General features: G+C 48.0%; 1 protein-coding gene across 1 annotated transcript; it reads left to right on the top strand.

Annotated features, from left to right (window-relative positions):
* Positions 1 to 51,842: 51,842 nt before the first annotated feature.
* On the top strand, positions 51,843 to 64,156 carry LOC128728479 (lachesin-like). The gene is made up of 10 exons (XM_053822105.1): positions 51,843 to 52,011; positions 52,462 to 52,518; positions 52,588 to 52,664; positions 54,818 to 55,003; positions 55,086 to 55,278; positions 55,575 to 55,703; positions 58,016 to 58,135; positions 60,441 to 60,611; positions 63,586 to 63,656; positions 63,917 to 64,156. Exons 1-10 carry the CDS (start codon positions 51,843 to 51,845, stop codon positions 64,154 to 64,156), a joined length of 1,413 nt encoding a protein of 470 aa, XP_053678080.1.
* The last annotated feature ends 7,933 nt before the right edge of the window (positions 64,157 to 72,089 follow it).

Below are 72,089 nucleotides of genomic sequence, written 5' to 3'. Positions count from 1 at the left end.
AAATCGACACTACACAATCTATAATTGAATCAAATCGGCTGGAGAATTGTTTTCGCTCATGGGCGTATGGCAGAGGACCTGGAACACACCGGCCTTGGGAAGCAGTTTATTTTTGCGATGGCTGGGTAGATTTATGGACGCCCGGTGGTTGCGTCTCTTTGGCCGATCCGGTGTATGCTGATTCCAGGGTGAGACTAGTTGTCACTTGGTTGTCTGTTTGTTTGTGTGTTCTGGGGCCTTCTTTTTCGATGTTGCTGCTTGTCGAGAGACGAGAGGGAGTCCATCGAACCGACAGACTGGCCTGTTCTGCACGTCGTGGATGATTGTGTTTGCTTTGCGGATCGTGTAATGAATATATTGCCTGCATTGGTGATTTGTACCGTGCCGAGAAACGGACGGTGTTGTGGACGCAGGCCCAACATCGAGGTGGCTTCTTTTATCGCGCCACATCCGAAGCGCCATCTTGCGGATGACTCTTCAGGCTTTGATGTAGGTTGCAGAGCTCTTTTAGAGGACGCAAAAAATGCATGTCCATTTGGTGCGTGGTTTCAGGTTGGACTTTGATCGAAGTAGTTCCACTTGCAGTAGTCGAACAGCGACCATGTGGGCTTCGCGAACGATACCGCCAAAATAGAGCACTCTATGCTGCAACTTTTCACAAAATGGACACTGTGGTCTGTTTCGTCGCGCAAACAAAAAATCGTACATCTATGCGTTATTTCAACCAGCTGCGTGGTTTTCCCTTCGCTAGCTTTAATGTAAGTGGTCTGTAGGCGCACTCTGCCACAACCAATACTGAAACAGAGGCGTCGTTCTTTTACGAGAAGTCGGTGAACTTTATTTATAGCCTCCCCTGAAGGGTGAAACACCAGTGAGCTGGGTGGGCCGGTACGAACATGGCCCTTTCGCGATTCACAGTAGGCGCATCCCGTTGCAGGAACCTTACGAGCTCGTATCACTTTGTATTTCCGGTATCGCTTTACAGTTCGCCCTTCTGCGATTCACCGCACGCGTGCACATGGTGTACGATGGCCGCGCGTGATGGAAAGTCATAGCCCGGAGTCTCAACTGCTGGTGCACCTGCTGGCCGCGTAGCTGGCACGCGAAGGATTGTTAATTACTAAACTTGCGCCAGGAATGCGAACTCCAATGATGCCTCGCAGGAGGGACGTAAAAGGCCATTTATGGGGCGTGTGGGCGAGAGACAGACTCTAAAGGTGGGAACAAAAAAACTAATGAGAAAGTAGTTAAAAGCGTAGGCAAACCTACTGGAACCGGAAGCGTTGAGCTCCGGGTGCAGGTGTGAAGAGGGCAGATCCGCAAAACTAGATTACGGTGAGTTAAAAACCTGCTCCAAACATGCTTTAATTCGTTCGCTATCTTGTTTTGTGGAAAAAAAAACGAGCTCGTTAGCTGCGCCAGTTTGATTTCGGCCGTTCGTGGCTTCTGCACATCTCATCATCTGCACCTTTGGGTAATATTTCATTCAATTTCCTGCAGGAGGTACTCTGTTTGGGTCAATTTGCTCCCATAAAACAATCACGAGGTCTGACAGTAGAATAGTTTGTTGCCAGTAGGTGTCTACTCGAAGCAGTTTGAAGATGCTGTGGGTAAAATTCACGCCACCAGCTCGTTGTCCTTCGACAACGGAACGTCCTGCAGCACTTGGAGTTTGCAATCGGTCAATTTTTGGTTGCGAGTAGTGGGACGTGAAACATCGCCACCATGGTGTTAGGTTTTCGCGCCAACCGCTTGAGGGTTTCGCCTGCCTGGACAATGGCAACCGCAATTATAAACAACACTTTAACTCGCACCAACTTCGGTGGGTCTGGTGGACGTCCTCTTTACCCAAATGCTGAGCCCTAGAACCGCATTTCCTAGGGCAGAACTGGCCGCCAGTGGAACAAAGTTTCGAGTGCAGTTGTGTTAGCTTCGCTGCAGGCGAAATAAATTGTTTAATTCTTATTTATGCTACTATTCATTCGGCATGCATGCGCTTTGCTGGTTTTTGGATACTAAAGCGTACAAATAAGGGTTAGTTTTGAGAGTTGTAAGGGAAGTCCACAGCAGTATAGCTTAAAACTTCATGTAACGCAGGGAAATAAATGGAGCATTTCGTAATAAGAGACACATTTCGCAGTAAGTATGTTTGGCCAGAGGTTAATACTCTGTAATTATATTGAAATTGGACAAAGTATCATCAAAATCTCACTGAAAAATGAAAACCTGATTTGTACATTGTCTCATCTCATTATCAGCTAATTCCATCTTCTATGTAGCTCCTCAGGAACGTCAGTTTTTCCAGAAGAAGGAACGTTTAGTGAACTATCAGTTCTAAGAACTCCCAGAACTCCGTGAGTTGGATTGTTAATAGTACCTCCGTCAGCCACACTCCGCTCTCAAGCACAATAACTGTGATCAACGTCACCTTTCTTCAGCAGCAAGGGCTATGAAACGGTTCCGCGCCAACAAACTATCACTTGCCCAGCCTTCGCGCGCTCGTGGTCGGGCAAATTACGTCGTAACGCGCTTTCACTAAAAGCACGAAACGAAAATGCTGCGTCGAAGAAATAGTGAAGCGATTCTGAGGACGCATTCTCAAATTCTGCCAGCTATCGATGCCATTAGCCCCCCCAAAAAACGCAGAGCCGTACAGGAGAAGCGGAAAATTGAACAATCAAAGCAAGGACCTAAAGCGAGTCGGCTTCTTGGAAGGGAAAACTCCAGTAATATACTGCACCGCGACGACCGCGTGCTGGAGGCGACGATGCTCGTGCGGCGAAAGGCGAAAAGACAAAGTGAAACTTATGTTTTTAATAAAATTAATTTTTATTACACTCTCACTACCACTTTCGGTGTTAATTTGCTGAAACCGGCGGCAAAGGCTGTGGCCCTGGTTTCCGTCGCGTCTTTACCCTTGCAGACTGGGTGGTTCTAACGCCTTTTAAAGCGTGCTGATGAAGAAACGGGCATCGTTACCGGCTCGGAAATGGCGCGCCGCGTGGAAACTTGGAAAGTTCATTTACACGCAGGGATGAAGACCGCAGCAGGAGACTTCCTCACGCTGCAGGGTAAGGATGGGTTTGACAACACGGTTATGCAGCTGAGTGAGTCGAAATATTGGTGCGAGCGAGATGGCACACGAAAGAAAATGTATGGGTGCAACAACCGGGCAGTTTCGGTTTAATCGGGCAGCGTCTGTATCAGCGATAATTCGGTAATTAATGAGACTCGTGCGAGGATGGTTGAAGGTGTTACTGAATATGGTGATTGCTGAATTACCCGGGTTGACACCGGAAGCCGCGTAAACGAAGCGATATTGAGCAGAAGATGGCATCCAATGTTTGCTAGAGTCTCAGTGAAGGTTATCGCATGGGAACGATAGTTTGTTTTCAGCCATTATCTGTGCAGCATTTGATAGTTAAAATATTTCAGATGGTGCAATAAATAAAGAAAAGAATTCGGTAAAATATAAAAATAGGCGACACTCACATCACATTTATTACATACATTACTAATGGATAGCTTAAAGGGATTTATGCCGTTACCAAGACTTACTTCTTGGTATGTGATAAAATTAAAGCATTTAAATAAAATCGAAAAGAAAATAAAATATATTTTTAGTGAATCCTCCGCTAGCATACAACCCATTTCTTGTTATATCATGAACCAAATATCAGACTTGCTGGTTGCACTTTAAGAACTTGCAATGCACTCGGCCGTAGCATGCAAGCAGACCATCACCCAGCCAGCGACTCAATAAAACTCGATTCAACAATTAGCGTAATTTATCATCCTTCCGGTTGGCCTGCAGACTGTGAACCCAGAACACGCCGGGTTTGCCAGCGTCTTGCAAACGAATCCCGACCTCGAAAAGTGCATCCAACTAGGGCGCAGGCCTCAGCACACGCTGCCGGGCGGATTTATTGACCACCAGATAAGCCAAAGCCGGGGCCTGTGTTTGGGTTGGGGCCGTCGCACGTGTGTTGCGGCAAAAAAGGGGCCATCATTGGGGTGGCATTCCGGGTCGGAAAAATACAACCCCAAAACACATGTACACCATGCAAAACCGCGTTCGGTTCCACGGTGAACGAAGGGTGCTCGTGGTAGGACAGGCGACCAGAGTGATATCAATTTATGCACGAGCAATGCAGTTGTTGTAGCAACGACCTAAAGTTAAACCGTGCCTTTGCCCGGCTCTGCCCGAAACCTCCACGCTCGCCGGCTGAGCTGGGGCCATTGTTGCAGCTTGCTGCACCGGTTGCATAATCGGCGCTACTGAATAATGCTAATTTTCGAATTACACGCAAATTGGCAAGCATTTGAGGCTTCACCATGGTTGGGGCTTCTAGTGGTGAAACGTGTGCCGCCGAAATATCGACGGATTGTGTACACAAAACACGCAGCACACATACCGCTAGGGGGCGCTGCAAAGCCCACGCACGGTGGAGAAGTATAACGTAGGTGGGCCACGTGGAACCGGTGATGCAATTGGCAGGAATCATCGCAAGTCAGCAAGCAAATAAATTAGTCAGCAGCTCGCAACTAAAAAAAACTGGGCCGATCACATTCGCGGCGGTGCCAGGTGGATGTACAGACCGTCAGAGGACGTAGACCTCAAGAGAGTGAGGTTGTGATTTTGGAGCAGTTCCACCCAGCGTTGTCCTGGAGGGATGTGAACCTGCCTGCCCGAGAAACTTTATATCCCACAGGACACTCAGACTTCTGAGCAAACAGCTCAGGGTGGAGTGGCCTCTGTCAGTCTCATTCGTTGGTCAAACGAAGGACGCCGAGACTTCTGGCAGCTCGAATGGGAGCTTAGGGATTTCGGACTTGGTCCTGGTGAGTGATGGCATGGAGGAATGCGTTCGAAATCTCTCTCTTGCGTGGAGCTGTGAAGGCGCGAAAGTTTTAATTTTACCTGTGGGAACCAGGTGCTTGGGAGGAAATTTAACGGTTTAACGGTATTGTCGAAGGGCAGCATTTTTGTTAGTTCAGTTCTAGGAAAGAGCAGTTTTTTCTAGAAAGACTGAAGGCGCTGGTATCTGTACTTTATTTCTGTTTTATTTTCGTGGTGATTTTTTGACTCCAGCAAGCTATTACAAAGATGTAGCGTTGCTTTGACATAGTGTTTATTGGAACTTTTTTAACGAATTCTAATCATTTATTTGAATAGCTGTCACGAAGTCAACGTAGTTGTTCGATGTACATATTTTTAGAAACTTCAGGATATTGATGTAAGAAATTCGTCAGATCAGCTGAGACTGGTTTCTGACAGAATAAAAATTAGCTATGATAACTTACGACGCTGGCATTTTTTTCTTAGTCGTAAACCTGGCTTGAGCAATATTTCAGATGAGTTCAAAGGTTTCACATACCTTTAATCCCGATAGACATGTCTTATCCGTCGACCCGTCTCACTCGAAACCCTCCTTGGGATCTTGGACGTTGTTACCTGACGATTTCTGACGTCAATATCCATCAAGCGGACATCGGTGACCGTAACGCAATCAAATTGATAAAAAGCTTCATGGAATTATGAAAATGGCATGCAACCTACACGTGGAGGATTCCCGTGATGGCCCGATTGCAGACATTCTCAAACGTCTCGGTTGATTACAGGTCTGGTCAATCTCGACAAAATTGAAACTTCTGAAGGCCAAATAAAGGATGACGGGTTTGGATATCGTTATCAAAAGAAATCCGATTGGCAACATGCAGCCGGTCGCTCGTCCGGCGTGGTTGGGCATCGACCGAGGGCACACCAATTATCCTCGTCCTGCTGTCCTCGCTGTTTTGGGAGGTCCACCGGGATCGGTTTACAGTGATAGATTTAGTACTTGCAACACACGTCGAAGGTTAGGCTGTCCGGTTTGGAACCGAACTTTTCTATCCCACGATGCCAGCTCCAACATACACCCGAAACATCGAGTGTAAACGAACGGAAAGATACCCGGCCAAAGTTCGAACGCTTTTCCACAAATTCCACAATCCTGAAACACCCGAAGAACGCCCCAAAAATTGGCGAATTTCGAGGCGCCTCCGAGTTTCGGCGGGCGGGAGTGTCGAACTTTTGCCAAACGAGAACTTTCCAGTTTTGTTTTTGCACATTTTCCCTCCCCACAGCGGTACCTCACTGGAGAGTGTGGTGAACGGGGAGCAGGAGCAGCAGCAAAAAGAAAGCAGCGCAATATATCTGTTGCCCTTTTTTTTATTTCGCCTTCGCGGAGTTGCAGTTGCCCCAACCAGGACGTTCGACACGGAGGGCGCCTTCTTGGAAAATTGGGTAATTTTGGCATTCGTTTCCCAACCCCCAGGATCCTAATCGCCACGGCTCCGTTCCGATCCTTTCCCATCGTCAGAGCTCACCGTGCCGGGAGGGAAATTGTTTTCGCATGGGCAGCCTCTCAAAACTACCTTCAGGCGGAGGGTGAAACGGGCATCACCGCAATGCCATCCCGGATGGTAGTTTCCAGCGCTCTTCTGGCGTTGGTAAAAAATTCATATCTATACTTCAAAAACGCTGCGTTTGAACACTTGTCTTTCTCCGCCCGGAAGCCTCCGGCAGCAGTTCTGTGGCGCGTATCAGCTACCGTTGCTTTGGTATCGTTCGGCACAGCACGCTGTGTATCGCCTCGTACTACCGGTTTTCCATCAGCCCTGCCCGGGCTTCGCTGTCTCAATATATCAATTTTTTAAACACATCAAAGATTCCTCCGTGATCCGTTTGATTAAGCTTCGCTCCGGGGGAGTTCGCTCGTATTCGCCTGAATCGTTCGCCCATTTGGCTTTTGGAGCAATGTTCTTTTCGATTTTTGAGCTCGTTCGGTGTGCCTCTGCTTTCAACTGCTGCTCACATCGCTTCCGGTTTGTTTACCCGAGGTCGAGCTTGAGTGTGTCTAGCTGTGTGTTTTTTTTATTCTTCAAATTTGGTGTGTTTCCTTTCGCATCAATCGCTTGTGATCTACTTTTCGCTAACAGTTCACCGGAACGCTCTCTACGAACTCTGGCTATTGGGCTGGTCAGTTGTGAATGCGTTGTGGTGGGCTTTAATGTACGCAAAAATATTGAGGAACGTCTATGACGCCGCAGAGGTGTTTGAATGGGGTTGAATTAATGTTTACTTCGAGTGCATGAGGCAGGAAGGTCGGATGTTTGTAAGCTGCTCGATTGAAATGCAAAGAACGATCCTTCGTTTCCGCGTACATTCTGTGGCGATGTCCTTTGTAATGTCTCGCATTCTTGAGAATATCCTGCTGCGTTAGTCTCAGAAGTAGCTAAAGACGTCAACGAAGTCTTGAAGAATGGCTTCTTACCCAAGAATAGCGGTTTTACTGACAAGTGCATAGTTGCATGCGTTTCGGAATGTTAGTTGAAGTCTTGAAACCAACTCATCACGTACGACTGTCAGCTCTAGGTTGAGATCCGTTGCGTGTTTGGAAGCCGGCTTAACTAAGAAAAGATGTGTAATGTGGCCCTCGTGGGCTACAAGCTCGAGCGAAAGAGAAGTGAAACAAAAAAAAAAAGAACTATTAACGACCTTAAAACCCCTCACGAATCCATCTACGTCAGGGGCGTCTGTCGGCGTTTGGAAGCCCACGGCACGATCCTACCGTTGAGGGAAGAACCACTTGTCAAGCAGCTCACGGCCGTCGGAGGAGCAGTTTCTCTCGCTTCCATGGGCTCTATCTTCCTTCTTGCTTGCTCCCGCCATCATCCGTCGACTGCACCACTCCCGTTCGGATGCGATAATATGTTGGAGTTTCCCAGAGTGCTCCCTTAGTAGGGCTGAGCATTGCGAGTTCATAAAACGCAAAACGCGTCACGGCAGCGCAATTCAACACCGGTGACCCGGGCCAATTGCCGGGTCGTGCCACCGATGGGGCACTCGTTTTCGGATTTGCATTTTTATCCAATTATGAAATTTATGTTAAACTTAATTACTCAACATTGCCATGGCACCCCCGGGGGTGGTGTGGTGGTGCTGATGGAGTGGGCGAAAAGGACGCCAGTTGGTATGCTTGAGAGAATGAAGCAAAAAAAAATAAGCGGAAGGATCCTTCTCGGATGAGGGTGTCCTTCGCGAGACATCGTTGGTTGGTGACAGGGTGGTTGCGGAATTCGGACGATACGCGTTTTCCGGGGCCGTGGAGGAAAAGCGAGGAAAATGCAGAACGCAGTGGGATGTAAAATATGAATTGCCAAATGGAAAGTGTCAGGAAAAGCACCAGAGGATAGTTGGAAAGATGGACGCAAGAAAACCGCGCTTTGGAATCAGAAAAAGATTATTATCCCGTCTTTGCTCAAATATACAGAACGGAGGTGTATTTGATGACAGGATATACCAGCCCACCTTCTTACGGTGTAAAAGCCTTTACTGGGTTTACCTGTAGTTCATTACCCATTAAGGAAATGGATCTTCTGTGGCTGGTATCCTTTCACAGCCTTTGAAGGTTTCGCCGCGAGGTTGAAGGATGGAAAAATTACTTCAATTTCGAGGCACTTTTCGGTCGCCGCTATCCAGCGAGATTTGTTAATTGATGTTGACACTGCGTAATCATTCGTCGAGCTAACGCGTCTTGGAAGATGGCAGCAGTAGTACGGTTCCGACTCCGCAGTCTCGCCATTGAATGTCACGTTCCGTTGGCAGTGCCGAAATATTGCATCTTCCGCCTTCAGTCGTCCGCGAGCGTAAGAAATCGTCGTTGTTGGCATTTCGCGCGTCGGTCAGATGTGTGCCAGCTGCTGGTGCTGTTGGTACTGAGAGGCGTCTACTTATGGGAAACCACATCGCAGCAACCGCGAGCAGGAAGTCGGCATGTGACCGTCTCGAAAGCAACGCGGTTTGTGGGTTGTTTATCATTGCATACCGGCAAGCGCCGTGTACGGCGTTATTCAATTTTCCACCATACCGATCGTCACTAGCGAGAGAAAGAGAAAAGAGAGACAAAGAGAGAGAGATAATGGCGGTGAGGGAAACAAAGTTAACAAACCGAACCGAGCGCCGAGTAGCCGCTTACGTGCTTGCTAGTTTTGTCATGCTGTCAGCGCTTCCCGGCCTAGCACTTGAGGTCCTTGCAAAAAAAGAAGAGTCCTTGCAAGTGGAGAGGGTTTCTTACCGGATCCATCCGTGCGTGCGACCCGAGAAGTTCGAGCAAGCAAGTAAGTCACTTAAAAAACGCCAACTGAGAGACAGACAGAGAGAGAGAAAGAGAAAAAAGGCAGACAAAATCGTCTTCGAAACTGTGACACTTACGGCACCCTGGCAGGTCTAATAACACCGGAGGGTTGACCTTTACCAACCTCCCGCTCACCCGACCTGCTCGGTGCGCGTCGCTAACTTTTCCCGAGGCTTCTGCTTTACATGGGCGTCACGTTCCCGACTTGAGTTGTAATTTGTTGCGACTATTTTAACAAGTACAGGCGCGCCCAGCGCAATCGCTTCACCGCGGAGGCTGCGTGACTGCCGGAGAAACCGTGGAATGAAGGACAAAAGTGGAGGATTAGGGATGTGAACCGAGAAAAGCTAACAAATGAGAGCTTTCGTTGGAAAAGAAGCACCCTGTGCTGTTTATTTTAAGCCCAAGTTCGAATGGGCCTACTGATGAACTAGAGCACAGGTCAGCCGCTGGGAAGGTGTTAGAGTTATTTACGTTTTTCTCGTCGACTAAATTCTATCGTACGAGCACTCAAAGCGACTGAGAATGATGGTACAGAGGCCTCTGTGAGCTGTTGGACATTCGTACTCAAAAAAATATCCAAAAACCTGTCGCCAATATCCGACTGTCCTTCTATACATCCTGAAATAATCAATCATCATCGGAATCTGAGCAGAAAGTGTCAACGAGCTGACCTTCTCCATCGTACGCTTCTCGTTGAATTGATAATGAGCAGCTCATTGTAATATCCTGCCCCATGCCATTTAGTAGCCCGGAATGAACTTTGGGTGAAAGTTAAGCTACTTGTATATTGTTACTCTCCAACCAGGAGCTGCAAGTATGTAAATGCATCCCTATGGTGAGGATCAATGGGTGTCACTGCCTTTTCGAGCTAACGAAATACTCTCGGGAATCATGTCGTACCGATACGAAACTTGTCTGTCGCTTATCTATCGAGACGGTCTCGATTGGTTACGTTTTTGGAGTTAATTTTTCTACCCTCCAAGCTCATCCTTTCCTACGACCTCCAACGGTCCGTTATCTCACAACTCCTACACCAATGTTACTTCATTGACTGGAGCTAACTGGGCTTGCAAACAAGCATGCTCCAGTCCTTACTATGGCGACCTTACGCGCTTGAATGAGCCAAAAGTCGTCGAGAAAATTTCCATACCTATGTTCACTGGAAATGGTTAGGCTCGTTTGGGACTTGCGGTCTCACAGCGTCCGAACATCCCTAAAGCAACCGCCCTCGGAAGGGACCTACGTGAATATGATACGGTGATAAATGTGAGCGCTATTATGTTCTTCCGGTCTATTCCCTGACGTGGAGCTTGTTGAAAGGACCGTTCGGAATTGAGGCACAAACGACTAGGTAGAATTTGCACCTTTGACAATTGTTGTCCCTAATGGAGATGCAAAAGAGCAAGTTTGAGGGTTGACAAATTTAACTCAGAAAATTTATTGAGTGAATAAAGCGGGGGAAAGTTTCCGACTGGAGAATGTTGAGAAAAGTCCAGAAAGGGTGTTCTCAAGCTGTTCCGCAGTTTGTCATGGTATCCGACCCGATAAGTGAGGTTCTGGAAAGAGGCAACACGAACAGCCACATTGATGTTGGCGTGTTCAGGAAGACGTCAGTAACGATTCCGGAAGCACCGAATTACCGGACCCACATGATAACCTCTAATGGAGCGATAGCGTTGGGCTAATGCAGTGCAAACCGTGCTACTGTGGCATTGTGGTCCCGTGTACCAGCGTTGTAGATGTACGTACATCGTCGAAAACCACACCGTACTAGACCGCGGGCCGAGACCACAATAAAACACCATTTTCGCGGCTTGAGCTACGCCTCACCGGTGTTCAATCCGGAAGGGAGTTGTCGCCTCCGACGGCTGCGAAAAAGCCACTGACCACACCAGGGAGTGTTTGTCGGTTGGGTTTGGTGTACCGCAGCAGGTCGGAAATGGAAACGTAACCCCAAATATCCGCCATCGGTCGGTGTGATTGAATATTGACAGCTGGCACGTGGAGGCCGGATATTGCTGGCAGTTGAACGTCCAGCTGACTCGCTGCACGGTGTCCTTGCCACTGGCCGGTGTGTACAGATGAGGCGGTGACGTTTAGTCTAAGGATAAAAGGATGAACTCGTCCGGTGTTCATCCGGTTCGGGTTTTGGCCGCGTACCAGCTCGATTGGATCGCGTGGCATACGGCGGCTGCGCTCTACCAAAACCCGAAGGAAGCCGCTACCAGCTGTCACGGTGTCTTCGGTTCTTCTACTAGCCTGTCGGAAACGGGGAAAGTCACGACGGTTTTCTTGGTGGATACCTCGAAGCGTGGAGCCAGCGAGCAGCAGCTAAGGATGTGCTTCGTTTTGGGGAGCCGTCATCGTGGAGTCGTCTTCGGTGTTCGATGCTTCCCCATCGGGAAGATAGCAAGCGGAATGAACGCTGGTGGTCCTACTCGCACGGCACTGTACTGTCACTTTCTGGTAGAGCGGATGTCCAGGGAGCCTTGAATGGTGAGCGAGATAACCGAGTGTCGCGTTGGATGAGGCGGTCTATCTCGCACCAACATGGATCGGTCGTGGTTGGCCCAACGGAGCTCCATGGAGGCCGCCTTCAGGATCGAATTTTTGTGGGAGGGCTAAAATACCGTACCGAGACCGTTTCCTTCCGGTGTTCGTTTGCTCCCGCTCGGGCTTACGGCTCTTAGGCTTCCGTCGTTTCGTTGGATGTGGAAAGCGTAGGAGATCTGATTGCGAGTTGACTCGACCACGCTGGAAGTGGGAATGTTCTGCACGATGCTCCAGAGCAAGTGTGTTGTCGATAAATGGTGTTCAGACGATCTTTCTCAGGTTGACTACTGGTAACATCGGCTTTTCGCTTCGGATGTTTACATCGACTCGTGAACTGGGAGCGTCTGAGAGTCGTTATTGACATCTGAAGAGAATCCTGGGACAACACCAAGGGTTGGGGTCCTTTCCACAGAATGTTTACACGATCTTTGGCGGTTTATTTGTAGATTGCACATGCAGGTCAAACTAATAAATAAAAACTGGAGCTTCAAATGACAACAAAGCATTTGAGTACATCACCACTACAAGGTACCGGTGGTCATCGTACCCGCATCAACCGGATGTATCACAACTTACCAGTTCCAGCACCAGAATGGGTTGTTTGGTTTGGAAAACCACTAGCCACCTGGCTTACCACAACCCGCTCTGTCAGGTGAAAAAAAACCTCTGAAACCACAACTGTTGCGAGAGCTGTCATCACTCTAGCAAGAGTCTTCGATGTAGACCAGCTTGATGAGCTGATGATCAAGCACCTGATGCGAATCTCTGGTGGGCGTTGTGGTTTTAGTTTACATTAATCAAACGTCTGGTCACGTTGATAGGAGATTGCAGTGTTCAACGGGGTCAGCGTGAGATTGATTCGATAAGAGCGATAAATTGATGCGTTAACCAATTAAAAACGTCACAGTTAATAGAGTACAAGGTATTTTACATGGTAGATTACTATGATAATGGTTTGATTTACTTGTTTGGTATTTATTGGGTAATTACTAGGAGCACAGAACATTAAGTTGACTGGATTTACAGATGGCTAATTTCTACTCAAAAAAAATGAAAACTTGTAGAAGAATTATAAAAAAACTAAGTATCATTTCGAGTGAATCTTATGATGTTAATCTCATCGATAATTTATGAAATTAACTAAAAAAATTGAAGTATATTTAAAAGTCATTGCAGCAAACTGCTGGGATGAAGCATTGCATGCTAGGGATGAAGAAAAACTGGAAGTGATAGTCACTAATAGAATATAATTTCGCATAAAATTTCAGCTACAATCGGTTGCGGGTGAAAGTCAAACAATGAAAAAACAAAAACAGAAGAAAATAACACAGAATTGTGGGTTAAGCGCAAGTCCTGATTGGAAACCACTTCTTCCCGGTGGTTTTATAGTATGTAAAAATGCGCTTCCGATCCTGATCTAAAACTAAACTATGTCGCTTGATTCCGGTTTGTTCCGCTAGGGGTGTCAATTTGTAGATTTTTCCATCCTAGCCACAACTTCCGCAATCTCTGGAAATCCTCCAGAATGTTGCTCCTTCAACGAACGAGTACCACGAAAGATGGAAGAGAAAATGCATGCCTGTGATCCTCTTTCTCTATCACTCGTTGATTCACCCACGAAAGTGGCATTCGCATTTGACAAAATGGCAACTATGCAGCAAGTTGTTGGTGGGTGAGTTTTGCGTCGTCGTTTTGCCATTTCGAGGTTTCCATGTAGCGATTTGCATCGGAATGCGCCGTTTTTACGCTGGATCAGGCAATACGCCCTACATGCGAGCACATGTGTGTGATCTTCCCATCGAAGCAAGGATAGTAGTTGTGTGCTATTTTTTACATTAGTAAATCCACGCGATATTTGAAGGGACACCACGAAACGCGTGCCATTACATCGCCAAACCGACGCAGATGTTGGCAGGATATGCGCGAGGACATTGCGCACGTGGCCAGCTGTGCGGAATGTAGGTGGTTGTGAAAAAACGGAATGTGCCACTCACTGTTTCAGGTCAATGGTGTCGAGCCTGCGGCTTGATACTGGCCCGTCCTAAACGAGAAATTACTAATGGCCGACCGGGGGCACATTTTTGTGGGCGGAAAATGTGTGCATGCAGATCCTTTCGCTATTTTTTTTTATGGTCAGTTGTTTCTGCCCTGCGGTGGTGGCGTTTCGATGCGGCCCTTTCAGCTTCCGGCTGCAGCTTGACGCGCGTGGTATTATTTTTCAGTTGTCTCCCGCAAAATTGCTGCCGTTCTGTATGCGGACGTGGTTTTTGTTTTATGCTTGTGATCGTAGCTTCTCTTTCGGTCTCTTGCGAGGTGCCAGTTGCTATTTCGACTTGTTGCGAATATTGTCCAGCGGTGACCGTAACCCCTAAATGGTTTTGAGATTTATTGTTTTTGAGGAGTGTGTTGTGGTTTACGAAATGTATTTACTTTTGAAAGGAAATCGAGATGAGAATGAATGACCATTGAACATCTACGCATCTAATAGTTATATACATTACAGTGGTAGTACATTAATGTAGTATTAATTGCATTACTTTAAGTGTAACCTGTGCTACTGATCCTGTCATCTGTCAACCATTCACTATCCAAAATGGCTGCAGGATAGCTATGTTTCAATTCTTTCATTCTTCCTCCTATGAAAATTAGTTTACAAAAAGGACTTGTAAAACATATTCCAAGGTCCTTTTCTTATCTTTGTCTGTCTAACATAAAACATTAACCTTTCTTGGTCGCGAATCGTTTCAGCGAACAATGCACGAACTACTACCTTTTGAGACTTTCTTTTCATGCATTCAGGATGCACCGATCCAATATCGACCGGTGTGTAATTGTTTAATTGGAATTCCTAGGCTTCGACATTCATTTCAACCTCAACGCATTGTCGGACCATTCTTACTACGGCGCGGGTTTCCTTTGCTGGTATTTCCATCGTCTTGCGCGAGCTTCTTCGATAGGCACTCTTTTTTCGCCACCGATCGATACTGCCGAACGATGAAAAACTGTCCTTGCTGTAAACCGTGTCCTGGTTGAAAACCGTGCAGTACCAGTGAGGTAGGCCCGTCCTTCCAAAGACTCCACTTGGCTGAACCGCGGATTCGGTGGTGTGACGGTGATTGTCAAAATAAAATTTATTGTCACTGTCGAAAAGCGGGAAAAGTTTTTCAATTCGCTCATCTTTACGGCGCGAATAAATTACCCGAAGCGAACAGCGAACGGCTCTGGTGTCAATCCACCCGAGGTGTCGCGAGCCCCAACAAGGGATTCGATCCTAAGGAGCACAGGTGGTCGTTCGGCTTTGATTTTCTCGCCCACAACCCCACACCCGAAAGTGTTCGCCGCGTCACTTGCACTTAGGCGTGAAAGACAGCTACTTCCGGGGTGCTTTTCTCGGTTCGGAAAACTTTCGCTTGGCGGTTCACGACAAGAGTGCGGAGAAGGCAATGGATGGTGTCGTAGGAACATCGTGTGCTTCAGAAGAACAATGTCGCTGGTTTTTGGGTAGAAAAGGCGTGAATCGACGTACTAATAGCTGCATCGAAACGGGAACACCATTGTGTATGCTAGTGCAAGGAAAAGGTCCTGCAAGAGCATTTGAGAACCGGTGATGATAAAGGTCTTTTACGGACTTCTAGAGCTTGCTTGTATCTGTGATCAAGCAACTTCGCCGACTCCTTCCACAGCGAAACATGATCGTTCGAAACGGATGACATTGCATCGACATGATAAGTGATAATGCAGGTTTGTTTTCAGATCTACTGCATCCGGGAACGTTTTCAAAGTAACTCAACCTGAACGTTTGTGGACTGCATCTGCAGAGGCTGCTCAGAATCAAGGATGCTGGCTATTAATGGTAATTTGTTAAGGTTTTCTAGCGCATAGAATAATTTTTGACAAAAGGAAGGAGTGCAATAACTGGAAAGTATAACATATATCAGTTGTAATACCTTCATGGTGCATTTTTGATTTGGCATATTTGCTCAATCTGCTCGCTTGTAGGAGTATTTTGACTATTGACACTATTTAATTATCTAATGTTTAGAACACAAAACGATGGACATTTGCTGATAAAGACCCACTCTAATGTCAAAAACAGAGAAACAATAAATTTGCACAAAAATCTCCTGCACAAGCTCGATAAATAAAATCCTCAAGAGCGGTAATTCCTTACCGGATCAATTCCTGCTCGAAATGGAAACAAAAGCATGCAACACAACAACATCTCGTGCTGGAACAAACGTCGAACCTGACAGCGGCATGGATTTGAGCCGAAACATCCGACGGAACTGACCGCGCTAAGGGAATGGGAGAGATTATTCAATTTGTAATCGAGCATTACGGTGGGAAATCGTTCAATCCCCTAAGGCAGGCCGGCTGGAAGACGAGTTTCGCCATTCATCCTCTCCGGCCCAGTTTACAGTGGACGGTTACGTACTTGACCATTTGAAAAGCGGATGGCGTGGAACTAGGCACAACCTCGAACGACGAAACACACACGCCGTGCTGGTCCGGTGGCGTTTGATGAAGTTTGCAAGTAGTTTCGAGTGACTTTACGACCTTCCGGTGATCTCGTAGTTTTCCCGGATGTAGCAGAAGCACGACTTGGTGCTAGTAACGCGTTTTTCCTTCGCGAGCTTTTGCTCTAACAGACTGGTGGCTATTTGCCTTCCGGTGGAATGTTACGGAGCCACTTGCAAAGTAGTTTTCCAATTTGATTTATTTCCGCTCGCCCAACGGATGCACACGGTTGGCGCTTTAAAGACGTTTCGAAGACAAATTGATGAAGAAGCAAAGGTTAATCATCGTTAGGACAAACCAACTCCTGCTCTCACCTCTGTCCTAGAGAGCGATTTGTCTCTTCCGGGCATGCATGTTTATGTGTTTTATGCTTTTCTTCTCCTTTGCGATACCAATACGTGTTTTTGCAAGCTCATCTTGCATTCGAGTGTGCTATTTTTAACACCAGACCAATATCTCGGTCCCAAAAAGACATTTTTGTTGAGAAGTTTGTTTGCCATTTTGGTTTCTGTCCCTGTTCGAGGTTCACTATTGAACACTCGAACCTTCTGGCAGCTCGTAAGTCGACTCGAAACCATCGAAAGATGAATGACTTTGGGTGTTTGAAGTGAAAAATAACCGCGGAAAATATGCAACATTTCGTACGGGTGATTATGTTTCGATTACAAACTTTTCAGGCAGCAGGTGTGGTGAAAAAGAGCTGACGTTATGGTGCGAGGTGCAGATGGAATGGGAAAGAGAGTGTTTAAAATATGTCAGTGATTTAAAGAAAATGAATTGCATATTTACCGCATTATCATACAAAAAGGGGGATTCAAACTTTTATGAAATTAAAGCCAAGCGCAGAAGAGGAAAAAAAAGTCACTGAATGCGAAGACTCATTAATGAGCACCAACGATTACTAAAGCGCAATTAAATATATAATCAATTTAAGTGTTTAAATATAAACCCACTCGTTGGATGTTCGTAAATGAATGCACATTTCCAGGAAAGGGCCCATTCTGTTGAAGTGCTCTGATGGATTTCAGAGATTCAAATAATTAAACAACGCGGGCTTAAAATCACACCATCACGCTCTGTCAATCCTGCACGCATACAACCGGCCGATGAAAATGGTTCCCGTCGTTAGATCATTTGTCAAAAATTCGTCACACTGCCACCCGGGCATGCAGTTAATGGTTGAGAGGCGTGAACCGACCACTCGCTGGGTTTTGCCCTTGTCACATCCACCCCAGCCAGCAGTCAACCAAATCAACCCCCAATTCTTCACGACAACCCTCCGCAATTGTGTTTTTTGGTTCTCTTTTCGTGTAGGCGGCATTTTTTGCACCCTACACAGCCTCAACATTTAGCAAACGCAAGAAGACGCCTACTCATGCCGGCCTCAACAGGTCGTCGGGCTTTTCTCACGCATTGCAGTTGCTCTGTGCATTCGAGCTGTTTTTTTTCTTCTCTCCCTTCTTTAACCCACTCCACATCGTTTGCATCGATAGTTTTCAATCTCGGCGCACTCTCAGACACAGGCGATGCAGCAGTTTTTCCCAAAATAACACCACTGAGAAGAAGGGGGTAGATAAACTCTGGAAAACGTCGACTGGCGGCGCAATGTTGCCACGGTTGGTCGTATCGTGTGGCTCGTCGACACACGGCACGTCGCGTCGGTGCCCTATCTCACCATCTCGAGCTCACGGGTCCTGTGGTGCTTAAACTCACACACACACACACACACACACCCATCCACCCACACACATACACAACCGGAAGGGAACCTAATCTCCCGCATCACTTGCAAGCGCGGTCGTCTGGGCTGGTTGTAAGACGATGCAGCAGCTGAAGGCGGCGCTATTTATGCCACCCAACGATTCGATGGTGTGCCGTTTTTATCAACCATCAACACCCGATCCCCGCAACCTCGCCTGGGCAGGAAGGAAATTGGTCCTTGTCCGGGTGGTAGCGGGAAATGGGAGTTTTCCTAAGAGGACGACGCGAGAGCTGGCTGGGGCTCGATACGCAGTCGAGTTGCGAAGCGGATGAGGAAGTTCAGTTGCCAGTTTCCGGCGTATCCTTCATCTCTCCCCAATCCACTCCAATCCCTTCCGCTCCTTCCTCGGGGTCTAAGGAAAATCTTCGCTCTGGTAAACAAATGTAAACAACTCTCGCTTCTCGCTTCTCCGTTTCCCCGTTTGGTGTTCGTTTTTGGGCGGGTTGTGGATGTAGCCCCTCTTGGTGCGCTGGAGTTGTTCGTCCCTCGCGTAGGATGGCCTGAACGCACACCAACAAACACACACACATACGCACGCAAACCCGGTGCGATCGCCGGGTCGCCCACCCGGATGGAACGGAATAAATTTGAATAATTTTTAAGTTTATAAATCACTTGTATTTGACATATTCATGTACGGCCTAGCCGCCTAGTTGCATCCCGCAGGACTCTCGCTCAGGCTCGCCTTTCAGGACTCTCGGACGTCTCCCACCGCTTCCATCAGCCCAGCCCCCCACGGGCGGGAAAATAGGCTCCAGCGCTGGGTGGATAAGAAGCTAAGTGGTTTTGTGGTGACGATACCGATGCTCGATTATAAGCCCCGTACAGCGCGTCCCCTAGCGCAACTGAGCTAAAGTCCTTTTTGAAGTGGCGGGAGGTTCTTTGGGAGGTGTAGAATACGAGCCATCCTTGCTGCTTTCTCGTGTCCTTTGCCCTGTGTATTGACAGCAGGCAAAAGGAACCTTCACCAATGCCTGCGTTTGGCATTCATTATTGGGGTGAGGGTTTTTGTGTTGTTGTCTTTTTTGTGTTCTCTCTCTCTCTCTCTTCCTTTATCAAACACGCTTTTTTACTCGTTTCGTAGAGCTAATTGGAAGGATCGATTGTCGGACGGCGCGCATTGATTTGAAAGCTGACGACACGCACGCACCTCCAGCCAAATAATTAAATCGTAACGCCAACCGACCTTCGGATTTGAGATTTTCACTCCTTCTGCTTTTGTCGGTGGTAGTAATTAGATTATTGATTTTATTAACTCCCAAAATCCCGGCTTCCGGTCGTTCCGCAAAGTTAGTTTTCACTTCACTCTTCTTCTCAAAGTCTCTCTCTCTCTCTCTCTCTCTCTCTCTCTTTGATTCCTTCTTTTGACCAGAAAACTTCCGAATGACACTCGTTCTGTTTCCTGCCACTCGTCCCACGAAACGAGCATTCTAACCCTCTCGAAAACCGGAAGGATGTTTGGACAGTACATTCATTGCGATGGACGGTGGCGGAAGGCAATATGGGAGGGTGGAGGCGCCACGCCGGATGAAATTATTTTCGGTCTCTCACTCTGCTCTCCTGGCTTTGGGATCCTTGCCTTGGGAGATCCTTTGCGTCCTCGAACTTCAACGTTCTCCTCCACCCAGCGAACCAGGGTTGCGATTTAATTGAGAAAAAACGTGCAAATTAATTACTACCCTGGTGAAAAAGGGGCCCCGGCAGAGGGCACTGGTGGGGCGCTTCGACAAGAAGCGGACAAGGACTCACCCGCGCGGCAAGGATGCGAAATTGGTTTTAAAGTTTTTCCTCGCACGCTTCGCGCAGTAGACTCTCGAACGAATCCGCCTTAAGGGAAAAGGGTTTTGGGGAGAAAAAAAAACAGGGAGTCGACGTGAAACGAGATCCTGGTTCCGGTGCTTTGCTCCTTGCGTGCTTCTCGACCCAAAGGGCGTCTCTATTTGTCTGCCATCTTGAGCGGCTCCTTATTCGCGTGGAGCAAATGCATTTTATTGCTTCATGAGCAGAGGCGTAAAGCGGCTGTCTACAGCCATCGTGGCTTTGACGCTTCTTCGCCCTTCTCAAAATTGGTGTAAATGTGTAATGAAAAAGGGGAGGTGCGCCATTAAAAGAACGCATTGTTTCGAATCTCCCTTTTGCACGCCCTGCGCTGGGTTCGGTTGGTTTTGGTCATTCGGAACAGGATCCTGAAGAAGGCGGAAGGGCTAGGTGCGTCGGCACCGGAAGTCAATTTTGTAATGAGCTCTGAAAAGGCTAACTTTTTGCTAACAGCCGGTTTTTGGTCTTTTATTTATGTTTCTTGTTGGTTTTTTTTCTCTCTCAACATCCTTTCGGTCCTCAACGGGTATTGAATGTGCCCCAGCCCGGGTTAGGGTTGAAATTGGTTCAAATGATTGATTTTAGTCTGTAGCGTGATGAGATTAAAGCTTGCTTGACCCAGTTCGACGGAAGGGAATACTTTAATAATTGATTCGCAGTTAATTGATTGACTGAGTTGTTTCGAAATAGGTGATCAATTAAATCACGACGTGATAATGAAGATGTCATGATGGCAATATGTTATAACAGCATAAAACACGCGTTTGGATAAGATAAAGGAACGTTTTAGATTAATTTACTCAACAACTGTGGGGTGAGGGAATTAATGTTTAACAACTTTGCTTAAATTAATTTGTGGGTTTTGTGGCATTTATAACAAATTGTATGCTCTGAAAGCTTCCGCATTTGTCAGGTAATCAGGTTCAATATCCTGAGGTTAACTTCTCGCAAGCTCACTGGCTCGAGTACAGCAACAGTCAACTACACCTTCCCATAAACCTCAAAGGTTTCCACGATGCAACACGGGCTCGGCGTCAAATGTCCCAACCCCACGCATCCGTCAACTCCCATCCCAAACCACCCTCGAAAACCGGTCACGCGGGTCGTGAAACAGGCGATTAGGTTTGCGTTAATTAAATCCTAAATGAATATAAATCGACTCGAAAATGGTGCTCACATTACAGCCCTTCCGATCCGTGCGCACCCGTGTGTAAACCGAGCAGCCAGGCACCGCGTACGCTCAGCTCGATCATATCCTGACGAAGCGTTCGCAAACTAGCACGGGTGTTCTAGCACCGAAAGTTCAATTATGTCTCAGCTTCCCTTCGGTCCTGCCGCGAGGGAAAACTCTCTTTCACTCGTCCGTGTACCGTCCGTTCGCTGTGCAAGCGTAACTTATCTCGCGGGGTGTCGCGCATGTGGCAGCCATTCAGGGGCACGGCGTGTTGGAAAACCCGTACTCCTGGCTGACGGTGGAATGTGACCGACTGGGATCGTGGCAACCTTTTCCTGGCATGCAATCACCACCAGCCCGCACGGTTTGCAAAAGGGTGACGATGGTTATTAAATACTCCTCGGCGCAATTTCACCACTCAAAGAGCGCTGCCTAGGGGGGCGCTAGTGTCTCGTTTGCCGCCGGGCAGCGGAATAAATATTTATTTACATAAGCTCGCGTGAAATTTCATTTTTCCCCACGTCCACCCACTCGTCTGGGAGGGCAAACAGCGCGCCGGGTTGCAGTGTTGGCAAACAGTGCCTTGTGGTGGTGGAATGCGATCGCAATATCGGCCGATAGCGCTTGTCTGCTGTCGGCAGCTGAACAGTAGCTGAGCAGCAGCGACTAATCAGCGACAGCCACAAGGCGAACCTGATCCGGTGTGGTTGCTCAGTGCCGGGTTTTTCCTGGCTATTTCTAACAGCCCTTCTGTCGACGTACACGAGGTTAGATTACCTCCAGAAGAACCCAAACCGGCTGTTGAGTCACTTTACCTTTTCGAGGGACTTTGGGCGTAAGATTGTGTAAGATTGCAGGCATCCAGCAGCTCGAGATGCGTTTGCTTTAGGGGCAATCACCCTGCAGGTGGTTGACCAGTTGGTGGTGGTGTGTACTCACATCCATCAAGTACCGTTGCAGCCGGTTGCGAGCTTTATTAGTACCCGAGAAAAGCACGCACGGGCCCGAGGTGCTGCATACTAAATTTGCTCTAAATTTCCCGACCCAAAAGCTGCAACGGAAAATTGGTCTCGCGGGAAGTGGGAGCTGAAACTCGCTAATGGTACACGAGACCCCCTTACACCACGTACCGTGCACCTGTCCGCCCACTTGATGGCAATTATCGGACCAACCAAACACCGGCAGGCGATGACAGCTCGAGCGTACAGGTAGAGTACTGCTGCTAGACGCGAACACAGCGTTCACAACGACGTGCACCAGGCGAAAGGTAATTGCTTTCGGCGCGTAATTGATGAGGATTGGTTGAGCATGATATTCAATTTGTAAAATCCGACTGCTTTGCTAACCTGCCCGCGACCGGTACCGCAATCCGGCCACCCTGTACAACGGTGCGATGACTTTTCCTGGTTTTTCACCGATTGCACTCACACCACCGGGCCCGTTTTACTGCCTCACGTTCGAGCACCGAGGTTGTTCTATCGGCGTGCGTGAGCTGAATTGTGGGTGGGTGCTGGTGTTTCACAATGCGAGCACCGCTTCATTCATGAGTTTTGGTCCTTCGAGCTAGGGGGTGGGGGTTTTCCAGTGGGCGGAAAATCCACTCACTTTGAAACCTTCTTACGGTGTCGTAGCATTCCATTCTGGGCACTGCCTGAGAAGGTGAAGACGGCACAAACGTCACACGCAGATCCTGCCGTTGCGCAATCAAGCCCTTCATCGGAGGTGGCGCGTACATTATCCTGGAGAAAATCGAGTGTGGAGGCATCATTGCAGGCTTTCAGTGGAGTTTCCTGCGTTGAAATTGATCCATCAAAACCAACACGAGCTCGAAAGCGACCTTCGCCAGTGTACGTCACCGTTTTGAAGCACGATGTGCTCGAGAAAAGCATACATTTCCCGGCAAAAGGACACCTTTCCCGGGGACCGTTTGCCGCACGCGGACAAGAATTCAAAATTGCACACCACTCAAAACGCAAACAATCAACCGAAGCGCGGGGCCGACCGATCGACGGGCGCAAGGACGAAACTTTTCCCCACTGTCCTGTTGTGGGAGATTTTTTCCTGAGCTTTTCTTTCGTGTTTTTCCTTTTTTCGCGTTGTGCAGGAGGAAAGTTTACTCGTTCGCGTGGCTTTGTGAGGTGAAGGAGACGCATTACTGTCGCCGAACCTGCTCGCATTGCATTCACGTTAATTTCAATACCATCTCCTTCTCACACCCACGAAAAGTGACGTACCTGGCACAGTTTTCCCTGGCCACAGCTCACTCGAGCGATTGCATGCGTTGTCATTGTGTCGTCAGCATGGTGGAGGAGGCTGCCATTTTCTCTCTCTCTCTTTCTCTCTCTCTCTCTTTCTCTCTCTCTCTGTTCATCCTTTCTAAGATTCCGCTCGTTGTGCATTCCGGCCCGGCCGGCCGACGGAATGGAAATAAATAAAATAATCAGAAAACTTTTTCTCATAAATATTTAAAATTTAAACAAACAGCAAACATAAAGAAAAGTTATATTATTATGCCATCGGTTCGGCGCGCCGATTCCAACCGCCCGGTACGAAGATGCCAAGCGTCCGATATAAGTGAGCGGGTGAAGGTGGGTAAGATTGCTTTTCCGCGCCGGATGGGGCTTTTTTTTTTCTTCTTCATCCACGCAGGGCTTTCGTTTTTCTCGCCTCATTTTTCGCCGAGCTCGCCCGTGATTGTTCCCAAGGCCACCCGAAACATGCAGCTCGCGGTGGGTGGGTGTAACCGGTTGAGTGAAACATGATTATGTTTACCTTTGCCGACGCGAATCGTTTCCAAGATCGCACCGGATGGTTCCGGTTTCGCTGGAATGAGCCGAAGTTTTCCGGTGCCAACGGGCGATTTGTTGGTTCGCCCGCTCGTCCAGGACGAGAAGTGGCATCTTTCGGACGGTGAAGTGTTGAAGTTATGCTAAAAATGAAGATAGCTAAGGAAGCGACAGGACACCAGCTGTAAAACGGTGCGGTACTGGTGGTTAACGAGCTGGGGCTGTGTGAATGCAGTGAAAATGACCGCTAAAGGGCTCTTAACGGGACGACATAATCCTTTCCGAGTCATCCGATCTCGCGAGTGGCTTCAGCAATCGTCAGCTGCAGTTTCTTTGGCTGCTTTTTGTACTCAACTTCTGTTTTTTTTCTCTCTCATTCCTCAAAGCCAGCTGCAACGTTCCATCAGTTCAATCAAGTGCGCTCGGAAAATAGCACGAAATTCGAACGCCCAGCATCGAAGCGTCATAAACGCGTCCCAATCGCAATCCGCGAACACCGAATGGCCCTTCAGGGGTGGCTTTAAAGCTCACATCTGCTCCCACGAAGGGTTGCTCGATTTTGGGATTTGAAAACCACGGAAAAAGATTGCTTTCTACGATACTGCCAACCATTTCGGAGTACTCTCGCGAGGGAATGGGATCCTGTTTCGCTCGCCGAAGGCAAACTAAATCAAAAATCCGTCCGATTCCAATGCTTAGTGGTCCGGCGAGAAATGCCCACTCGAAAGCTGGCCACGATCGCGCAAGCTGGAGGAAAAGTTCGAGAACCGGAAAGCCAAAAAGTTGCACCAACGAAGGCAACGAAGACGTTAAGTGTTTCGCAGCTCGCGCTTGCGAAAGTTGGCACGCGCGCTAAGGGGAAGAAACTTTTTTAATATTTTCCATGATCCAATATTACCGTGGGGTGAAGGGTGGCCTGCCGGAACGGCTAGAATAATACAGATCGCTTACACGCGCTCCAGCGTTTGTGGGGATGTGGGTTTGTATGTGTGTGTGTTGACTCGTGTCAGCACAGTTTCCACAGAGTGTTCAGTAAGAGCGGGGCCAACTCGGGAAGATGGCAGCTATTTGGAGTTTGCTGGGACGTGCACTTTGCATTTCGCTTTCCCGCAGTCGGGAAAAACTCAGTGACCGTTGGCCAGTGCTTTCGGCACGTGCCTAGGGCCGAAAGCAATTTCGTGTACCATTATTTCAAGCCCCTGAGAGTGGTAGGGTTGGTTGGTGTGTGAAAGCGAGTGTTTTATAGCGCTGGGTGGTGTTTGTTTATCCTTTCTGTTCCTTATTTTTGACTCATTTCTACGGTTTTACTGCAATGTGTTTTGTGGCATATTGCCGCATCTTTTCGCATTCGCTTTGAGAGTAGTCATGTTTTTTTCTTTTGATTTCAAACTGGTTTAGATTGGGAAAAGAATGTAACAATTCTCGGCACAAGACTCTTTGCATTCCGTTTGTAGATGTTCAAACGATAATCAACAGAACCAATTTAGTTTGAAAAATAAACACTTATATGTGTAATGCAGCCATTAAGATTCATTTCGCATTTTCATCTAAAAAATATTCCACTATTGCTGGATTTTTCTCATAAATAAAGCGGATAGATTAAAGACTCGCCAGAATAAATATTAAGTAGATTACACCGCTTGGATGGTTGGATATTATTAGAGCCAACGACCACTTGAGTGGAGGAAAACCAAAGCTTCTCGTTGTAATCTCCCCGGATTTAGAGAGGGAAAACTCATATTTTCATTGCCAAAAACCCATCAAAATCCAAACCATAACGGTTGCGAAACATGCCCCGTAAAGGTGGACGTATTTAATCGAGAGAAAACAACGAATCCTGCCACCGAACCGTGGTCTGGGAAGCGAAAAACAAAATGAAACACCACAAAATCGTCCCCTTCCCACCGTGGTTCTTGATGCTTCATATCAAAAACCAGAATTCCGAATGGTTCCATTCGATTATGCGAAGTTTTTCGCTTCTCAAGCGAATCCCAAGCTGACCGGCTGAGGAGGTAGAATGTTATTATTAAAAATAATTTAGATTGATTGGAATGGCCGGCGCGGACGAGGCTTCGGCACGTAATGGATTCGTCCCAATCAGGCCCTGGCTGGAATACGATTAGGGCATCTTCCTTTTCCTCTAAATGGCAGGACATGCGGCCCTTTTCTTTTGCGCACCAACGCAAACCACGTGCTTCCTGAAAAAAAAAACACATAACGCACAACCAGCAAAGGGCATGCGGGAGAAAGAGAGTGAATGGAAGGGAGAAACTATGTGAAAAAAAATGAACAACATCCAAACATCCCGTATAGGCCGCCGGTTCGGGAATGTGAATAACAAATTAATTTAATCACAATCCATGCAACGGTGATTTTATGGAGCCGCTTTGAACTACCTGAAATGGGCCGCCCTTTTTTCGTACCACGGTGCTGACCAGCTGAGGGTGCTGCACAGGGGGTGAGTTTTTCCAGCCGCGAGCTGCAGCACACATCGCGCACGGATTGTCCACGAAAGGTAGCTACGAGTTCTGCCACGCCACGCAGGATGGGAGGCTTGATCCGAACAGCTATTTCCCTGCCAAGGACCACAAACCCGACGGCAGTAGGCTCGGGAGTGGGTTGGGAGGTAATAACCATTTTCTTCCCGCCAATAGCCCAGCGAGAAGAAGCATCCTGGTTGAGGGTTGCGCCTGTGAGCTCGGAATGGAGAGCAATCTTTCTAATGGCTCGCAATGTTCCCAAGCATCACCGCAAAGACGTCCTTTCGCGGGCAGCAAAAGGGGCAGGGGAAGGTTGAGGTGTACCGCGCGCTTTCCCGAAAAAGGCAAATGGAGCCGGGAAATGATAGGGATGAGTAGGAAGGCGGGTGGGGGTGGTTTGCTGGTGGAGAACAAAAATCCTTTCACACGCCTCGCTGAGCTGGAAAACTTTAGAAAATCATACCGACGGCGGAATCTCGACGGTGAAACGGCACCACTTGGTTCGAAGGGGGTGGCTAGCAAGTAGGGGGTGGAACGGAAGGGAATTGTGGGGAAAAGCCCTCCCCGAACCACCCAATCCCGATGCGCGATAACAGCGAGCACAAAATAAAACGACCATAACATAACGGAAACAAGAAATCAAAACCCTCTCCTCTTCCCAGCCGTATATCCTTCCACCCCCCTTTTCCAGCGAGTGTCCTTTTACGGGTGCAGCCGGGAGGAAGCGCATGAGAAATGGAGCGCCCCTGGTTGCGCGCTCGGAAATCGACGCAAGGCTGCATTATTGATGAGATTACCTGTGTAAAACGGAAAATTAAACTGCGGCTAGCTCGTTCGCCCCCGGGGGGGGAGGCATGTGTGTGCGTGTGTGTGTTTTTTTGTTCACTTTCGTCCTTTCGTGATCCTGCTCTCTCTCTCTCTCTCGCCAGAGAACAAAATCCGGGCTCCGGATCGTTGGCAAAATTCAACCAGCGCACGTTATGAGGTGCAACGATATGCTAAAAGCCGAAAATTGAATGCCAACGCGTGTCCTGCACGTGCCACCGCGAAAGGGTGGTCGTCCTTGTGGGGGAGGGGTTGGGAAAATAGGATTAGTTCGAGCACACGCCTCGGTCCGGCCACGGTGACACATCACCCGGTGCGCCGTATTTCCCTTTTAGGGGTTGGAAAAGCGCACCCCTAACGACGCCTAGAGCGTGCGGTCGACGAGAAAGGACGCTGGAAACCGAGTGTGTGGGGTTTTCCAAAGAAAAACACAACAATTTCCACACCATGGTAGCGTTTCGTGCGTGAGCTCGAGCTGTGGGTGGGCTTAAGAGAGTGGGAAAAACGTTCGCCTCCTTACGCAACGCACACCCCCATCGGGCGGACGTTTTTAATCCTTTCGCGCCATTTCGTCTGCCCCGTGGCCGTGACATTTGGCTTCCACGGTGGGTGGAAGCTTTCGCCCGGGAAAATCGGGAAAACCGGCAACGCAGAGCATAAACAAGAGCAGGTTTTTTTTCTGTTTTTCCATCCCAAAACGCTCAGGTACATGACGTTCGGGTGACGCTTTTGGATGGACCAGAAGCCACCAACTGTGCTCGCTTTCACCTCTGCTCGAGAAAACAAGAAGAAGTGGAAGCAAAAACGTGATTTTAATACCCACCAGAAAAAGGGATTTGCTTTGCTCGAAACTTTGCCCGTGGGGTTTTGCAGCCACAGAGCGCCATGGCTGGAAAAGAGAGAAAGAGAGCGACTTGCTACGACATGGTTTGAATTGCCAAATTGACGATTTCGAGGAATGGGCGATGGATTGCAGGAGAAGAAGAGATTCATGAAAGAAGGTGGCCTCGAGAAGGGAACAAAATGCAGCTGAAGCGAACCACGGGCCGAGGATTTTCCGAGAACACACCAAACAAAAAACAAGCAGTCACCCGAAATTCGTGAAACAGTCGACGTTCCGCTAACATTCCCGGCGGCTTCTTTTCGCTTTCGAGTTGGGTAACAATGGCTTGGGTTTGGAGAGGGCGTGAGGTGGTACGGGGGCGAATTGAATAATATTAATTTGTAGATAAATTGCTTGCCGTCGGCGGCCGGTTAAGCTTCTTAGCTTAGCTGGCCGGTCGCGAAACGTAAACTGATCCGATCGGACGGATTATGATGCTTGGTTTGGATATTCGGCAGTATTTTGGTCGATATAGTCGACTCTCTTACATAAGCTCTTAGAGGAAGTGATTAGAGAGACGGCTTGTGTGTTTCTGTGGGCTTCAATAGCGATTTGATATCGATTGCAAACTGGCAATAACTACTAAAAGATTAAGCGTGAAACATTTTGCCTTACTGTAGGCGCAGCCATGGAGGCAATGGAGGCGCCTTATCTTTTGTAAATTCTATTGCTTTTTTACTCTCAACACTGCTGCCGCTCATTCCACAGTGCCGATCGAACGATGTCAGCTGGTCAATTAGTTAAGAGTGGGTGGGTGATCCAACGCCCGGAAGGATTCGCTCCGGCAGCAAAAAACGCGCCACCAACGGGGAAAAAAGGCACCAAAAAAATGGCGCCCAAATTAAGCTCGAATCCGCACGAGCCTGCTTTGGAATTCCGGTCAGACACCCTAGATCCCGCCGCACGGAACCTGTACGGGTGGAACGGGTGAAAAAGCGCCCTTTAAGAGCCGGCTGCACAAACACAAACAAGCGCGCAAGAAGCAGAGTACGGCCGGATGCTTTAATTATCCGGCTGCGGGTATAATGAGGTGCTAGAGCTGTGGAATGGAGACAGTGGAGTGTTGAGGTGAGCTAGCACCACCCTGGTGAAGAAGTACTGGTTCTGTTGTGGCATGTTAGCTGCAACGTTAAAAAACACTCGCTGCTCACTCTGTTTTTTGTGAAGTTTTTTTTTGTGCATCATCCGAACAAGCATGAATAAAATCAGATAAATTAAAGAGCGTTGGCAAATTCGCAAGGAAGAGCAGTGTTTTTCTTCTGATTGTTGTTCTACCTTTGGCTCGAAACCTTCTCCCCAACATCGAGTGCCAATGACGTCGGATCGCGTGTTCCCGAGAACTTCCAACCCGTAACGAGATGTCACGTGTCTCCGAATGTCAGCGATTGTCCTCCACACACAACCATCGACTACCATCGATGGTACCGTTTCCGGTGATGGCACGAAGATTTAAATAAACAAACTTGAACTTGCCCCCTGTCTATCCTCTCTGTTTCTTCTTGCAACCCTAAAATAAGCTCAGTCGTGAGGGAGCTAGAACAAATGGGGTTGTGATACTCACCGACGTTCACGTATACACGTGCAAACATCAATTTCGGACCGAACGAAACGACAGCAAAAAAAAAATACACCAAATTGTGTGAAGTGCAGAAAGAGAGAGAAAACAGCAACACCCACACACCGGAACCTAAATCAGAAGATGTTGTAGGCGACGAAATGGCTGTTATCCTGTGGCAGCCGGTTTCAGGCGGAAGCAGCAAATGGTTTCACCAACCCATCGGAAAAATCTCACATTCCAGCGTGAAGAATGCGGCACATTCGCAAAAGCCGCCATGGGATAGCAAACCAGGCTTGCTGACGTGGTGGTGAAAATTAATTTTTTTTCATCACTTTTCTTCGCTTAGCTGCTTCTATTCACTTTGCATCGTTCGTTCTCCCCTCGGTATGTGTCATCCTCGCGTTTGTTTTCGGGGCGCTTCCAAGGGCTGCATTTTTACCCCATCTTCCATTCCTGCTCCACCGAAAAGAAGGCCCTTCACCTTGCCGAGGATCACCCGCTGAGGGTGAATCACTTTAAAACAATATAAAATAACCCAAATTACGTGACTGCTGCCAAGCCACGCGGGACGTGGTGGTGGGTATTAAAGTCGTAAAAAACGAGCCCCCTTCTGAAAGCCAAGGATGTACTTTATGCTACACTCTGCAGTCTCTCGAATGTCACCCGCGAAGGGGTGAGATTTGTTGCCAATGGGGGGTGAAATAAAACCAACATCCCGACCACATGCGTGTTCAGGGAAAGAAATAGAGGCAAGGTAGCCACCACGCTGCGTCCGGTGGTCAACTGGTTGAAACCACAAACGGTCGGTTTGGGGATCTTGCATGCAAGAAAAGTGCGATTTGCTCACGCCCACTTGCCCAACTAGCGTTTGGTTGGGGCTGAGATCGCGTGACGTTTACGCCCGAACGTCTTCTACGGTCAAACGTTGGCGTAAAACCACAACAGTGCTTTTTCCTGTGGTCGGATTCCCGCGATGTGGTCGTGGGAAAATTAAAACAAAAAGGCAATGAAAACCATTCCAAGAAACCCAACCAAACGCTATTCGTGTCGGATGTTCAAGACAACGATCGGCTGGGTTTATTCTGTTTGTTCTTCTACAAGCGATAATACAGCTTGTCGGATCGGATGAATCTTCTCGTGGAGCCTCCGAGTCTGACACGATGTTGGGATGTGGAAATCATACGCCTACCAGCGGGAAACCGACATGAGCTGCTGGGATGAAGACTTGAGTTCATGAACGGCATGAACATCCACGTGCCGATGGTGAATGTTAGACTGTGTACAATGGGAAGATACATCACAAAAAGAACATCTTTTTTGACAGGGCTGAATAGAAAAACTATTATACTATAGCACTATATATACTATAGAGGACTATAGCACTCAAACCCATTACAGTGATCCTTCGTCAATATCATAGAATACTCGTCGAGATTGCAAAAAATTTCCCAGGAGTTGAAGTTTTGTGACACTGGTTAACCCTTTTCTGAAAAGAGGAAGCGAATATCCTTATCCACAAGGATTCCATGAAATGCTATCAATTCGTTTCAAAATCTCTCCACTCCATTCTACAAATAATTTATTGGCCTCTTAAAAGTGTATTTTACAACCACTTTAACAGTTTCATCTAAAACGATTATCCTTCGATGACTGGTGTGCCTGTTGAGGCAGGTTCAGGATAACGATCCTAGCTGCGCCAATATGCTATAGTGTCGAGCGTAGGAGCAATGCTGTTCATTCGTGCTGCGTTCATCGCGCTTTTGTTCATCCATCTGCCAACAGATCCGGTCACTGTGCCAAGGCGGGAAGACCGAATCCGAACCACCGAGTGCGAAGGCATCCGACACCGAACGTCCGCCCCCTTGCGAGTGCACACACATGGCAACACACTCACTCCCAGCAGCCGAGGAAGGACTTCGAGCTCGGGGAGCCCATACAGGCCGACGGCAGCGCGTGTAGTCAGTAGTATCGCAACAGCTGTACTGATATACGGTCGTGCGTCGGCTGTCGTACGGACGCGTGCAGTGTGCGTTTCGCGTGAATCTGTCGTGAAGTGTTAGTATTTTCCGAGATTGTGCGAGGACGATCGAGAGTGATCGGATAAAAGACGCTCGGTTCAACCGTGCTGTTCGAGGTATATCGTTGGCACGATAAAACAAACCAATCTCTCAAGATCGTTGGCTGGAACTTTTAATTCAATTCACCGCCAAATGTGACATATCCTTGGCACCTACACCTTTTGTTGATGACACCAAGACAATACGAATTATCTTCTGGTTTAAAAAGTGTTTCTCTACGAATGAAAAAGCCAAGTGTATAAGAAATGTTCGTGTTAGTATTTGTGTGAATCTTTTGGAAGACTTTGTTCGAATATCTTTCAAGATGGCCGAGTCATAGTGGCACTAATCAAGCTAGATCTGCCATCCAAATATAATTTTGGGCTTAAATCTGGTAGAACCAGAAACATTTCGAGCTCTCAAGGCGTTAAAAGAGCTTCGTTTCAAATATAAGACAGCGAAGTGTACGAGGTAGTTTCTTCAAGTGTGTCAGGTCACTAAACACTGGCTGCAAATCTCACAAGTAAAGCCTCCTTCAGGTCGTGGTCGTGCCGTGTGTCTCACAGGAAGTAAAAGCAAAAGCAGTTTGCCCAACGGCAGCAAGTGTGTTGAAGATACAAGTGAGTTCATCCCACGTGCGGAGAGCCAGCTGACAGGCAGGGCCAAATGCGAGGAACGCACTTCTCGTGGTGGTTTCTTTTCGTTCTTCGATTGAAGTCTCTTGAAAGCGCGTTCGTTATTAGTCACCTTGCGCTGGGGCGTGATGGTATGCGAAGAAGTCGCGCGTTTTCTTCCGGTTGCTTGCGTAGTGTTGATGCAGAATCGTTTACTGGTTTGCGGATTAAATCCTTCGGATAACGACAGATGTTTCGGGGAAGATAGCTCTTGCTTAAAAGCTAGAGCGTGCGGGATGTTCTGTTGAATAAGTACTTATTTTTCCAGCAGAGAAAACTGGTGCTTTCGATTACCCTTTCTGAGAACAGTTTGATTCTTTGAGTATTTTACCTTTCTCGAGAAGTAATATAGCTTCTGAGTTGAATTTGAAATGACCTCCTTTAATTTATGCAATTTTCCAATTTCTCGAATTATCTGGTTCGAGAAAAATGCATATTGAGATTTGCTTCTTCACCAAAAGCTTTATCACAACAGCTGCAAGTACGTAATGGAACTCATGCAAACGATTCTCTCGAGTGTAGTGAAAAAAATAGTGTATAATTGGGTTTAGACAGTTATACGTAATTAAAAGAGGCTTTAATGTAATAATCCGTTCCCATCTCGGTTGTGTCGAATTCAGTGCAATGGGTACGGTACGGACGATCGGTGCTTAAGCGAAATCACCTGAAAAGGTGTCCTGACTTGAGAGTCACAGCTACTGAGCACGATCAACCACCGTCCTTCAATCAATCAAAAGAATCGTTGGGACAAAATAAGCCCTATGCCACGCGTCATGTGCTCGATGTGCGTGTGCAAGCGGCATTCTGTAAGTTCACTTGCTGCTTCCATTACTTAAATTTGACTAGAAAAAGGACGAGAAATTTGAAGCTTTCATTATCACCTAACAGTATGCGTAGTTGGTATTTGGTTACTAACAGATACATGAACATTAATTTCTTTAAAAAGTATGAAAATATGAATTGTACATTTATACATTTGTCTATTTACATTTAAATTTAAAACATTTTCTACTGCTTCCGGTTTTTTTTCGCACGGGGAATACACGATTCTTCGTTTGCAGATATTCTGACAACTTAAAATACGTTTCACTCTATTTTATCATTTTGACTACGAAAAATAACCAAAAATGCACAACTATGTTCTAAAACATATAACTCTCAAAACCAATTATTAGAAGCAGTCAAATGTTGTTACCTTAAAGAAGAAAATAGCTTGAAATGATAACATAATTACTCGTTTCGTGGAAGTTCTTCCCAACGAGCGCTTTCCTAAAGCCCTCTGAATGACTCAACCCAATGCTAATGTCCAAAATCGGCATGTAACTAACTCGACTAAAGATACTGTTGGAGACCAGCATCTTCCTCAAGCCATGGCTCATTTCCCAGATGGTGGTCCATCATGACCATGCCCAGTCTCCCAGAGGTAAGCGATTAACAATCAACCGGCAACACCTCGTTCAAGGTACGCCACCAGTCCTGACGTGCGTAAGCGGATCTTATATGCAGTTTCGCGATACATACACACTCCTCCCAGAGCTAATGAGCAAACAGCTGCGGGCGCTCGGTTTGGTTGGAGTTCAAGTTCACCGAAACGCTTCGAAACTAATTGAATTCGAAATCCACCACCCAACCTGGTGCCGGATCGATTTGAGGCTGGATAAGGGCACACTGCATCCACAGGCGTTCCGATGCGGGCGATCCACGTGTCCACGGCATTCTGGGCTTCAAAAGGGTTCCAGAACAGAGCACGAGAACGCCCGGAGCGTGACCGCAAAATTATTTGATACAGCTCGATACACAACGCCGCGTTTAACGCGAGAAGGGCGTACAGGTTCAACTACTCCTGGTTGATCCTGGCGTGCTTGAACCGCACACAAATCCCTTCTACCCGTTTCAGGTTGGGGCAAAAGAACATCGACGTTTGGTGCTCGAAAATGCACCGTTCGGTGTTCGATGCACAGCTCGAGCTCGAGCTCGAGAGTCAACCTACCACCGAAAACCGCTAGACGTGGCGATAATCAAAGCGCGATAAATCAGCGCAAATCAAACATCAAAATACAACCCACCCACAGGGGCGAGTTTCACGTGGGAGACTCGAACGGGAAAGTCGTCGGTTGCTTCACGATGCACGTGTTTGGGCTGGGCGATAATTGAAAACCAGGGTGGGGCTCATTTCCGTGGTACGGTTCCGACTTCTGCTGGGTGAGCGTTTCGTGGAACGCGTTGGATGAAGCTGCCCGTTAAATGCTTCATAATTAGTTTACCGAGCTCGGGAAAGCGCGTGTTGAGGACTTTGGGGAGTGCTGGTTTTCTGTCACTTATGAATAATTTCTCCGATCTCGACCTCAGCCTTCCAGTGGTGTGCCGCTTCAGTTGTTGACCGTAGGGCTTGGTGTAATGCACCCTTGGGAGGGAAACTTTTTTGTGTCATCATTTGGGCGTGGGTTGGATCAAAGTTGACGTTGCAAGAGGTGGTTAAGGCTAAGCTAGAGTATTGATTTACGGTTTTTTTAATGTGGAAAACATTTGGAAGAGAGAGAGAAAGAGTTAGAAAGTATTCGAAGTCTCCAGTAGCGTACGAATAACAGGTGACATTTAATTGATATAACATGAATGACAATTAATTACTTCAATAATCGAGTTCCATATAATTCAATCAGAAGAATGATGGTTGTAGTAAGAAAACAACTATAATTGCTTGTTTTAGATTCTAAAGTCAAATTTATTATTCTTCAAATTTGAAACATTAAGCAACATACAAATAACATGTTCTAGTTTACTTCATGGAGTTGAGTTCTGTGAGCTCGCGTTTCGTTGACAATTAATTCAATTCGTGTCTTTGAGAACTAGTTTCGATCATTCTTGTTCCCGACCGGAATAATCGTCAGTTAAGCTTCAATTCTGCAGCTCGCGTGGTGTAGAACACCTCCCAAAGCCGTTCCACCTTGCTATGACAAAGCAACTGCAACGCTATCTTACACCACCTCGAGGATTTCCGCACTGACGTCTCAATCTCACCGTCTTGAGTCGCCATTGTTTGGTGCTCGCGCGACGCTACCGGTGAAATCGATAAACAATACCGGTTGCCAGTAACCAAAACTAATCGATCCGTACCTCCATGTTTTCCACGCATCCCTTGAACGGTCGTCCTATTGCAGTTGAACATCAAACCGAGAAACGACGTTATTTACGGACGGTCCTGTACGCCAGGTACCGTCAGCTCACTGTCTCCCTAAGCTGGGCCGGTCACAAGCGGTACGATTGCGAAAACCCGCCCGGTCACCGTGCCGTAGCCCAAACGATCCGAGGACTCCCCTGGCGAGTCGAGGAGAAAATAAAACCAATCGCCCGTACTATAAATTACAAATACAAATTATTTCATGCACGCAAATTGATTGCCTCTCCGGCCCCGAGCAAAGGACACAGTGTCCTGGTCCCGGTGAGCCCTCGCCCTTTCCCGGTGTGCCGATTTTCCACAACAACAAGGACGCCCGGTGTAGTTCGTGCCGGCCCCGGGTCGATTTCATCGAAACGCGAGTCATTCCGCTCGACAAACGCTCGCTGGGGCTAGCATTCACGGAGCACAACCCGTACGTGTGACTCCACCCTTGGTGAACGAGGTCGCCAGGGCTAATAATGGCGCTATCAGCTGTTTTCACCAACGGTACGGAACCTTCATAGCCCGGGTGCAAACGTTGGTACACGTCGCAAAGCGATCCGTTTTGCTCCTGTCAGTGAGGAAAGCATTTCCTTTTGCCGGTGGAGAATGCGAATGCGAGAGTCAAATGCGTAGTCCGTTTACATGCACCACTTCGAACTATTCTTGAAGTGTAATTAAACATGCGGTGATCGAATGTCTCGCACAATGCGTCGACAGGTACCGTTGCTGGGCTGCAGTTGCGTGTTTCGTCGAGAGCCACGGTTCAGGATGCGTCTGAAGCTCTATCAGTGACGTTGGACGAGCCGTTTCATTGTGTTGGTGTGCATCTCTCATGTTGGTTCCGGAATCGGACAGCCAGGGACCGCTCGTGAACTCAAGGTTGTAACAGCGCCGAGAGCAGTTGGTCAATATCAGGCTCTTGATAATTCGACGTCCATTGGGTGCCATTGGATCGGAGTCTGGAATAATGGTACAAAAGATGCAAAGCATTACTGAAATGTTACTTTCACAAACTATTTTTCATGTATAACTAATCACTGAATGGAGGCGCCTGGTGTTTTACGACATTATTATGATGGAGACGCCTGGTGTTTCACGTGACGTGATGTTGTCACGAAGGTGGATCATGAAATTGCTCCACAAAATAATTTTCATGGAGTCGTATGTTGATCCAAGAGGTCATTAAAATGACGGACGCATGATGTTTCACGTGATTGGTACCATGCAGACGCATGGTACTTAACATGACTAGTATGATGGAGGCGCCTGGTGGTTTACGACAATTGCATGCAAAAGGTGTAAAACATTTCTACAAACCTCTTTCGAACATTCCGACGGTTTTACTGTTGTATGGTCTAGCTCTTTAGCTACATAACCTCCCATTTGCAAGTAATTAACGGCAAGTGAAATAGTATTGTACCACGCGATCGAATCGCGACGAACAAACGCTACGCCGCTTAGTTAATTAAAATCCATCAATCACCGTGCCTCCTCACGGATACAGATGACCCGATAATCCTGCCCACGGTCGGAAGTTCTCGGCAACAAGTGCGGGAATTAATTCGATTTCTGATTGCATTCCATTGTGCGCGACGATGCGCCAACCGGGACTGAAACGATGAATGGTGCGTGAGATAAAAAAGAGAGGTCAAAACATCTCGGAGACATCGTCAACGCAAGGGTAAATGGTTGAACAGCTGGAACGAGCGTATGACGCACACGTCCGATTCAATCTCGCCCACACATCCGCGACCACTTGAGCGATAATTAATAATTTTTGCACATACACTACCCGCCATGTGATCCGATACCGGATGGGTGTCGTTCTCATCGTGGGGAGCGTTGAAAACTCATTTCCGCCGTCCGTTGGTCTCATGACTTCACTAATTCACGCGTGACGGTATCGGCCAGCATTATCAGCCGCATCGTATCCATCAAACCATTATTGAACCGTCCCAGCCGTGGCTTCGGCTCGGTACACTTAATTAAATTCGAGTCAACTCATTGCGGCCCTTATAGCTGGTGTCGCAGTTTGTGAGGCCTTTTTTTGGTTTGATTTGCTTCATACACGATGTTTGCGTCGTTCTTTTGTCAACCCCGTAATACTTCACACCAGAGTGCTTATCTCTGAAGCCCACTGTTTATTAAGTTCCGTTCGAGCATCAGAAAATACGTTTCACGTTGCGATAATTAGCACCCATTTGAATAAAAAGAAGTATATGGTTGGTGTCTAACATTAGACGAGTTTTGCTCTTCTTTTGACAGTGTTGAATCGTCCCAAAACGCTTCGACACATACCTATCAAACAGCTCATGTCATTCCACATACACGGTGCTCGTTTAATCGAAATTAAATTTCCCTTAAAATCATCCCACGGTGAGACACGAGGTCCGTTGAGTTGATAAATGATAAAATACGGTACCAACCAAAACCTCAGTTCGTAAAACCACCGGGAGGTCTGGCCGTGATGTGAATGGCGCTACCGTTTGGTCTAACAGCGAACCACAAACACACACGCTCACACACTGAAGCACACCCCAACACGACCGATGGTGGAAAAGAAAGTTGAAACGCCGACTCGGCTGTCATTGTCATCCGATTCGCCGGCGTAACCGGGGCAGGGCATTGGCTTGCCGGTGCCCGTGACATCTCAAGTGAAGTGCGAATAATTTAAATTGGAAAATAAAAATAGAATAGGGAAATTTTTCCACCCACCCACCCACTCCCATCGCCATCGCTGTCTGGCCCACTGATGTGTTTCCACCGAAAGATGGCGTTCGCAGGGCCGCACGATTTCGTTGCAATCGACTTGTGTATGTGTGTGTTTCTTTTCTTCTTTTATTTTGCTCCTTCTTTGTGGGTGCTTCCGGTCTGATTGGTTCGCCGTAGCGAGCCTATTGTGTGAAGGGCTGGTTGTGTTTGGTGACTGTCGAGCGCACGAGTTGTGATTGGGAGAGCTTCGGAAGAGCTTTTTATTCACCCAAAACCCCCCTTTTTGCATTCTAAGAGCACCATTATGCTGCAAGAATGCACCAACTCGGGTGTTGAAGGTGTCGGTGGTGACTCGTTGACTTCCGGCCGAGAGAATTCCTTTCGTTTTACAGAGGAAAGCGTATACGGATCCCCTAGGAATGGACAGAAAGCCGAGCACAGCCGTTGATGGGTGGTATGGCTGGCTTTTTTCCTTACTGGCAAAAGCAACTCGAAAGCCAGACAGGATGCGATCGTAGGCCCCAAAGCGCGCGGTGTTGGCCCTGATGTCCGGTCGGGGCGAGTCGAGCAAACTTCCCAATTGCCGCTCCCAAAGGGATGCGTTTTGATTCGCGTGAAACAGCACGGACACAGCCAAGCCACCGGCAGCCGGGTATCCTCGAGGGTTCCTGCCAGATCCGGTGCGAATGTGCAAAACGCGTGCGTGGGAAAAATCGAAAATACTCACCCAATGGTTCAAAACGCTAACGGAAGCGGCATCGACTGACGAATGACAGCGTGAAAGCGAGCCCTTGTCGATGGCTTGCTCTGACAAACAAACAAAAAAAAGGGTTCAACCGAACGCGTAGGCTCGGGTGGCAGCAACCGGAAATAATTGAAATCTATTCCACCCGTGCAAGGCGTTTTTGTCCCATCCGTGTTGCGGGTTTTTTATCTGATGCTATTTTCCCCTTTCGTAGCTTTAGCTCCGTTGCATCGTTGTTGCCGAACGTTCGTTTAGCGCTCGTTCCGAAACCCGTTCGGTCGTTTGTTAGAAAGATCAAACCCAATCAGGCTACCCACGGACTAGGGAGGTTGTTGATTTTTTGTTTCTTTAACGTTTCAGCTAACTTATCGCTGTCGAAAATCGGCCCCGTCAGAACGTTTGGAAACGGTCAGCGATTGTTTGGTGCTTTAAAATTTATAACGAAACTAACCGGCGCACGTGTCACTTTGCGCGAGCGCGCACGTTTAGCAGAGATCGCCGTTGACAGCTGTCAGATCATATGCGCATGACGTTTCGGGAGTGCCACACTTTGCCCTCGGTAATCGGTGCCGTTCCGGTAGGTCATTGTAATGGGGGAAACCTCCAGCAAACTATAGCTGTTGGATGGATGCCGTGCTTCAGCTTCTTGATGAGGTGATTTTTCTTATCTCTTCGAGTTCGTGCTCCGAAACCAAGCGCCATAATCCTCGGGATCCTGATTTCATCGCCCACGGGGGGTGGTGGGATGAAAATTGAAAAGCTTCACTATAAAAAAAACGCCATCCCGACATCCATCTCGCTCGTCCGGAAGTAATCACGCGGAATCGTTAAAGCAAACAGCACAAATTGTCAGCCCGAAAGTCATGCAAAACAATACCCTCCCCCAGCCACTCGGGTCTCCTGCTGCCCAGCCTGGAAGAGGCCGGACCACCTCTAAAGCACTCCCCCGGGTGAGTGCATAAAATGTGGCCATAAATCTTCATGAAACTCGACACGCCTGGCCGCATCCTGCGAGCGCGTCCCAACCGTTGTGTGGTTGCCGACCGAAAGGGGAGGCATTTTTTCCCCCCCAACCCCACCCCGTGTTGTTGTTTATTTTGTCGCTCTCTATTTTTATCCTGCGTTCAGCGCGAACACCAAATGGCGCAGTTCCACTGGCCAGGATCTGAGTGACCGACCGACCACACACACACACACTCATACGAATGGCCTTTTTCGGCCGGGGATCGCTTCTTTTTTTTGTTTGCCCAGAGGTTCCGGGTGGCAAATCGCATCCGAAACCGAGGGGACCAAGCGCGAATCGCATGGGACATCACCCGAGGGGGGAGGAAGATAAAGGGGGGGGAGGGAAGGGGAAGTCGACAGCATTTTATTGCTGACACTTTACAGCACTTAAAATATTTTTAATCAAAATAAAACGATCCTATAAATTATCAATGTATGCCGTGTGGGTAGCCGCGGTTGGAACGCGGAAGGGTAGTCAGGAGAAAGGAAAGGTGGGGAAGGGGGGGGGGAGGGGCAATACAGTGATGGCAACAAGCGAGCGAAAAGTAGGAAAAATGGGTGGGGGAGGGTCAGAAAAGAACAAGAGCCTTGGAGTCAACAAAATGGCGCGCGTTTGCGCTAGGATCCGCAAAATTCCAACCCGCGGGCTTACAGTTTCGATGTAGTTGGGAGGCATTTTTATGCTGCACTTGTCAACCCCTTCTGCACCCACACACTGGCACACACTTGTGACATCCGTAAAAGCGCTGGCATCGTCAAAAGCGCATACCACCCGCGGCACGTCCAACAGAACAAACCGGACGTCAGGGCATCGAACAGCAACTGCCTCTACCGCTACCTCCAGAGTCATCTGTCGACAGATCTGCTGACATAGTTCGGATGGGGGTGTCCAGTTCGAGCGTCCAGGCGGGTTGTGGCATTTTTCTCGCTCCCACCGGAACCTCGTGGGACGTGAAAATCGTCCCGTTTCATTACCATAATCATTGCCTTCGTCCCAGCGTGAAGTGTCGTGCTTCCGGTTCTCTGCGCCGTCAGATGACAGAACGCTTGGAATGCAGCAGTACGGATGAATGACAAACGGTTCGGCGTGGTTGGGCTGGAATTGGTCCACTCTGGGTGTGGCTTCCAGAAAGCCATCGATCAAAGGATGCGCGTGGTGACGTGCTTTGGGGAGTTTCGGTGAGTGGAGTAAACTAAATCAAGTTTAGACACTAGAAACGGGTACCGCACTATTTGTAGTACTATTGAGGTGAAGCGCATGAAATTGGAATGAAGTCACTCTAACGTAAAGTTTGTTGGACCTTTCTGAAGAGTTCGGAGGCATTGGGTCCTCAATTCTCAGTACTCTGAATGCTGGAACACTTGAGAATTGACTGTCCTCAATAACTCACAGCCATTCGTTAAAAGTAGTCCACTTCACATTGAAGCTTACTGAATAAATTTCAGAAATGAGCAAGTCTGCAAGTGCTCTACTTTATGTCTGGATGCTAGAGTTTGTGAAAAGAACACCTGCAAGAGCTAATTAATAAGACAGGCTAATTGTATCACTGATCTGACAGTAGAACATTTACGGAACCCGGTTTCCAAAAAATTCACCCAATTCAGGGCATAAACAAACACTAAAGCAGAACCGTCTGATGGAATTTCTGGGTGAGCACATTATCCGACAAAGGCAAACTAAATCCGCCGGTTCGGAAAAAAACCCATCACGAGCGGTGTGAGTGTATTGTGCTTTGTCTGCTTTAGTAACACACCACACGCGAAACCCTCGCTTGGGTGGATGATTTTTCGTTGTTGCCGCTCAAAGGACGTAGATTTTCCGCCCATGTGTGACCCAAACCGAAGGCGTGCGGGTCGCTGAATCGATCAAACTACCGTCGCGCCGCCGGTGGGTTTTATTTATTTACACAAAATCGAATGGTGTCTCTCGGTACCCGCAGACGATAGGTTTTTTTTTCCCTATCGTGATGGGATGTTAGCGACCTGTAGCAAAAAGAAAAGCGGTAGAGTTTGGGGTTTTTTTTTGTTTTGGCAAACACCCATCGATCGGGTAATCGAACAGCCAGCTGACCCGCGTGAAAGTGGCTCCATTTTGGAGCCCTCACTTTCACCCCAATTGTGGCCTTTTTTGAGGGTGGAAAAAAGAGGACGCATTCCCACCTAAATTCATTCACCTAAACTGTGGCTCTCGATGACCGCGCTTCAGCATCCAGCTCGATGGCTACTATTTAAGGTTGCAGCAGGTTTACCAACAAAAAAATTCAAGGCACCTCTTAAAAATCCAAGTGGAATGGCAAACAAACAGCATCCCCGGCATTGAAGTGCTCGAGGGCGCAACAAGCTGCGTCGCTCGCAAGCTGGCTTGGTTTGCCAGTGGATGGGTAAATACGACCCCGGGTGGCATCGCTACCACTACTCAAAAGGGCTCTAGAGCTCTCGAAGGGCGTGAGTGGATCGTCAGGAACGTCGTCACAGTTGGCCTCGGCTTACGCACAATAACACGATGGGAAAATGCGGAAAATTGGCACTGGAAATTGAAAGGCACTTCATACTGATTCGCTGCTGGGCCATTTGCAGTTTTGGATGGGGTTCGGGGAGATTTTCTTCTCCAAAATTCTTCGAGGATTCTTCTCCAAAAGGTGCTCAGCAAAAGGTCCTTTAAAGAAGGAGCTGCATGCGTGCTCGAATAAAGATCCTGCCACAGCATCTTAGCCGACCTTGCCGCAATAAAAATAAGCAAAACCATCCCACGGTCTTTGTCTAGCCCGCTTTCACCGAGTAATTGTAAATAATTTTACAATCATTCCACAACACAGCGCACCGTGCGGAATCGAATCGTGCAGGCACTTCTACGAGCCCTTCGCATCCTTCCCCCGGTGATGGATCTACCTAGCTTTATTTGTCGCACGGGCCTTTCGGCCTTTGCCAACCCCCGAGCGAGAGCGGAATAATAACAGCCCGGTTTCGGGGTGAAAAAGGCACGTGGAATGGCGCGTTTATAATGGCTTCTGGGGTTGCTCGTCGTGCTGCAATTTGCCATTGAAACCGTCCGCAGGATGTAAGGGAAAAGCGACGCTTGTGGGAAGGACGACGGAAGGCAAAAAAAGAGGAAAAAAAGACACCAGCTACGCGCTGCATTCGAGCTAGCGTCAAGTGAGCAACGAACGAGTCAAAGAGTCCGGCGGCTGTTCCGAGCGCTTCCGCCAACTGCATCTGTGCGGGTTTAATGGGCTGTTGGTAGGGTAGAAACAAATGGAAACGAGGGGGGAAGGGGGGGGGGAGGAGGAGGAGGGAGGATTTCACAGGAAAAAAGGAAAAGCGGGTGGCGATGAAAAGCAAAACAAACGGCGAACATAAAGCCGGCGTGAGGCGAAGAAAGCGAACCGACCAGATCACGCCGCTGACGGCATGATGACAGTGATGATGGAAAGGGGAGGAGTGCAAGAGCTTTAGGGGATGAGTGGGGAAAGCCCGTGAAACCATCAAACCGGAAGCACCCGACAGCGGCCGAGTGGCTTCACTTTCCATTGCTTTTTCTCGTGCGCTCTCCTGAACCACCTTAAAGCACGCTTGCCGCTAGAGGGCGCCATTCGCCGGAACAAGCAAACCGCACCGGAAGTGGTGGAAAAGCGGCATGGAAAGCGGGTGGGATTATAACAATAAACAGACACTCGTTTGCCGGTGTTCGCTGGGCACCTCCACCGTTGGCTGTTGTCACCGACTCGGGCTGCTTGGGCCATTTAGATGCACTTAACCTCACTTTGGCGCATCGTCCGTAGTATGGTTGGGAAGACAGAGAGAGAGAGAGAGAGAGAAAGAGTGGGGATTTATTTATTTTGCAACCTTCACGAAGAAGCCACGCATCGGTTTAATGCGCTTTGCAATCGTGGTGCTTTTGCATCCCAGCGTCTTCTTTCGAGTCAGGTGAAATGGCGAAGTCCAGCTGAAGTTTGATCGCGAGGGTGAGTTGTAATCCCGTCTTCCGGTGAGCTCCGGAGGGAGTTCTTTGTGATTGTGATTGCTTCGGTGAATTCGTAACCATAAATAGCCACCAGCTCCCACGAACGCTCAAGCTCGGATGATGGACATCGCAACGGTTGATGCAACGGTTCAGAATAATGTGGGCATTGTTCCACGTTTGATTGGAAGGTTTCTGGTGCTTCTCCTGGTGAATTTATTGCGATTCAGCTGAACGGTGCGATTGAGCGGACGAAATTCCCGTTCGCTTGAGTACCGGAATCCTGATCAACAGAGCAGTCCAGTGCGGATTACCAAATCATAGGACTCGAAGGACTAACATCAGATCCGAATATACGTTAGATTCATCCTGTTGTTCGTCTGGCGATTCATTCGGCGAGTAATTAATTCATTACGATGTAAAGAGCAACTATCTTAAGTTCACCAAACGATCGGAAAATTTGCGAAAACCCATCCCCCCGGTGCGGTGCAATATCACCGTGCCGCTTATTGCGGCATGTAAAGCAATAATCCCGACCGCAAAGCAAATTCGCTATAGAACCCTCGAAGGACAGCCAGGACCTCGCGGACGTAGCAAACGGTTGGCAATTCACTGAGCATATTTATTGGACCCGTGCAAGCACCGGAATGGTTTGTGGAAAGTGGTTGCGCGAGCGAGAAACCTACCCTCAACGCTATCGCAGGATCCTGACGCTGTCGCATGGAAGACAAAGTTAATTTCTGAATCTTTTCAATGCACAACGCTGCCACCGACGAACCCGCCACTGCCCTCGAGGGGCCCGGTGAGCTTTCATTAACTCCTTTTCAGCATGCTTCCTCGTTTTGATTGTCGATGAAATTGAGCTGGAAGCCGGAAACTGGAACGCCAGCCGCCGAAAACCGCCGGACATCGCACAACCGGGGCTTGGGTGTCCCATTAAAAGCGGATTATTTACTGGCCCCTTCAGGCCGAGTTCGCCAATTGCGGCCGGTTATCGTGCTGCCGCGGGTCCACCACAGGACAGGGGTTTACTGCAGCGAAACGCGAGTCCTTTCGGAGCTGCCGCGGGCAAAAGGACACACAGTAGAGTGAGGAAGAAGAAAAAAGGGCATAAACTCCTGCGAAGAAGCAGAGTAGAGCTTTTGCAGCGAGGTGAGCTAGCTTGGAAGTGAAGCTAGACGCTTGTTTGGCTCGGTACCGCGCTGGTTATGAACATTTAATGGATTAAAATCGAGCATCAAAGGGTGGAGATTGGGTACCGTTGGTTGGTGAATCGCGGCGTGGCCGATATGACCACGTGGGGGATTTTTGGTTGGGAAAACGTAACGTTTTACGAGGCGGTATGCTAGAAGTGGCGCGTTTTTCGGGCCATTTAGTCGCGATTAATAAAGCGTTAGCTGGTCGGTGTGCTGCGGTATCGGTAGGAAAATCTGCAGAGCAGGTTAGATGGCAAAAAAGGGTTTATGGTTGGGAAAGGTGAGTCTCAGTGGTGCAAGGAAAGGACAACTGTGTAGCGAGCGCATGGAAAATACTGATTAAGAGTTAATGAATGAAAATATGCTCTCGCCACTTGAATGGATGAATGGTTTTAATACTAGTTTATTTTAATCTATTCATGCAATAAAGTAGAGAAAGTCACTCTTTGTAATAAAACCATCATTCAATAAAATGCTAAACCTTTATTTTTAATATCTCTTTGAGAGTTTCTTCTAGGAAATTTATTAATTACAAAGATTTCTAAGATTCTTGCACTCATTTTAATTGCTTGTTCTGTTAAACATTCGCAATCGTACATTGAGCTCTTGGTTTATATTGTAATAATAGAAATAGTTTTCCCATTGCAGTCTAATTGTGTTTTTCAATGAAAAAAGGCATGACACAACTGAAACCAGTATTTTTTTCTTCTTTGGTTACAAACGAAATCCCTCCAAAGTGGTAACCTGTTGTCATGAGCCTTTTCTGCTTTGCTGATGCGAGAATTGTTTTATTCACTACTCGTTGAATGGAAAAAAAATCACCTCACTTGACAAGTGAATAGCGAAATGAACGAGTGGAATGAATTAATTATTCAAATGGCGAAATAAAACATTCGCGAAATAAATGTAAATCCGTACTAGCTGTCTTGGCGCGAAAACAAACACAATGTTTGCTTTTTTCGTCCCTCTCCCTTGTCTGGCAGGTTTTTCTATTTCCTGTTTTAAAGGCTGCAGATAGTTGCTTCGGGAAATGAACCAATGGAGATGATTTTTAGGTCGCTTGTGAAGCATCTATCTGCAGCCTTTAAAATAATAATAAAATAATCTCAGTTCCTGCTTGGAAGCTTACATATGCTTAGAGGGTAATTTTTCATCAAAATAGCATAAACTAAACCCCGGAACATAACCACCGTCGAAAAGGTCATCCAACCCATTCCAATAAAATCATTTCATTAGGCCGCAACGGTGGGGAATTTGTTGGGGCTTGCAGCAAAAAAAAAAAAGGGATCGTAAACCCCGCTAAAGCAGCTACCGATGAAGGGTGCAATGTTGGGTTGGGAGTTGGGGTTGAGAAAATGCCACCTTCAAGCGCGGAATACCAGCCGAGGGACGGAGAGATTCTCCAAAATTTCATCGCACCATCAACCCGGAACGCCCTCGGAAAAACCTTGCCAAGGGAATGTTTTCACCCATCGCACCTTTTTGGCCGCCTCCTCAAGGACCGCTTGTTGGCGGTTGTCATATTTTTCGGTCTCTCTCGCTCTCACTCTTTTCCACTTTCACTTTTTCTTCTGACCGTCCGCTTCAAGGCATATGGCGCGTCACCTTTAGTGCTCTGTTTGATTAAGGGTCGTTACGCTTACGGGTAAGGTGATAAAAATATAACCTCACTGCACACCTTGCATATCTTGAAGGGAAAAAAAGGAAACAAAAAGAATTCACTGCCCGCCGACGTAGCAGAGGAAAAAGAAACGAAAACTTCTAGTGACAGAGAGGGCAAAAGGAGCGACTGCGGGAAAATTCGTAACCGGATACCGGCGGCAGGAGCCCGTGGTGTCGCTTGTGGAAAATGTACCACGACAAATCTGAACATCCCACCCGACCGAGGTGGTGATAGACGAAAAAGGAAATCCCCCCGGAAAAGACCTTCCCCTGTTTGAGGGTGAGTGGGTCGAAGGTCCTGGGAGCGGATCAGGAAAGCTGTTAGGAGCTTATTAAATTTTAAAGCTTTTATTCCCATCGCACCGCGTCTCCTTTGGGCCGGACTTCGCAACGACGTATTATGGCACGTTTTTCGCCCTGCGGAGATGGCTCGACATGATAAGCTGGTATCATAACACGATGTTCCGGTGATCAAGCGTGGCTCCGTTGGAGTGGGTGGGTGGTTTTCTAATTGAATTTTTTTTACCACTCGCGTATTCAAAAGACGCACTTTGGGCGAATTTGGAGGGACGAATACACTAATGCTATGGTTCGACAAGAATGAACAGCAGCTTGAGGACGATTTCCCTGGAAAATCTTTCTAGTGGTAAAGTTTTGGCAGATTTGTTCGTTCTATTTCATTAACACGATTCGATTAGCAAGGTCAATTTGTTCCTCATGCCGGATAGAAGCTTCAGACTTTCTTCTCACACTCAGAAACTCTCAAGAACTTCTGCGACCCAAATCAAGCTCCCGGTGTAGTAGGAATTCTTGCAATGTCGTAGATCATCACGGCACGGAAACTATCAAATCAAGTTCCTCTTCCGGAAGTGATGGAATTCCTCATCCAAAGTGACCCTCATCCGAGCTCGCCATCCATAACGCTTCGCTGAAATTGCAAGCAGTGCTGCCTAACGGCAAAGGCGCAATAATTCCCTTTTTCCCTTACTCCAAAATGAGCCTCAAACGACCGGTGGTAAGCTGCTTGCCGTCGGCGAATGGAACAGTAGTAATCACGAGATAACCATCGAAGTGATAGTTTTATTTTTGGGACCGCATCGGACTCGCCCACCTTCACGTTGTTCTTCGGTTTGGTCTGAAAACCCAACACAAAGAAGGGTGAGGGCGAAAATCCAACGAATTTCTACAGCTGGAAACCGGTCCGTGAAACCCATTGCGTCGGGAAACTCAAGCAGACAGAACGTCTGGAGGTATGCAGCAGCAGCTCGAGAGTGTCCGCTAGACATCTCGGGTAATCCAGCTGTCATCATCTGCCGTTACTGCGCTTTGGAAGGAGCTGATAAAATATTCACTAGCTGCGAGCGTCAAGCGTCGCTACGTTGTTTGCTGGTTCGCCGAACTGGAGGGAATGGAAAATTATTCGGAAATATTTCCACACCGGCACCTGAAAGGGGAGCGAATGAGAGTGAAGCATTTTTGAAGCATTTTCCGGCGTGCCAGGCTAGCCAGACCGGATCCTGGCAAATGCCCCATGAATAGTTGACACGAGTTTTGTGGTTTATTTGAGGGCACAGCTCCAACCACGCTACGGTGAGGTAGTATCGAATTACGGAAAATCTGTCGCCGTTTGCAGGAAATCCCGAGGCATACTGCGGGCAAATCGTAGCCCAAGTGCTGGTTTCGTAAAGTTTTTTTCAACGTTTTTTTGCTGCCCGTGTTGATTTTGTAGCTCTTTGCAGGTACTACCTTCAGTTTGTTTCCGTTTGCTGCGCTTTACCGCAGCTTGACACCTCGAACAACCGCACCAGGGACATAGTGTCAACAGGGGGTGTGTTGGTTATGCTTTGGAGAAGGAGATATCTCGTTGGCCTCAAACCGTAACACATTTGCGCTTTGCTATGGTGGAATGTGGCTTATTTGCATATTTGTGAGCTTAATGAGGCCACGAATGACAACTATTTAGAGAAAGGCCTCTTATCTGTAAAAGAGCTACTCATTTTTGGTTTATTCCGCATCTTAGATACCTTAAAGCTCTTGAAATGTTGTCTAAGTGCAAAATAGATGTAAAAAAATTCGTTTTTAATAATCGACCAAGGAAAAACTTTTAATACTTTCATGACTAAAAATGATAATTGCTTAAACTCGTTTAAAATCGAAAATGTTTAAAGGACATCATGCTATCAGAACATTGAAAAACGTTCCATTAAATGCAGTAAACTCCAATTATTTTACTTCAATACGGCTCCCTTTCCTAACGAAGTGGAAAAGTTTTGATGAAGTTTTTAAACCAATCCCAGATTTCAACAAACCGTTGACATTTCCGGCAATAGTCGGTTAGTCCTTTTTCACTCCACTCCGTCCACAGCTCCCCAGATGCTGTTCATTTAAAACACATACGCACACTTATGACACACTACGAGGTGGTGTCGCAGGCGGCATCGACAGTCAGCAGCTCGTGTTTGGACTGATAATAATTGATGACATAAAAACGACGCATTTCCACTTTATTAAAACAACATAATTACGAGCATTATCGGCGTCCCTGCTTCGCCGCCTCACGCGCTCAAGGATGCGCGGTTTCGCCAGGTGCTCTCTAGCCTTTAGTTTTTAACCGCTCGCTTACAGACACGCATCCGTAATCAGGACCAAACCATTGGTGCCACCCAAGCGATACGGGTTACGGCGAACTGTCAATAGCAGCAGCCGAAAAGCGGTAATTAATTGCCCAATCGGGGCCAGCCCGCGGTGCTGCCAGGACACCGGGTTTTGGCGTGGTTTTCGGTATTTCGTTTTTTTTTTGGTTCATTTGGTTTCTACTGCTCCGCCCAGCTGCTTCCTGTGAGTTGCGTTGTTTTCTTGTTTTTGTTCCACTATTTTAATTTTTGAACATATAAGCCACCAGCGGCGCATCTGTTACGTGCGTTGCAGTTGCTATTTTCTCGACAGCCGAGCGTGTAGGGGTTGCGTTTGCGTTCTTTTTTTTGTTGTTCCATAGGTTATTTGTCGTTAGGAGGTTTTTCGTGCAGTGAGTCGAGTTTTTTGGGGGTTTCAAGATTCAATTTCCGGCAGCTATGGTTTGCAGTTCAATTATTCGTTCAACAAAGTTCGGGTTCATAAAAAGGATTCAAATTGCACGGCAATGTCCAGCAAAAATTTAGCTGTACGAGGTAGAGCTATAACAATTGTTGCTCTTGGGAATCGTATTTTGGATTGAATTGTATAATTATGTAATTTTAACACTAAGGTATGATTTTGCATATCCTTAGCATAATTAAAGATTAAGTTCCGAAACAATAATTTGGTTTATAAAGCCTTTATAATTAACAGAGGTTTTTGATATGTTCTTAAAATATGATCTTTCAATATATTAATGAATGTAATAAAATAATTTCGTGTAGTTCTTTTATATCTTCTAAACGGGGCTACTTTCTTTTATCAACAATATCTTCCTGAATGTTACATTTTATTACAAAACGAATGCACCATGCCAAGGCACGTTTTTCGAATCCATCCCGTATGGTATACGCAACATCCGTAGCCGAAGCGAAATTATGAACGATAAGCTGCCAGCCAATGTCGATCAGTATGAGAATTTTTTCAGCTTCTCCACAGAATCCCTGCTGCCAAGCGAAAAACTTGGAAAATCTTCTCCCACAATCCCTGCCCTTCAAATTCTCTCCGCAGCATCACATCGGCAGAGCAAAACTTTCCTACTAAAAGCATCCAACAGCACTTGCAATGCGACAGATATTGAGGGAATCCGAGGGCTCGAGAGCGACAGCATAAAAAAAAGGGACAAGTTCCGCATGTCCGAGGACCTCCGCGGACGGGAGCATAATGGATAATGAAGGCAAACCGAGGAACGGCAACGAAATCATGACATTTTCAACTGTGACCAAACTACCATCGCAATCATCGGTGTCGTTCACGTTGACGACATCGTAGTTGTCGAGATCGTTTCCGTTGCGGTTCTTGATTTCTTTTTTTTTTGTTTGTTCGCCTGTTGTTCTGCCGAGTGTCACCGCACCGTGTGTCCTTCGCAGCTGCGGAACAACTTGAAAAAGGTTCGAGTGTACCGGTGCCGAAGAAAGCAGAAGAAAATGGCAAAAGTGCACACCAAAGTAAGGGAAATATAACTACCCACCGCTACCAGCGGATCCCACCCAGGAACGTAAAGGGCGTTCCCGGACAACATGTTGCATATTACATTACAATTTCCGAAGACTCTCCGTCCCACCATCAGAGCCAATTTCAAGCCAGAAGGTGGCGTTCTGAAGGACCCACAACACCGGTTTTGCCTCGGGGCGAGAAGGGAAAGTTTTTTGATATATTTTCCGTTTTGATTCCTGGCCCGGTGGACGTCCCCTTTCGCCGTCTTTGTCTTCCGGTCCGTCACGTCGTGATGACTTTTATTTATTTACACATATTTCCTTCCCGGCTGTGCTTCGATCTCTCCCGATCTCGATGTTGCTGGGGTTGGGGGTGAAAATGAAACCGAACATGTGTTGCCGAGAATGGGCGAAAAATGTTTCGTGGTGAGGTTTTGTATTTTTTTCTCCCCTTTTTGGGTCTCGTCCTCTTTCGGGATGGAGGAATTTTTCCTTCAGGAAAGGTGGCGTCTTGAGCCAACCGCTGGTGGATGAGTTTACACGTTCTCCGCACGTGTGGTGGCATTGGTGTTGGGTAGAAGATGTCCAGAAAGTTTTCCCTTCGATTCCTAGGATGAATCTTCGCTTTCTGCTCCACGATGTCTAATCGATGTGTTCTTCTCCGCAGGTTTGTAGCGCTGAGCCGCCGCGATAGGATGCGCCTGGGCGGTGTACATTCGACACGGTACCAACCGAACCGGGTGACTCCTTAGAGGCGCAGACACGTGGACGACACCCGGAACCCAACTCTAGACGACTCCGAGCGACCAGAACCGTTCCTAGAGACGACTTACAGCCGTCCGGACGCTACGCTGGCCAGGCCGCAACCGGGCGTAGGGCCGCAGGGCGACGATGCGACCGCTGCCAACCACAACAAGATGACACCAGCAGCAGCAGTAGTAGAAGTAGCAACAGCAGTAGCTCCAGTGACTCTGGAGGACGCGCGACAAACGCGTAGCAATCAAAACGGGCGGACGTGCGGCGGCATGGTCGTGGTACGGCGAGGGCGAGAGCGAAGATGGCCACCATTGGCTCGCTCTGGACGGCCCGAGACCAGCTGTAGCCATACTAGTTTTAATTATAAATTTTATCGTTACCAATACCTTCGACCTGTAGCTATTCTGTACATAGCGTTAGCGATAATTCTAGCACACGGTAAGAACCCTGGGTGGTGGCTATCGGGGAGGTAGGTGGAGGGTGAAGGGGAGCTAGTAAAGTTTGGGGGATAAAACCACATCCGGAAACGTCTGGAAGCTTATTGTAATATTTTGATCACGCGATTTACGGCTTAATTTAACCATATTAGGAAGGTCGAAAGTTTTACAGAAACTCTACAGCAGCCGTAGACTGGTTTTTTATGCTTTCTACAGGTGTTGAGTAGGTTATACGACTATTCTCAGCCTGCTAAACTTACACTCTGTCCCGATAACGTCCCAAAGTGAAATTCTTTGGAAATGTCAAAATTTTCTCCTCATAAAGCGTGATCTTTGCGATTCTTCGATTAACAGTTACCTTTTGATTCTTTTCCTCATTGCCAACGCCGTCATCTTTCCTGACAACGCGTACATCGCAACATCGGCCTACCCCATTCCACCCGACCAACAGTGCATGCATTCGAGCCGGATTTTGTGTATCCACTGGAGAACGTCACAGTCGCGAAAGGTTAGTACAACGACCGTGTAGATCCTGACTCCAACACTCCCAGCTGACTGCTTTGTTTTCTGTCCACAGGCCGTGACGCCACGTTCACCTGCGTCGTGAACAATCTCGGTGGTTATCGGGTGAGTGGGGAGGCAACTCCGGCCCGGGTATGTATCTGATTCCGACGTGAAATATGGTATCGATTCTTCTGTGATTTTGTGGTACTTTACTTTGTTTTTCGTTTTGTCTTTACACCGCTGAAAGAGCACCTCCACCTTATCCTGACCCGAGGCGAGCATGGATGCCATTCCAGACGGTATCTCCTTTGTCCTCTTTGCTGTTCTGGAGCTTCCTGATCTCTGGGAGAGCGTCCATGACCAAACGATTAGTGCCGCCCGTTTCCCGTTTCCCGTTTCATTGCTCTTTGATCCACATCCCGAGCAAATGTCGCACAAACCCGGACAAAGCAACGCCTCCAGGCCTCCAGGGCAAATGCACAAAGGAATGGTCTCTGTTCTTTGGAGCACGTGTGAACGAGCCATCGCGAAACCATCCGTCTGGGACACGTCTGGGAAATGTCTAGCGCCTTTTCTCCGGAAATGGAAGAAACGAAATCAAATTCGCGGTTTCGAGGACACTCATGATCGCTTTGGAGTAGCCGGGCCCAAAGAACAGAGAACTCCAACCGACTCGCTCACAGCTTCCTGGCGACTCGCCTTCCCAACTTCCCACCCGAATCACGTGCACATCATTCTTTGCGAGTTATTTCTTTACACGAGCGTGCACCATTTGAGCGTAATATCTAATAACCCGTGCACCCGCATTTTAGTGGCGTAGCAGCGCACCAGAAATCAGACCAGTTTTGTTCTCCACCAAACTGCCAACTGCACCAGTAGTGAAAGCACCAGTTCTGCACCGCACCTTCCCACAATTCCAGGAGTCCTAACATGTCCCAGGATTCAGCGTTCGGAAATTGTCGGCTCATGTTTGGTGGCACGCGCTTGTCATGTAGATCTCGAGTCGCTTTTGTGACGCATGATCTAGGGTGTTGAACAGCTAAGACTTCGAGCAGAAATTTCCGAACATCTGAATCGATCATCGCGTTTGTTTTTCAGCATCCAAAAGATCCTTCAAACGCAAAGTAATAACCAAACAAAACCATATGACAAGACCAGCACCAACTCCGCACCTGCACCAAGTAATGGTAGTATTTTGCACCGATACTCACAATTTCATCACTGCCCGTCATGTATATGCCAGCATCGGCCCTCTGCACCCTATAGATGCGCTCACTTCACTCTCCAGAGTGTGGTGGAGGCTTAACTGTCCACCTTCGAACTCCCGCTCGACTCCTGCCGCGAGACTCGTTTACTTGCACTTCCACAAATCACAAGGATAAATGCTATATTTCATAGTTTCGTAGCACGCCCTCTGCCAGCAGGATCCCTCGCACGGATCCTTCCGGTGGGGTTTTGTTTTCTCGGGTCTCTCTGTGTGTTTGTGTGCGTGTGTTTTTTGTTCGTTTTGCGGTAGTTCCAATTTGCATGCCTTGTTTAAACTCCTGATCACCCTACAAGCGCCCTTTATGAGCATTTGCTCAGTCGGAAAATGGCTTCTCGGTTGCTCTGAGAAAGCCATACCATTGGAAAGTCGCAGACATTCCATTTGGCCATAAATCTGCTTGCATTCTGCAAACGTTAGAGTAACCCAGACTTGAGCAAAAAAGAAGAGAAACAGACCAACTTCAATCGAACATGACCTAGATGATGTGGTAGCGAGCGCGATAGTAGTAGCAAAAAAAAAAGAAATTGGGTCCAGCACTCGTTCCACCACAGTAGCCTGAAGCTCGATGCGTCGAAGCGAACACCGCATGACCTGGCCGTAGCCTGTTGTTGATGTATGCATGACCCGCTGCAGATATATCGCTTGCTTGCGTTTTTTTTTTGCGTTCCTCATTTCTCTCTCACTTTGCACCGATTACACCTTCCCGCAGTGTGTCCGCTGGCTGTGACCCATTGACCTTGCAGCTGAGCCGCATCCTGGCGAACACATCCTTTTCAAGCAGCCAATCGGTCACGGCTGGCAGCATGCCCAAACCTAACGTGCTGTGCTAATGCACGCGCTTTTTGTATGCACGAAAGGAGCAGCGCGTGTGAATGTGAGCGAATGTTTGTGGGTGTGTGTGTGCGCGTGTGTGTGTGCGCGTGCTTTGTGTTCGGTTCCGGCCCGGGTGCCGTCCGTCATGCGTTACAAGGTGTCTAACACAGTACTCGCCTTGTATATCCTCTACCGGACACCAATACACGCGCACATCATGCAGGTGGCATGGATTAAAGCGGACGCGAAGGCGATCCTGGCGATACACGAGCACGTCATCACGAACAACGGGCGGTTGTCGGTGACGCATAACGACTACAACACCTGGACGCTGGTGATCCGAAACGTCAAGATGGAGGACCGAGGCGTCTACATGTGCCAGGTCAACACGGACCCGATGAAGATGCAGGTAGGATAACGTGACAGATGACAGCTAGCAGCAGGTGTACGTTAACACTCACGCTCGCACGATGGATTCGCATTTTTCGCAGACGGCCTTCCTCGAGGTGGTGATACCACCGGACATCATTTACGAGGAGACATCCGGGGACATGATGGTCCCCGAGGGTGGTTCGGCGAAGTTGATCTGTAAGGCACGTGGATACCCAAAGCCAAAGATCGTGTGGCGACGTGAGGATGGACGTGAGATCATCGCCCGCAATGGCACCCACGGCAAGATGAAAGGTATCCAACACCTGCGGGGCATTCACAGAACAGTCTGTTCGCGCTACAGTCATCCACGATGTGCTGTCATAATTCTCAGTGCCGTTGCGCTTTTTAGCCGGACCTGTACAATTATGCCAATTTGTTAGTCATTCGGCACCTGTCACAGGGAGACTCGGACTGTAACGGTTGTGGGCAGAAGCACCTGCTCTATGACATCCTCCACTCCACTTTCATTCTCTCTCTCTCTCTCTCTCTCTCTCTCTCTCTTTTTCTCATTCGGCTCGTTCACATGCAAAATCAACCCGATGGAGCAGCCACGATAGTCGAGGGTGACATGCTGTCACTGACGAAGGTGACACGGTCCGAGATGGGCGCGTACATGTGCATCGCCTCAAACGGCGTGCCACCGTCAGTGAGCAAACGGCTCAAGCTGCAAGTGCACTGTAAGTAGCAAACCACCGAAACCACACAAAACCTCCCACCCACATCTCACACATGGGCGGCGAAAAATGAACTACCAAAAAGACCGACCGAAAAGGTTCAACGACGCCACCCAAATTCGCTCGGTTTCGAATCACACATTCCGGTCTCGTACGGGCTATCAGTTTCATTCAGCGACCATTAAACTCCCCCGAGTGCTGGCACATCACCTCCAGCAGGAGTTCCCAGCCCGAAGGGGGCGATGATGCGACGATGACAGTGCCGATGCGCTCCGGTTCCACTGGAACCTCGGTCGGTGTACGATGAGGTCCTCGTCGAGTACTACCAAGAGATCCAAGATACGCCGCTACCGGGCGCATACTGATGTCGGTTTGTCATCGCATCCCTTACGGGCCCTTCCGGTGCCCTTCCACCATTGGTCGGGGCCGTGGGTCAGGGACGAAATTTCAATTTAATTCAATTCTTACCTTTGACGCTCTCGTGACGCTCAAGAGGGGGATTTCTGAATGCTATCGAAGTTCACGGTTCGAGCCCGATTTGCATGGGCATTGCGTCGGTTTGGGTGGCTATTAGGAAGCGGAAACTCACCCCCCAGAACCACCCCTTTTTTGTCGAAATGGCAGACAACGGTTCACCCCCACCGAGGCGCCAAATGTCCGACGAGCCAGGCGACAATTACCATACAAATGTTAGTCATGTTATTAAAAATACCGTAACCCTCGACCGGACGGCAACGTCCAACTATTCGCCCCATACGAGACACAGGCAGAAGATTCGAAGGCCGAAAATTAACACCGATTCCCAGCCTCCCGCTCGGGGCGCTGCTAACTCGAAGTTTATGGTTCATTAGAGCAGAGGACGGCAGACTAGGCGAGACGTGTCCACGCTGGCAGCTGGAGTGGGTTTCGCTTATCTTGCCGGGGCCAATGCTACCATTGCTGTTACGCATAAAAAGCCAACCCCTCGCACTGATGTCCTTGTTCTCGGTGCAGGTCCCTAGCCAAGGGCGGGCAAGTTTTGAGGCCCTTTTCTTGGTGTCGTTATAGTTACTGTTTCGTGGGCGCTGGGAACGATGTGGTGAACGAACTAGCCGAGGGACGATGCTTTAATTTTGTGCTTGTGCTTTGTATGCCGCGGGCTCGAAAAGCCGGTGCGTTCCGTCACCAACCGCGTGGATGACAGCACACCAAAATTAACACCGAGTCGTCCGGGAAAGGACGTCGCCACCATCGTGCTGGTGAAGGACGAAACGTCTAAGCTAATCGCTCACCAGGTCCCACAGGGTTGCGTGCTGTTTGGATCGGAGACCCGTGATAAGCAGGCTTTTCCTCGCTCGAGTCTTTTCCCATCTCATTTCCACGCCTAGGTTGTTGCCTCGAGTGAGGCCACAGTGAGGCGAGAAAAAGAGCACACCCGGGGGTTTGCCCTTCGAGCAAACTTTTCCCGTGCAGCGCTTGTTTGATGTGGCGAGTGTTTGTGTGCCGTGGAATATTGTTTGATAATTATTATTAATTTTAATACCCTCTTCCGCTCGGTCTTTTGCCCCATTCCGCACGCCCGTGTGGCGTAAGTGTCGTCGGCTAATCGGTTACGTGCCGCCGAGGTTGCCTTCCGGCTGATTTCGAGAGCCCTTTGCGTGGGTTGTGCGAAGCCGCCTCATAAAACACCTCGAAACAGGTGTAAATTAAACACGTCCCGACGCAGCATGTGCTGGTGGCGTTTATGAGTTCCTCCCGATGGGCCGCTTTCCTTCGTAAGCGCCGTTTGTGATGGTTTTTTTTTGTCTCACCCCGTATTGCTTCTAGAGGGTGGGAATTATATTTATGAGTTTTTCAGCAAGTGGAGAAGGTGCGAACCTTTCGGTGTGATGAAATCTATTCAGAGGTGCTGTTTGGGATGCGAAAATCGCTGCGCTGAGGGATAAATAACAATGTAATAATCATAAACCCAAGATCAATCAAGTGGCCGTGGAAAGATAAATGGGTATCGCTTCATTTGCAAGCTCCCCAAATAAACATTCGCCGTTTTTGGAGTTGTTTCTGTTGACAAAGCTGTTTTTAGGAGTGCGAGCTGTTGGCAACTGCAGCAAGTGTGAAGTTTTGGTTGCTTTTAAAAGATTATTAATCGACCAACAATATTAAAATTGAAAAATAAAATATTTGACGTTTCACTCCGTGTTGATGTGGATTCCAAAAGTATTCATATTCATTTAAAATTCCCTACCAGTGTGACAAATTTGTATCACATTCTCACACTGTTCGTATTTTTTGTTGTCTCTTAATATCAATGTTCACTTTTTATTCGGACGTTTCAGTTCATCCGTTGATACAGGTGCCAAACCAGCTCGTTGGAGCCCCGCTCGGTACGGACGTGACTCTCATCTGCAATGTAGAGGCCTCGCCGAAAGCCATCAACTACTGGCAGCGTGAAAACGGTAAGTCATCTATCCGATCGTCTGTCATATCAAAACGTAAATCTACTGCGTGCTTTTAGAGGAATCATTAGAATAGGAAAACAACGAAAAATAGGGGTGAATTGAAACTCCCCATGTCTGCTAATCGAAACCTCCAGGCAAAAGCGACAAAATGTTGGCATAATTTAGCAACTTTGCTATCGATTGCCACAACGTACACTTTTCAGCCACAACGAATATGATTCGCCGTCAAAAGGATGGAAAACGCAGGGATGAAACCACCCTATCCTAAAAATAACCCTAAGGGTTATTTTTTGTTTGACTCCAAACACCCCAAACCCTTAGCCAGGCTCCACTGACGCATGCATTGGGTAGCGTTTAATTTATTGAAAATTAATTTTCGCACAGCTCACGAATCCGCTGCACCGTTTTGCTTGCCGAGCGGCGACATTGGAATCGTTTATAACCAGCTGTTGATTACTTCGCGAGCTGTGGGAGCACAAAAACAAGCGCAGGGTCCAGCGACGAGTCACGAATGGGCAGTGTCCAGGTTTAGGGACTAAAACAAAACATTCCTTTTCGCTCTACCCCTACCTCTTTCCTCACGCTACCCCCCACCCCTTCGGATTCACCAGTTCAATCTCCGTTCTCTTCACTCCACACGGTTCACCGGCCATTTTATCCACCGTTGGTGCTCGATTCATGGTTTTTCCAGTATTTGGATGGTTCGCCATAGGATTTGTGAACGAATCCACCCTCACCGGGACCCTCGCTACTGATACGGGGCTTTGTGCCGGGTGGCGATCGTGGACAGAGGCGAAAAGGGCTCGTGCGTCATCGACGCACGTATGGTCATTTAAAACGCAATTTCGACTATCATCGCCCCTCGTCACAGTCTCCATCTCCTTTCTCCCCCCTCCCTCCCCCATGTCTCCTGTCCATCCCCCTCACGAGCCCCATTAAATTCCACTGTCACCAGAACCCTCAACCCCACCAACACAATGCCGCTTGTGGTGCATCGCATAAACGGTGCCGTTTAACGGTCGCTACCCTTCCAAAGGGTGGCTCACAAGGGGGTGTGTCGCTTTTTTTATGCGCTATAGAAGAGCTCCCTTTGTAGCCCATGCCCTTTTCGCATGCGATGCGCTTGTATGCGGGAAAACGGCGTACGTGATGATCATGGACCGTTCTGGCACACGCACACCGGACGCGTAGGTCGCGGGGGGGGGGGGGGGGGGTGGTGGGAGAGGAGGCCCACCAGCGCATGTATTTTGCATTATCTGTTCAAATTGTAATTATTTATTCAATGTTATGAATGTAAATAAGTTAAATTACTTGTTAATCATAAAACACACGCACGCTCACCCGCGACACAGCGCGGTGAGGGGGAAAAAGGTGGGATGAAAAGGCAACTGGAAAGGAGGGGAAAAGGGCAGGCTGTTTGCAGCTGCACGCTAGCGCGACTTTGTTCCCGGTGCAGTACATGCACCCGGGCGGAGGAAATGGATAAATTCACAAATTTGTTGCCCATCACGAACCGGCAGGGTGGGTGTATGGGGGTAAGAGGGTGGAACGGTGGGGTGCAAAACATGAGCGTTTCCTCCCACCTGTTCTCCTCTACCACCCAGGAATCCTTGTTATGCTCTGTGGCTGGCGCTTCGCAGCAGGTACGCCACCAAAGTCAACCACCATAGTTCGGGTGCTTCCTCGCCAGGTGGCGCTTTCGTGGTGTGGAATGCACATTAAAGCAAAGCCCCCGCGGAAACCCGCGTACAAGCGGCGGCGTGTTGGCCAGCCGGTGAAAGATGGTTATTTATTTTGTTTAATGAAATAAATATTCCCCAGCTACCGCATTTCTGGCCAATCCTCAGCGTAGTCCTGCTGAGCACGAAGCTGACCCACAACGACGCGTTCTGGTGGCTTTCCAGGCGGAAATGGAAAAGGTGTGCTTCCTCAATCGACCTCACTTGTTTATCCAAGCATGCACGGTTTCACCAGGAAAGTGCCTGGCTGCGAATGGGAACCGGTGGCGTCTAGTGTGCTTGAGGGTTGTTTAACTCCACACCCTTCAGGAGGTGCGTCTGCCATATCGGCACCCGGCACGCGTTTGATTTGCGAGGCTTGAAGTGTTTAATCAGTACCGTGACATGCTGCCGCCACCGTTCGCTGTTTGTACAACAGACGTTCGCGGTTAGACCAAATGGCCCTCACGACCCGGAGAGTCCTCACGTGTAGTGTGTGAAGGTCTCTCGTCGAGAAGCACCTGCAGAATGACCTCTGGTGGACTGTTGCGACTGTTTCTCATGCACTTTCTCTCTCACTACAGGCGAAATGATCATCTCCAACGAACGGTATCTGATGAACGAAAACGAGAGCTCCATGTACGCGGTCCAGATGACGCTGGTCATTCGGAAGCTGCATAAGGCGGACATGGGAGGCTATAAGTGCATCTCGAAGAACAGCATCGGCGATGCAGAAGGCACGATACGGCTGTACGGTAAGTAGCGCAAAGTTATACATTGTACATACAGCAGGTTGTATGCCTATAAGAAGGCGCATGTTTAAATATTGGGAAGACGACAATTTTGACAATTATGACAGACAATTGATTAAATTGATCTTCTTGAACTTTTTTCGTTGAGAGGCATTTTTACCCTTAACATTCTGTGTGAATCAAGGATGAATTTTAAAAAGCTTTTGTATGATAAATGACCTTCTCCTTTGGGATCCGTTGAGAAATAACTGTAAACTCGTAACACCCTCATCCAAAGCAAGATTTGAACACACATATCGAGCGATGCGAGGCCGAGTACTTTAACCACTAAGCTGTCAGCTCCACTGTTCGGATGCTGTGGAGAATACCGTATAGCTTCTCATGCGCGATCTCGAAGGTTAGCTGCAACATCCCATCCCTTAGCTTAAGCTACATACAATAGGTACGGTTTCATGAGCAACCAAGGCAACAGAAGCCGCATGCCCATTCTCCTGGCAGTCACGGTGAAAGCAACACTTGCCCGCGCACAATGCAAGGTAGATGCTAAAGTGCTCCCTCGGGAGAGGGATGAGAAAAAGCAAACCACCAGAAAGCAATACCTCTCCCCGGGAGGGATTAAAAAAAATCGAAATAAAAAGTGCAGCGACGCGGCGGAAGCTAAAGGAAGGCCACCACCCGGCTGGCGATGACGATGGGGATGATAATAATGATGATCGGATGACGATAGCGGCGACGCTTGTGATTCGGGGTTGGTCGTTAAAGCAAGAGAATGGAGGAAAAAATATGGAAACATACACACAACAAAACGCCAACACACGGGTGAGTGTGTAAACCTAACCTCTCCACATGCATTCCAAGCCAAGGCTTAGCTCGGGGAGTCCTTTGCTTGTCTGCTCACACACCATGTGGTTCGATGAAAAAAAAAATGGAACGCACCCGTCTATTATCCACAGCGGCAGGAATTCCGACATGATTCGCCAAAGTTTCGACTCCCACCATGAAGGGAGTCCTTTCGGAAGAGGCAAAGAGCCACCATCCCGATGCTAGTCGACAGTGTGGGCAGAAAAAAGCGGCAGCATGACGACGACGTCGACGAATCCCTCGTTGATCCTTGAGCAAATCGCAACAAACAGTGGAAGTGAGAGGACAGAAAAAAACTTCTCCGACCATCCACAAGGATGAAGGTGCATACATAAAAATGAAACACCCACCGTTTCTGCTTCGTTTTCCACCAGCCAGAGCGCTTCTTCTAGTGTGGTAGCAACAAAAAATCCCTTGTGGGACGTGGAGAGAGGTCTAAAGAATGGAAAAAGCAGTAAAAAAAAACGACGAACCCCCGGCACATTATTCGCTTACTCCCGGGCGGTTCTGGCGTATTTCTTTCGAGGCCCTACTGGGAATATCCCTGCGTACTCCGCCAGCGTTGTGGTTCCGCTTCATGTACCGCTTTCGGAAGGAATTTGTGTTAACAATACGTTCGCCACTTTACGGTACAGTGGGGAAGAACAAAACGCCAAAACCGCACGCACGCCGATCTGCAGAAAGGCATAAGGCAGCAGGACAACCCTTCGGGAGCTGGCTGGTTGGTTCGTAATTAAAAACAAAACGAATGAGAGTGGGTTTTCTCGATCGAATGGCGGTTTCGTGCTCCATTGCCGGATGTTGCCGGTTGCCAATCGAAGCGAAGGGAATTTAAATCTCATTGGTAATTATACATATGGAGTTGTTGGATTAATTCGGGTTTCTTTGACTTCCTTATACACTCAGCAATGTGATTATCATCAACAGTTGTAAACATGATGTCAAGAAAATGAATTCGTTTATTTATTTTGTTCATCACACGATTGTTAATCATTTACAAGGATTATTTAATGATTTTAATTGCAACAAACTATTTGCAAAATGGCTATAATTTGGTTTATTTCATCAGTTATGCATTCAAAATTTTCATTAAATTGCATTCAACACGCTTGATAACGATGTTTTCCGCACCATATGAAGGGTTAACAAAGATACTACCATACACGACCCTGCAAGCTGCCTCTGGCGACAACCCTACCAGACCACACACTTAAACCACCTCCAACGTAGCGTGCACATCCACGAGAGCGCTCTCAACCTGATCATTTCATCGCTATTATCAGCGAAGCTGGCAAAAATTCCTCCCCGAACACCGGGCGCCTCCATGGTAAACGCTTAAAATATTAAAAATCATCCCCACATTCACCGGGAACAATGGCAACGGTGCGAGCGCGTGCGATTTGCTTTCGGTTTTTATTTATTATGTGTGTGTGTTTTTTTTTCATTCACCCTTCCATCGTCCTTTCGTCCTTGCGGCACTTGTTGCCAGCGGGTGGTGTTGCTTTAGAGCGCCGGCACAAAACGCATGTTATCACAATGGCCGCCAATGGCAACGTAATCGGTCCCGAACCCGGATGAGGCAGCGTTTCAAGCGCCATCTGCCGGTGGAACTCCTTCACCCGCATCAGCATTACACAAGTGCAAAACCCGTGCCACCCAAATCCTTCAGGATACGCTTCGCACGGGATCGAGAGAAAAGGCGGACTAGAAATTATTACCGGTAATGGCCGGTCGGTGGCGCATAAGTCGCCATTGTGTGCGAGAGGGATGGCGCTAGAGGGGTGAGAAATCGTTGCATAATGCCAGCAACACACAAGCACGAGCAAAGCTGCTCGGTTTCCTACACGGGTGGACAATCCGGACCCGTTTGGTGTGTTTTAATCCCACCGTTCCTCGGATGGCTCGACAATGCGTCCACTGGCGTAGAGTTAGTCAGCTGGAACAGGGAAATAAAAGAGTGGAGATTATTTCGGGAGCAAGTTCCCTTATTCGGGTGGGTTTATCGTCGCAGCTTCCCATCGGCTAATCTTATGATTGTTTTATTTGTCTTCCGCTAAGCTAAAACCTACGCTTCATGTTCGTTTGCCTCATGGGATTTTCTTTTTCCCACCCATAGAGATGGAGCTGCAGAAGAAAACCAAATCCGCCCACCGAGTCAACAGCGTGGAGGACACCTCGGGCACTGATGTAAGTAGCCACTCAGACAATCGATACCTGTACCAGCCGTAATGAGCCGATTGGTTTCGTTCGCGCTGCGGAAAAGTTTAATTACCAGCCTTCTCGAAGGTGGCTGGGAAATTCCAGGCAGTGTGTTCCATACAAATGAGCCTGCTATTTAGAAGCTGCGATGAAATGGAACTGTTCCAAACTGTTGTCAATATCCACACACCTCGTTGGGTGACCTCTATTCAGCTTCTTGTTCGTCCACTTGGCGCGTTTCATTGCAGGAGATCAACTCCACGCCGAACATCGAACCTCCGGAAGAGAGCAGCAAAATTCACAAAAATGGCCGACTGTACAAGGGCTTGCAGGCGGGCGAACACGACCTAATTAGTTCCAGTACCAACGGTACAGCTGGAACCCTCCGGAACAGGCCGTGGCTGAGGTTACCACTGGCCCTCACCATTCTCGTGGTCGTGTTCGTGCGGTTCCGATGCCACGGGATGTTGTCAATCGGACGTTCCTAGCTCAGGACGGGGACTTCAAGGGAGAACCTTACGACGTTCCGCATCACTCCCACCACAAACTCTCGCTTTGTGGAAACAAATTGGACCTCGGAGCAGTCGCGAATGCTGACAAACAGATCGTAAATCGACGCCAATCATTTACGCCCTTCGATTAAAGGGTTGGAAAATGGGAAAAAAACGAAACAACTGCGCGTATCTGAGACCTGGGCGCGATCTTTCAGCCGGAAAATCACGCGGTTTTTGACACCTGGTGATGTAAAATTAAGCCCGAAAATGCACGCAGGTAGGGTACGCAAGGAAACCAAACATGCCGAACATTACGAAACTAATCCCGCCCGCTCCAGGAGGCGATAAATTAAAACAAATTAGCTAAATTGCGCACCAATTTAAACTGCACCTTCCCGCATCCCGAGCTCGCTGAAGCGGGAAGACATAAACATACAGAAACAAACGCAAATAAAAGAAAACTCCATCCCGAACAACAAACCAAAAATTGTGGCAGCAACAAACAGACCCACACCGGTGGTTGCATGGTTGGAGAAGCCCATGCGAAACCAATTAAGAGGATGAGACAACTGGCGGCGCATATGCGCCCGTGCCATAGCCGGTGTTGAGTATCTTTTTTTTTTTTCTTTTTGCTACACTTCTTCTTGCCCGGGAAAACACCCCGGCGTATCGCCCGCAGTCCATTCGTCTTGCTCACGGGGTCGGATGTGGTCTCGCATACGTTGCGCTTTCTGCGGCGGTTCATTTCCGGTGCATTTCGCTGGTTGGGCCTGGCTTTGTCACCGAATCGGGCAGCGAAGCGCGAGAAGGCTCGCAACTCACGCTAATGAGCCGATGTGGTGGTGGAAAATGGGTGAGAGAAAAAAGGGTAGGGGTTGAAGGGGGTTGGAAAAATCCACAATTTCCACACCGCGCGGGCCATCATTAGCCGTAATGGAAATTATTTTTAGCATACCGAACATCGCGCATTCATATCGAGATAGCGAATGCGTACATAGGTGTGTGTGTGTGTGCGGCGGTTTTTTTGTTTGCTTGATTCTCTCCTCCCTCCCTCCAAAACCTTCACCCCTCTAAGGAAAAAGCACGCCATTCGGTTGCATTCTCGCGCTAGTGGCAAAGAAGCTGTATCAGCGAATGAGTTGTGGCACGAAAGATGGGAAATGGAAGCGATATTTGTGCTGCTTTAATAATCACACCGTGCGACGGTTTGCTGGGATCGCTGGAGCAAACTCCTACTCCTGCTCCTGTGACGGAGAAAAGTGCCAAAAAAACTGCTTTCAGTCTGCATGCTTTGTAACCCGCGGTACACGCGCGCCGATGGAGACGATTCCAACTAGCAAAAAGAGGGGAAAAAAATGCATGCTCGCTGGTCGCAGGGCCGGAAACGGCTCGAAGGGAGGGATAGTAAAAGTGTAAAAACAAAACAAAACCACATCCCAAAACCCCTGCCGCAGTAGAGCGATGCAGGTAGGGCCATTTTTAAAATGAAATTTAATAATAAAATGCGAGCAATCGGCATTAAAAGGGAGAAAGAAAGCGCCGCAGCAATGGTGCAGTAGATGGAAGAAAAAAAAACAATCCTGCAACAAAGACACAGTAAACATATACATATAGCGTACTGAGTGGGGCGCGGGTGGCTGAGCGACGAGAAGCCAATTAATGCGCCCACTCTGTCAGGATATTGGGTGAGAAAGAGAGATCATTTGAGGAGCGTTAACGATAACAATTGAACTTATTACACACTATCCAATATCAGTAACAATACTAAATGCATTATCAAAGAAAAAGCAAACACAATTTTACTGCGCGTGGCGCGGTGGTCCGCCATCGCTGTTTCCCTTCCCTCGTCCTTTTCCCTTCCGTTCATCACCACCATCGTAGTCCAGCCGGCTCACCGCATACTAGCGAGTCGTGATTTAACACAAAAAAAACAAACAAAACAAAACAAAACAAACAAAAATCAAAACAATTTAGCTCTAGTAGAATAGTTGAGCCATCGAGAGGGAGAGAGAGAGAGAAAGAGAGAAAGAAAGGAAAGGAACACAAACAGAAAAAAAACGAATAAAATAAAATAAAAGAAGCATAAAACATTCACAAAATTGAACGAGACTAAAACTCACGAGCACCGGGCAATCGATCAATCGCGCCATTGATCCATTACACATATAAATAAGCATCCATATTATTAGCCAACCAAAAACAAAGGAAAAAAAAAGGAAAAGCAGCGCACGTTTCCGGCATCGGGCGGGCTGTGGAAAACGGATTACTTGTTGTTTTATCGTTTCACCTTACGTAAGCAGCTCGAAAAAGGGGTGCCGACGGTAGGGGCAAACGGACTCGTTTCCCACTTTTCGTTTTCTTTTAGCCACCCCTTCTGGTAGGGGTGAGCGCAGAGCTGGAAAGTTTGCCGGAAAAGAGGGATAACTTTGCCGGTTTTGCGTTCCCGGCGAGTGTGTTGGGTGGGAGCAGATATTTTGCAACACGCTCGCGTTCGTTCAGGACAGGTACGGGATTGTAGGTGTACGTGTGTGTGTATAGCGTGTGCGCTAGGCCGTTCTCAGCACTGTAAAAATTAATTGCAAACATAGATGTGAACTGCGGCAGCGCAGGACTCCAAAGGGGGCTGGAAAAATGAAATGTTATCGCACCGGCTTCAGCTAGAGAAGATAACGATAAAGAAGGAAACAGAAAGTGGACACAAAAGAGGGAAAAAGAGGATAAAAAGAGAGAGAGAGAAAGAAAGAGAGAGAAAAAGAGAGAAAGAAAGAGAGAGAAAGAGAGAGAAAGAGCATATAAAACGATCGTTATCACTGGATCAAAATTGAAATGGGAAGCTAATCAGAATGTTGGGAAAGAAGTCGACCACGTGGGTTCTCCCAGGGGACATCCGCACGTTAACGTATTGGTAAATATAGCCCCACCCTATCCCTTGTTCCTTCCGATTGACCATTCCCTTCCCACTCACCCCACCCCTTCTCCCCAGATAGCTAAGTAACGCGGTGGGGCAGGGGAGCAAGGCAACTACTCTTCAAGCAAATTTATGATATAATCATAAAGGAAATGGACATAACACGAGAACTAATGGTGAAAATAAAGAGAATAAAATCCCAAAAAAAAGCAACAAAAGCTCATGCGGCGTTTTGTTTGATTTGCCTTCATTTTCGTATATCCTGTCGCTGTTTGGTTTTTTCGCCTTCTTCGGCCTATTGCGCAAGCTGCTGCTGCTGCTGCTAGTACTTTTGAGTCGAACTTTCGCTTCGTTCCGATCAAACAACTTAGCTGCACGTTGCAGCCCGTATCGAAGGAAGAAAGAAAAAGAAGTTCGCCAAAGGACGAAAACTCCTACCGGCACTTGGATGTTGACGCGAATGGGCGGCAAAATCGATACTGCCAGTTGTGGGCGAAATAAATGGCAAACTTTCTGACGGTTCTTAAATCTCTCCCCGAGGCTGGCCGATCGAAGGGTGAGAATGTTGAGCAAGGAGACGAAAAAGGACACTTTCTTTCAAGCCGCGTGGATGGCTCTTGCCCGCTAGATGGCCAGTTTTCCGAGGCTCACGTCCAGGCAGCCTGCCAGACATAAAAAAGGAAGCACAAAACTGGAGCTCCACCAAGTCGCGGCAGATTCTTGATGGTGCCATTCGGCGAATTGACAGGCGACACGGAATGCAGTTCACAGGAATTGAATTTCACGACATCAACCGTTGGTGACGAAAGCGCGAACGTTCGCTTTTCGCCTTTTTGGGCGCTCTTGTGACAACGTTTTAGCTCGATTTAGTACAACTTGTACTAAACGTAGTGCTTAAATTCATGTGCAAATGGCCCATCCGCGACGCTGGCATCCTGCTAGGACCTTTCCCTGTCTCCCAGAATTGATGTGGCAACGATACAGCACGACATCAGCTACTCCGCCTCACTACCGTGAGGTCAGGATTTTATTATGCATGCAAGTAAGCGATACGCCGAGAGTTGCGCCGAAACTTTTGACTGCTTTTGACATCTGCCATCGGCCTGACCGGGTTTGTTTGCGTTCTCCCTGTCCCTGCTGCAGGAGTAAAGGAGTCATCCCAAAATTCGCCTGACGAGAGGGTCCAAAGTTCGAATGTATTAAATTATTTATATATTCACTTTTCAGCCGACTACCATCAACTGGCCGAGCTTATCCACCTCGGTTCGGTGTTTTCGCTCGATTGGAATGTGCCCTGGAATTTGTTTATTTTCCTGCCTCTCCCAAGCGTAAGTTTTTTGCTATCCCTTTCCGAAGAGCATCCTTTTTTTCGCAGCATCTCAGCAACGTTCAGCTTTCGAAACAAAGGCAATGGTGCGTTGCGTGGCGTTATTGCTCGGCAACTAGTAGATTATTGAATGAACGCCACATCAGCGCCTGGCAAACCCACCCCAACTGCCGGCCATTTAACATCCTTCGCCACGTGGGCCGGAAAATGGAACGCACGTAATTGGAATTAAACCGTTCCGCGGAAAGGAGTTGCGCTTCTTAAGTGCAGCTGCTAATCCCACCAACCGTCACATACGGCGTCGCACTGACCAACGTGCAATCCTCCCGAAAGCTCATCAGTGCCCATCTTTACGAGAGCTCCACACGCTAATCCGTTTAACGTTCAGCTCGTAAAATGCGACACGTGGCCTGAGGGTTTGGCGAAAAGCGCACGAGCTACAAAAGCGGGAGCACTCAGCGCGTAATTCAGCATCCTACAATGCGGCGCAAAACAGCGGCGAAGCTAATCTCGCTTGAAAACCCTCAGCCTCGTGAGTGAGGAAGATGGTTGGGTTCGTGGTGGGGATGGTTTAATCAACTGCACGTCGATCCAAGGCGGGCTGAAAGCGGATGTACCATCTTTGGGGGTGGGAAACTCAATTCCGACGTCGGCGAAGTGGCTACGGACATCTTCTGCAAATTGCGTTAAGGAACACTGGCTGGTGGTATGCCAGCGATGCAAGCAGTACACAATGAAGCATCTCTCGCAGGACTTTAGCTCAACAACGAGCCAAAAAGAACAACAATAACCACGCACAGTGTCCATCGAGCGACACCGAGGCGGGAAGAGATATTGATGAAATTGATCGACTCTCTTTCGACCGGGGGTACCCATAGCGGCATTCCAGGGCCCTCACTGGCAGTCGTTTGGCAGTCGTTGAGTTAATACTCCTCCACATTTTAACCCTCGTGCCACAGGCTGCTCGGTGTCACCATCTCGGCGGGAAAAACAACGCTTCGGGGGGAGGATTTTTCAGCCTCCAAGACAAAGAGGGCGCGTTGCCCGAAAGCGGAAGAACCCTCCGCTGAAGCATACCACCGCTTCTTCCCACCATCCGGCCAAGGGCGCATTCCACGCCAATATTATTTCAATAAACAAAGCGCGCAAAGCGTGAAAAGAAAATGATCCTCTTACGCGACGTCACGTTACGGATGGGTGAAGGGAGGAGGGGGGGGGGGGGTAAGAGCATGGCATGGGTGGGCGGGGGGAGTGAGGGCAACATTGCGAAACGATGTATCGTACCGACATCCGGGGCGGAAATCGCGAAGATGCCATCGTGAAGATGTTGCGGAAGCGTAATTTCATTACCCGCGACCGATCGCATTACGACACCGGACGGGGGTGTAGAGGGTGGCGATGAGGGTGGCTTCCAGCGAGACATATTGGCATCGGCTCGCTAGAAATGGCATTGCAAAATAGCTACATAAAAAAATTGCAAAATGAATCCTCTTAATGAGCTTAAACGGCGTGTTCGAGAGCGTTCGAATCTACGCGGAGCTTTGAAGTGCGTTGAGGAGAAGTACTACAGTAGGGTTCATTTTTTGTCGCCAACTCATTTCACGTATATATTTTTGCTCCTAAAACAGTCCAACACAAGGTCAATATTAAGGGGTCAGAAGGTTTATTGAGATTTACCTCTAATACCTTTTGCAGAAGATATATTAATCTTTGTATAACCGAAAGCAAACAGTCTCGAATTAAGGGTTCTATGGAGGTGATGCGTCTTCATCCTTCACACATTTATCGCCAGAAGGCGAGCATCTCATTCGTACATCTTCACCCTCTTAACTGACGAACCATCTCCAAAGATAGCGAGCCAGGTAGTAGGCATCCTGCAGCTCATGGTAAGCGGATCAGGAACCCCGAAAAACGACACTTTGTTCCCAACGAGCGAGACGTCGTGTACATTCACCCCTTCTACATCTCCCACACTGTTATACACCTTCCCGAATCGGCGAATTCCGGTGGGCACGGGAGGCTTAGGACAAAAATTTTCATTTAGTATTTACAATTTAATTTCACCACCCGCCTGGGAGACCCTCCGTGTAATGGGCTTTAGAGGGCGCATTTGAGCCAACCTCGAAGTGGGCTCTCGATGTTCGCTATACTCCGTTCCCAGCGAACCTTATCGGTGTCGAACCGGATACCGGTTGCATTGCACGAGAGTAAACCGTTGGTTGCTCTGCAGAGGCTTGACGCCTTGGAGAAGCATGATTTGAGGGGTTCAGACAGTTACCAAAACCTGGTGTCGTGCGAGGTTTATGCTGCTGTTGGTGAATCAATTGATTTTTATGTCTCTGGTCTTTGCTGAGAAGTGAGGTGGAAAATGAACTACCAAACGACCAGCGCATGGAGGGAGAAGGATGCGAAGATGGATAATACTTTCGTCGCTTGGAATGTGTAGCGAGTTTCATTCATTAAAATCCTCAATCGGTAGAAAGTGAGCCAAGCGCACGGTACGGGTTTCTTACGGGTTTTAAGAAATGTCTGACTTCAACTGACATGTTTTAGAAGACAGACGCATTCTTCTTTACAATGCAGGGTTAAAATTTCATCAATACAAGCTTCAAATTTGTTTTATAAGACCTGTACAACAGTAAAGGTGCTCATTCGTTGTTCATCAGTTAATTTTTGGATTTTTAGGATGCCACAAAAGTTAGGAAGTCTCAAATAATAGTCCTGAGATGTGTTTCAAAAAGTCATGTGGAATTTGTAGTTGCACGCCATTTTGTTATAAGACAACTATAGGTTATAGCCTTTGCTTACCTCCGTGAAATAACACCACTTAGCACAGTCTCCGAATAGTTCAGCCCAGGTCATGTGCTGTTATTTTTTCCAGCACTCACATCACGTCGCTTGTTTGTCGACTGCTCGCTCAGCTGTCAAAGGCTGGCCAGACTCGGCGCATTAAAGTAAACATCATCCGGTCTGAGCAACATAAAAAAAACGGACGCCATCGCACCACTAGGAACAGTGTCCCACCGGTACTGACAAGAAATAATTTCGTTAATTTATTATAAACGAAACGCTTGTGAAGACCTGAGACCGATCGTTTCGCTTGCGGGTGAAAATCAACATTGTCCGGATGCTCTGGGCAGTACTGGCACGCACGAGGCAGCTGAAATTATTGATTAAATATGCGTTATCTACACACCCACCAAACTACAGCCTGCTGCACCGCGAACCAGAACACCGCAGTGTTGTGCGGGAAGTTTTGTGCGTGCAGTGAGTGTTTTATTTTTTTCCACCATTTATTTCTTTTGTTCCAGGGCGGGAGAGCCCTGTGTTGAACCAGATCAAGCACAAAACACGTAAAGCGGCCAATATATTACTGAAACCCCTCGACCTAAGCGAGCCCGTACTCGGAATCACACGTCCGACACGTCCGACACGTCTAGGCACGATCCGCGTGCCGATGGACTGGCATATTCCCTGCTGTTCCTAGGTCGGTCACGATCCGACGAGACCTTTGGTGTGTCAGAGTGCAGCCTCACTAACTGCCACTTCGTTAACACTTCGCTGCATGCGGGCTTTGGTGAAAGGACGAAAAACAAAATGACCCACGAGTGGAAAAGCAGACAAAAAGTAACGAATAACACCAACACCGCTGACCGGCAGGGATCAAATCGATCCGGCTGCTGAAAACGATC

This window comes from Anopheles nili, chromosome X (genome assembly GCF_943737925.1).
Source record: "Anopheles nili chromosome X, idAnoNiliSN_F5_01, whole genome shotgun sequence".
Lineage (NCBI taxonomy): Eukaryota > Metazoa > Arthropoda > Insecta > Diptera > Culicidae > Anopheles > Anopheles nili.
The sequence above is the reverse complement of the archived record's forward strand: the minus strand, read 5'-3'. Positions and strand labels throughout refer to the sequence as shown.

Excerpts from the sequence above, each read along its gene's own strand:
- LOC128728479 (XM_053822105.1), top strand. The coding sequence starts at position 51,843 with ATGGTCGTGGTACGGCGAGGGCGAGAGCGAAGATGGCCACCATTGGCT. Across the intron at positions 52,519-52,587 it reads GAACGTCACAGTCGCGAAAG|GCCGTGACGCCACGTTCACC; the intron begins GTTAGTACAACG and ends TTCTGTCCACAG. Across the intron at positions 63,657-63,916 it reads AGGACACCTCGGGCACTGAT|GAGATCAACTCCACGCCGAA; the intron begins GTAAGTAGCCAC and ends GTTTCATTGCAG.